At 46.8% G+C, this 72,089-nt stretch overlaps 1 protein-coding gene across 1 annotated transcript; it reads right to left on the bottom strand.

Moving 5' to 3' along the window:
* Positions 1-34,319: 34,319 nt before the first annotated feature.
* LOC149339887 (uncharacterized) lies at positions 34,320-35,180 on the bottom strand. Its single transcript, XM_089551014.1, has one exon. It carries the CDS (start codon positions 35,178-35,180, stop codon positions 34,320-34,322), a length of 861 nt encoding a protein of 286 aa, XP_089407140.1.
* Between the last annotated feature and the right edge of the window lie 36,909 nt (positions 35,181-72,089).

Below are 72,089 nucleotides of genomic sequence, written 5' to 3'. Positions count from 1 at the left end.
AGTAATGATCACACCCTTACTATACGGGGTGTTAAGATCGGAGAACACAAGCCTGGGAAGAATTAGTACCAGACGTGAGTCATTATGAAGCAAAGATGCGGCGAAGGCTGACGACGGCGGCAGCAGCGGCGGAAGCAGTGGCAACGGCGACGGCGGTGGCGGCAAGTGGCCGAGTCTGTCCTCGGGCCACCGGACGGAGTGGTGACACGCAAGGTCAGGTTGTTGCTGTTAATTGATATTTGGTAGGCTGTGCGCTAAAAAGACGTTAACAGGAAAACGAATAGAGACGACAGGAAAGAAGCGCAGCTTTCAACTTTTATGACGAGAAAAGAAGCCAGGCGCACTTATATATCCGCTGATAACCAGAGATGACCTGCGTGATGGAGCGTGAACCCAACAACCAAACAAAAGAGCGAGTAAAAAAGGCATATCTAAGTGAGATTAGAACAAACCAAAGAATGTGAACGTATCAAACACGTGCCGAGGTATGGTAAAATAGGGGGATTCATATCGGCTGACAACAATGTATAACAACATGAGAAAACAGAGCTGTATGAAAGATGACACTGAAAAAGAAGGGCATAACACCATAAAAATATGCCTAACAACATGACGAAATTTATAAGAAATAAAAAAAACAAGTGAAAGATGGGGATAAAAACTGTAAAGGGCGGCAAATAAAATATAAGCACATTAAAAGTTCTAAAAGGAAACTAAAACACAGAGAAGGAAACGGGTTAAGAGTCTAGATGTAACCATCCAAAAAGGCAAGTTCTTTCCTAGAAAGGTTAATAGAAGACGTGCTAACGCACTTGTCTTTCCTTATGTCAATAAAAAAGGCCTCAGTGACTTCTCTTTCAGTCTTGTCCTGCGCCTTGGCTAGAAAATTAGTTTCATTAAACTTGGGGTAGCAGTTTTGGCAACTGCTGCAGTGTAACGGAAGGTTACCTCCAGATTTGTTCTTCAGGGTGACGTTGTGGCTGCGGGCGCGCTCATTGAAACATTTCCCGGTTTGACCCACATACACTTTGCCGCACGTCAAGGGAATCTCGTTCACAACACTGGCTGTGCACTGTGTGTACACGGTTCGATGCTTGATATTACAGGCCTTCTTAACACGCTTCTTGGTCACCATCGGACATAATTTCGCCAGTTTGCAGGGAGCCGAAAAAACCAGCTTAACCACGTGACGAGACGCAACTTTCTTCAAATTGCGTGAAAGACCGTGTAGGTAAGGCATAATCTGTACAGGTTTCTGTTCTGTCTGATGTTTAGCATGGCCTGATTTTTTAATTTTTTGCAAGAAGTTTTCAGACATATTGGTGACCATATGTGCAGGGTAACCTGCAGAGGAAATTCGGTCGATCTGGCACTGGAAACTGTCACCTATCTTGTGGGCGCAGGATTTTTCTAATGCAGATTTCATGCAAACAGATACTATGCCACGCTTTGCCAGCTCACATATCTCGGTGGACACCTGAACCGCGCCGTAAGAGAAAGGGAGGAAGGTGGGAGTGAACGAAGAAACGAAGAAAAAGGTACTGTAGTGTAGCAGCTTCTGTAGCAGGTGCTGTGTAGCAGCTTCACAGACTAAGAATTGCGGTCTTTCCAGATAATGTCTTATTACTTGCTTGCAGTAGGATAATTAAAAAGGTAAGGAGGCAAGAAACACAGGAGCCTTCAAAAAAGGGGAAAAAAAGCAATTCGTTGTTCTACCGTAATTCACCAAATGTCACACCGTTTGAAGGAAGTAGGCAGCAGATATGTCATTGATGTTCTTTTTCCTGCAGGAAACAAGGTCGGCAAATTGTGTGGCGTTGTAGATAGAAGGGCCAGGGAAGAGGAAAATGAAAGACGAAAAACAAAAAAAAAGGTTGCCAGATTAAACATGACCTGTGCTTTGTCCCTTCCACTGAAGGTGTTGTGTATGAAGTGCCGTTCACGCGCGGGAAGACCTATATAGGTCAAACAGGAAATCGCTTGAACATCTGCCTAAGAGACCACGACACTTGTTTTAAAAGGGCTCCGTCGTCATATTTAGCCTTGCATTACAGGAACTATCCCCGGAATAACCAACCTCATTATTCTGAAAAATCATGTACCTCCATTTTCAATGAAACTAGGATCCTGTACAAACACAAAGATAAACAAACAAGGGAAATCATTGAAGAGTTTCATATCCACAAAAACATTGACTCGTGCGTGAGCACCCCCTCTATAACTGTTCATGACTGTGAACTAATGTATCTTGATAATGGTGATTGGTGTACCACTATGGCTTTTGGTGTTGCCATGCGCTCTTGGTTGTCGATGGAGTATATATTGCGTGTTGTTTCTAATAAACTTTCAGTTGATGGTCAGCGCCGGTCCTGTTGTCTTCTTCTTCTTTGTCGCTCGTCTCAGCGCTGTTTTTTTTTTCCCCATCATCCTGTGTTGTCGCCTTCCAGTTTGGTCGGTCGTCCCAAAGATAAGTTGGCAAGAGAAATCCTTGACACCTCTTTTCTTTACAAATTTGGTAAGGATACGCTCATCAATGATACGTCATTCGCTCTTCGGCAAAATAAATTCAGTGGCTTAATTCAAGCTAATCTTGTCTAATTAGCCGTGTGCCGTGTTGTACTCCTCTGGGTTTTTCCTTAGTTCGGCTGTCTGTTTGATTTTCTACGGTTCCAGCGGTATTCCTGGTTCGCTGTTTGTGTTCACCAAATCTCTGATTACGCTTTTCGTCATGTGGTTGGGCATGCGGTTTGCTGTTTTCTTCCAGTGATTTCTTGGAGTAAACCTTCAGTTGTCAGCACTCGTCCTGTTTGCTCCTTTTCTCTGTGCCGTTGTGGCGCGCTATGTCTTCATCTAATACGCTATACAACAAGCCCAAACTATTACTTTGTTAAGACGCACTAACAAATGACACAGTCGGTAGCCCGCAACTTGAAGAATTTCTATACAGGCTAAGCTCTGCTCAGCCCTCATAATATTTACCATGCAAATTTCTTTAAGTTATCATTGCCATAATTTTATATTTCTTGAGTATTGCCCAGAAAGATCTTTTCTCTTTCTGAATTTTCGTTGTGTAATTCTGATAGTGCATCTTTTTAATTTTCGAACATAAATGCTTTCTAGTATGTATTGTCACCACTGCACTGAAAATGGCCATATGTTCCCGGGCGACAGTGTCTTTTCTGTGTTCTTGATTTACGGTCCTATGGTTTATTCTTATGTTCCTGCATTTTTTTTTTGGCGCTCCAAGTTTGCCCTTTCCAGTAGCAGCCTTTGAGAGGTAAATAGTGGGGTGTAAATAAATAAGTATTAATTATTTTGCTAAGGTTGCTCATTAAGAATACTAGCTAAGCGTCGTAGTGCCTATCTATTGGTAATGCTCTCGTTTACACACTATAGGCGTGATGTGCAATGTTTGTCGGCTTTGACCGTTCAAAACACCGCGACGGCGAATATTTCTTCAACGACGTTTCTTCTGCCATGCTCAGTGACGTTTTATGTGCTCGGTTCTACTAGGCTCCGGTACTTCGCTGTGTGTGTAGTTTATTTACTGACAAAGTAGCATCCTGCTGTATCTCTTATTCTGAAGGTGATGCTAGATATGGCAACAGCGGTAGGTCAGAAAAACTCGGCGATATGAAGCCATGCGCACTTTCCTGTTTTATTTTCCAAACGTTCTACCCAGCTGAAAAATCAAAGAGAAACGAAGTCAACGAACTGTATTACTGGTCCAAAAGAAACACAGAAAGAGAGTAGAAAATCCAAAGATAGAAGAAACGCAGATGTAAGCAGCGTATCCGAAAACACGGTTTCGCTGATCGGCACCCTGAGAGATCCTGTTGCGCTCGCTGACCGGTAGCGTGAAACATGCCGACCAAGCAAGCCAATGAAGTTGGGAGACGACAGGGTGGCAGCGAGGGCAGTTGTACTGGAGGGACGGAGGGAAAAGCGAAGTGGGTAAGTAAAAGAGGAATCTGCGTGTCTGGCGTCAAAAGGAAATTGAACTTGTTCCCAGACTCTAAGGTTTATTTTTGTTTTCATCTTTCGCCGGCTTCTTATTTTGTGTGCGCCTGAGGCCGCATTCTGCGCGGTCTGTTTTGCTTGTTGAAGATCAGGGCTTTCGCCGAAAAAAAAAAACGCCTTCTATACCTACCTCGCACCAGTACTGTGCAGCATCTACGAAGTCAGGACGCACTCCGATAGGGGCAGTCTCGCAGTATCCTTCAAAATCTCGATGCCAGCACAATCAGCGTTCTTGGAGCTCTGCAATTTAGGGATAACGAAGTTAATGTTAGTATACATGGTCTGTTCTGAAAGTAGTAGGACTCACTTTTTTAAACAAAATTTATTCAAGGGAATAGTACAAACTATTACATTTTTTCAAGGTAGCACCCTTCCGCACCTACACGCTGCTGCCAATGAGTTTTACAGTTTTCGTACGAATCCAGGAACGCCTGGACCGGAATGCTGTTTAGCTCCCTTGTCACGGCCTGTTGAACCACCTCTACCGATCCGTGATGTTCCCCCTTGAGCGTCGATTTTATTCTCGGGAATAGAAGTCTGGCGGGGCCAAGTCGAGGCTGTAGGGGGGCTGAGGCATCGTTGCCGCCCAGTGCTGGGCAAAAAATCGGGGTCCTCATTCACATGAAGAAGATCTTACCGGTTGGCCTTTTCCTCCTCTGACAACACTCCCGGCACCAACTTCGCGCACGCTATCCTCATGGATAAGTTTTCTGTCACGATCTCAAAAACTTGGGTCTGAGCAATGCTCAAGTCATCAGCAATCATTCTGATACTCATTATACGATCACTGTTAAGTAAATGTTTCACTCGCTACACATTTTCGTTGGTCTTGCTGGTCCAAGGGCGTTTGGAGCGGTCGTCTTCCTCTACTCTTTCCTTACTTTCTCGGAACAGCTTGTGCCACTCAAAAAACACCTGATCTACCCATGGAAGCGTCACTGTAGGTCTCCTTAGTCATGTTGTGAGTCTCTTTGCCCGTTTTACGAAGATTTACTCAAAATTTGATCGCGTATCGCTGATCCAGTAAACGCACGATGATTCTGCGTGACGAGACGTTTTGACAGGGGTTCACAGTACAAGCGACCTCCTCTCTTCAACGGCCAAGAGCCGACTGCCCATTTTCCCCAGCATTCCCAATATCCCCCTTCAGCGATCCTGCACGCGCAAACCACCTTTCGTCCGCCCGTTCGCCCAGGAAAAAGCCAGTCCTACTACTTTCAGAACAGACCCGGTATATATGTGGCAGAAACAAAGGAAACATATCCGCTGTAACCTAAAAGCAATTAGATGCTAACAGCTGATGAAGTCATGTCCACTGTAACCTAAAAACAATTAGAAATTATAATCATTGAATAGTGCATTCCAAGGAATCGCCAGTTGAGCTTGAGAAAGGGGTTCAGAAAAAAGGTACAAAAAGAAGAAAACTCGAACGGACACTTAAGCTCCCCCTTTAGGATGCGATATGATTGCGCTAAGTGGTTGATAGCCATAAATGCGGAATTGGTTATTTTCTAATTTAAATTCATAGATCGTGGGGAGTCATCACACTAGTCCTGCGCCTGCCGATGGCAGGTGCTGCCACCGGTGGGGCTTCTGTGACCCCAGTTGCTCTTCCTTAGCAACCTCTCACGACCAATAATAATTCAACTGCCCCGTGCCACGGTGGGCAGTTTTCTCGCACTCCAATGAACAGGTTGTAATGACGTTTCAAACTCACGTGACGTAGGCGCCCATTGCCCCCTAGGTTGCTTGACGAGCCATTTCGCGGAGCTGATGAAAGGCCATACTGCGCATGCGCGAGGAGCGGTGACGTCACACGGCGCACAGCTGGCGCGCCGTCGCCGTTGCTGCGCGGGTGACTCAGAGGTGCCGCCGCTGCGCTCGCCATTTGCGCATGCGCAGTAGTGGCGCATAGCTAGCGTGCTAGGGCCACCGCCGCTGCCGCGCGCTCTCCGTCGCCTCTCTCTCTCTCCTCGTTGCTTTCACAATCCTCCAGGGATAACCAGAGCTAAACCATTGCCAATTTTTTCGCGGAATTTTCGCTCACGCCGAACGACGTCGACGCCGACACGGGCTTTTCGGCTACACGAACCCTGAATGCTCTCGCGTTAATGCGGTGCCGGCATCCATCGAGCTGGTCGCGTAAGGTGGTACCATTCATCGATATGTCATACGAAGTATTCTCGTTTATTTAGGAACTTCAGAAAACCATGTAGCTTTGCTTCTACAACTTTGCAACATTGTTATTGCTCCTGTTATTGAAACAACAGTCGGCGTCATGCTGGAAACTCATGGACCCCCGATGAACTCGGGGCAACAGAACGCCGGCTCCCCAGACACGCCAGCCACTTAAGCTCCTACAGCACTGCATAGTTCTAGCGAGACTGAGTACAAGTCGATGTGAGCCTCATCTCGAACTCTCTCTTTACCTGCTTCTGGTTCTGCAGAAAGCTCTTGAGCTTGTTTGCCGGCGCTTGTTTGCTTAGGGCGGCTGCTTTAGGCGACCGTATTTTTGACATTATGGATTTGCGGGCGGAGCTCGCCGAGCGAAAACTGCGACACGGCGTGCCTCTGCCGCCTACCCGTTGACTCTGCGAAAGAACAACCCGGGGCGCCTGGCGCTGGAGTTCGTTTCGCGACGCTGCACCTGTCGCTGGCGGGTCATGTTTACGCCATGGTTTTCCAGTGACTCTCAACTGCTTGTGAAAAGCGGAATGGTTTTTTTTTTTTTTGCGGGAAAATCGATTTGTGTACACTATCACAAAGCTTCACTGCCTCTTGTGTGCTTAGGGCACTGGCAGCTGCCTTGAGTCTGCGAAGCTCAGTGTTTGCAAACGCGAAAGCATTTTTGCGTGACGTAATTTATTTTTGCCCCAATGAGCGTTCTCGATAACGCGCTGGCGGCAATAATGTGCTGCAGGAGAGCTTTTTGAACCAAGTATTTTACGTAGAAGGGTACATGAATCTGAATTGTTTATTTTGTTTAAAACAGAAATTTTTCTGATATGAACACGTGGCACTGAGCTTTCCAAGCTGGTGTTTTGTCTAAAACCACCATGCCTGGTAACGCGTTTATAAATGTCCATAGTTCGTAACCTGTATTTTCTTAGTTCCCAGAACAAAATTCCTTGGAATGTAAGCCGCTGCAGACGCTGAAGAGAACCCAGTTCGATGATGTAGAACAGACTTTGCCTCTTTAAATGACACAATGTCCGCGGTATGCACTCTCTGGTGTTGACTTCGGGGTGATCGAAGCCCCGGTGTCGGACGCTGAAGGGTTTTGGCAGCATTTAGTTTGAATCGAATCACAGTATGTCTTTTTTTCTGGAATGGTGGATGAGGATGTACAAGTACAGGTTAGGGCCAGTGTCAGATCGTCTGGCGGGTCCAGACATAAGCTTAGATCCGCAGAGTCCTGAACTAAGGAATGCGCCCACCTGACTCGCCCAACATTCAAAAAGCTTATAAAGTATACCTCTTTCTCTCTCCTGCAGTTCTGCGCAAACAAACTGCGAGACCAGAGAAAGCACCAAGACATTGCTCTGGACAGCTGGTATTGAAGTGACCTGGCTTCAGCTGCATCCTTTCATGTGTTTAAAGCTTCACACACGTAGCTAAGGTGCAACAACCTCACGCTACACTTGGGAGCTAGGACTATAGTGGTTTCTGCATAATGGTTGGGGTAACGAGTTTGTCACAACTCATTCGTCTTTTCGAACCACAGTAGGTGGAGGTACTTAACAGCGCTAATTGATTACGAGATGGTACGTTGTTGCCATTAACCCTTAGTGCATACCGTGAAAGCGTGTGAGGGGACGAAGCACTGCCAAAGAGGAAAAGGCGCCAAGTGTCAGTTAACTATATAAGAGGCCTATCTTACTGTGCTTTTGCATACATGTGCAGTCTGAGTCTTGCCTTATTTCCATCACAATTAACTATCGCCAGCCAATAACAAACAACATTCGCCAATTTATTACTCGCGTAATGGTATTATTACAGTTTAGAGACACACTCTTGATGTGACATTTCACGTTGGAAAAGCGCTAACGGGACTGGAGCGACACAAAGGCACCAGTGACATAGACTAGGACACCGTTTAATTTATTGTTTATTTATTGATTTATACCGGAATGACTTACTTTTGATAGCCCAAGCATTTAATAGGGGATTAAGTAATACTTGAAAATCATACATATCAAATACAACTAGTGCGCAATGTATTCAAACACCCCAAAAAAACAATCCAAAACCAACTGGGAGTCCATAAAGTTCATGCGGCACGTTTCGGGATCTGGAGGGGGGGGGGGGGGGGGGGGGGGGGGGGGGGGGGGGGGGGTAATGTAGTTTTGTGCAGGATTGTACGTCCCCTAGCAAGAACTGCTTTATTTCTTCCATTGTTACGTTTCTTATGCTTAGTCGCCAGTTTCGACACCAACACTATACCGCAAGGGAGCGCCCCTATGCTGTGCTGCACAAAATAATTGGAATGGGAAGTGTACTGCGACCGCTGGCGGCAACTCCGACCCGCCGTCATATTTAGTCCAGCGCGAGTGACGCGATGACCACGTGGTGCGGATTTTATGTGGAATAGCGCATGCTCTGCGATTCGCAGCAAAGAATGAAGCATACCATTAATGTGTTGCTAATCAAGCATAAAAGGGCTGCAGGTGCTGCTTGGGTATAAAGTCATCTGAACTGCCACAATAAAAATTCGAACTGCGCGGAACCCACGCGCTGCGCTGTTCCCTTATATTTTCATAACGCTTGTAACCTGCTGGTAATAAAAAGACGCTAGAGTTGTTCATAATAAAATCAAGGACTGTAGCGCTTTTTTTTTATTACCAATAAGGTAAGAGTGCGATAAAAACAAAGGCAAACAGCGTATTACAATGGTGCCGTGCTTTTCGCGTTTGTTTTTGTGGCCCCTGTGTGCACTGAAATACATGACATCAATTAGCAGTGTATGTCGACAGAGGTGCCTAGCGAGGAAGCGATGTCTTTCTTTCTTTTTTCGGCTCAGTGTGAGAAAGAATAGTACGAATGACATTTCACTTTCACCTTCTTCTTTCCATCCACTAGGAATTTCTCGAACTGAACTGTAGAGAAGTTATTCTTAAAAAGTAAAGAATAAGAATGTGTCATTTGCTCTGCCGGCGATAGAGTTTACATTATGATTACTGGGTAAACCGTAATGACATCGTAGTTCCTGTTCAGTTTTACGGGGTAATAACTGTTTACAGCATATGACACAATTAGGCAACTATGTTTCCCCGAGACGGTGATGTGTTAGTATTAAACAAACGTTCTATTCGGTAGGAAAACAGTCTGTCTAAGAAAGCATAACATTCACAATTTACTATTAAATATAATGTGCCAGTTTAGATATCCTTCAGAAATCACGCTTTAATCATACAAAGAATAAATCCCAATAAAAGGTACCCCACAAAGTGCGAAGGATCTATAAGGTGCAATTGCTAGGAGTAATGTTAAAACAACACCGAAATAAGTTTCAGACAAAAAGAAAGAAAAGTGTTTAAAAACCCTTAATGCACCCTTAGCATATACCCTCAGTACGAAGCAATTTCAAGTTAGAATTGTCACGAAGGAAACAAGTAACTGCACTTATAAAAGTACTTGAATTGACAATACACATTAAGCAAACGTGATTAGAATAAAATTACAGTCAAGTATTCATAAAGGCATACCATATGAGGGCAACATTTTCGTGAGCTAATATAAGAAAATTGAGGCCGAGGCTCTTACCCGTAAGAAAATTTCTTTTTGTAATTCAGGAAATGAAATCAGAATGAAATTTCTGGAGATTCAAGATTCGGTATGAACTACCTATCTCATCATAATTAAAAATATGGCATTCACCAAACATTCACCGACCATTCGTAGCTTGGCGCGAGTGAGATTGCAAAAGTATGATTGAGAGAGAGAAGAGCATCTGTGTAATAAAAGAAAGAGACAACTATCTGGAGCAAGCGCATTGGGAAGTAATTTTGAAGCAGCAAGTTTCCATGGCGCACTGTTCGCATTTGTGTGCCCTGAAGAATGAATTTCGCGAAGCACAGCAAGAGCAACCCGGCACTCTTTCTGTGCATTTACCTTCTCCGACAATCACGCGGAACGCGCTGCGCTGCAATCGGGGCAACGTGAATTTCAGGAGAAACAATATTTGCGAATATTCAGAGAACCGCTTACCCCACACAGGCCGGCGTCGTTCGCGGGAACAATTTTTTTCCGCCGGATACTGTGAGGCCGTACAACTCGCCGCTTGGCGTCTTTGCTCCCGCTGGGATAACAACGAGTGTTTTATCCGATTCCCGCCTGTCTCTGCAAACAAAATCTCCGCTACCAGGCATTCTTTGATGTCTTGATGGATTTGTTAGGCGCACAAGCGTCAAAAGCAAACGCTACACAAGGTTTCGCACAGTGTGCGTGCGTGCGTGCGCGTGCGTGCGTGCGTGTGTGTGTACGTGTGCGTGCGCGTGTGTGTGTGTGCGTGCGTGTGTGTGTGTGTGTGTGTGTGTGTGTGTGTGTGTGTGTGTGTGTGTGTGTGTGCGTGCGTGTGTGTGTGTGTGTGTGTGTGTGTGTGTGTGTGTGTGTGTGTGTGTGTGTGTGTGTGTGTGTGTGTGTGTGTGTGTGTGTGTGTGTGTGTGTGTGTGTGTGTGTGTGTGTGTGTGTGTGTGTTGGCGGCCGCGACGAAGAAGCGAGGTGGACAAATTATGTCGGGAAATGACCACGTGACGGTGGAGAGCGATTGCGGGAGGGCAGTCGAGGCAGCGAAGAGAAATAGAGAGCGATATTTTTAGTGCGGCACGGTTCGGAACTTGGGGGGGGGGGGGCTGTTACTTTTGTCCCCGATAGTATAAGGGATAATTAATCGCATAAAGTTTAGTATCTCATGGAATGATGCCGAAGCTGTTATCTATGGTAGTTGAGATAAGCAAACGAAGATTGAGGAATCCATACCGCTAAGCAAGGAACTGCACAACACAAAGATGGACGCGAAGAGGACAAGGATAGGCGCCTGTCCTTGTGCTCTTCACGCCTATGTTTGTGCAACCCGCCTATGTACAACCAACTCTCCAAACAAAGTCCGCTCCTGAATGTATCCCGCATAGAATCGTGGTGAAGAAGCGCTTCGTCGCTTAGTCGAAACAGTTAGCATATAAACGAAACAGGCCAACACGTTTTGGAAGCACAAACGGACGGGGAAATATTGCTGTTACTATTGTGGGACACAAAATGTAATAGTAACATTCTCCTATGCTTTCTTTGGTTTCAAATGCTGCTTGCTTCTCTCGTTCAAGATGCATCTACTTTCTAAATGCACGTTTAGATTCCACCCCTTCGTTCTGTGCCTTAACGAAAAGTACTACATTCTGGTGTTGCATTTTCTGATACAACTTCAGAAACCATGGTAGTTATAGTTTTGCTACAGAATCTTTCCAAAATTTCTCCATAATGATATCTTGTTGGGGCTGGGATACTAACGCTCATTGTTGCTTTGTTAGGATATGCACCGAAACTAAATATAATACTTAATGTGATATAACTTTTATTTTGACTTGTTTTTGACCGTTCGATAAGACTAAAGTAGGAGTGGTGTGAATCATGAATAAGGTATTGCTGTAGCGGCATACTATTCACCGCCGCAATCTAGGAAGGCAATGAATTGCTTTTTTTAATGCTGGCTTTGATAATACGATGACCATAAAATCATATGTCTTTCTATTATTTGCCCTGTTCGTCACTGGCTGAACCTATGCCACAAACTTGCACCCACATGGACATTCCAGTCAAAAGCCGAATGATAAAATTGGCACAGAAGCGAAAAATGTACTCACCATTTTATGCCTGCCCTGGTGCAGTAGTTCACAAAAACAGTGACAAAAGCCAGAAGCGGGACAAATGTGAATAATGCATGAAACTAGCGCCGGCGGTAGGGCGCTGCTTAGGCAAACCTGCTTAGCGTGAACACTGTCTATTAAACGCAGAGGGCTGACCTTTTTTGTTTAAAATTTATAACTCTTGCTTGTGTGCCTGGCCTCGTTGCCTTTTTAAGAAATTAAGGACAGCCTAGCACTTGAAACGTTCTCGGTACTTCTCGTATTGAGTTCGGACATTTTTCCGAGCGGCGTAAAAAACATGCACACTGCAACGTATTGGACACTGTTTTAGGGTTATGCCGAGTTATATTCGCTTGTTGTCAGATATACCTCGTTTTTACCTAACTTACAGTAGAAATGACAAATGGATTGCGTTTCGATTGCACTTCCTCCGCGACAAATTTTGCGTTCATGCCATACTTGCGAATCGAACAGACTTTATCGACCAGCAATATAGCACACCGTCTCGAAAATATTTTACCACATGCTACCATTTGCGTGACAGTGCTTCACACGCACATCAGTGTAGACGCGGCTGAATTGAAGTTTGCCGAGGACAACAAAATGAAGCTGGAGAGAAAACAAAAACGGGATACTGAGGCAATGATATATGGAACCCAAGTATTGAATGTTTGACACTTCTAGAATAAATGAACTCAGAAGGGTAGCGAGAAAGCATTGCTCTTTCCTGCAGGTCGATGCGGCACCAGAATAAAAAGCTGTGCCACGCCATGTATGTAGTCATGCATTTTCTCTCCAGAGAATCGTTCGTCAATATTTGCCGCCTACAAACCGCCCTGACGTCATTGTACTCTAGTGGCCGCGGCCAGCCTGACTGCCTGGCCAGTTTGTTTTGCGAAATCTTAATACATAGAAGTACTTTGGTGGGTGTTCGTGAAAGTTCGCAAAACGGCAACACGGACGAGTAAGAAAACAGCGCTCGTCCTGTTCCCTTACTCGTCCGTGTTGCCGTTTTGCGCTCTCATGTCTTTCCTAATACATAGCCTCACCAGCACTCTGCTATCCTGTTGTCAGAACTCTGGGAGACACACACAAGCATTGAGTGAAACCAGCCACACAGGATGCCACTCTTGCGCAACCTGCACCGCCCTCACCAAAGCACGCTGCTTTTTCAACAGAGACTGTCGATGAACCCATCGGCTCTTGATGGCGATCTGTCATGCGGACCTACTACAGTCTGAACAGTTGCATGAGCACAAAACGATCACACGGAATCTCAGAACCTCGCATTGTAGACAGAAACCTTATAGCATATATCACAGTCCATTGAAGAATGTCACCGAATAAAGACGTCATCACGACAAAACATAAAGCACGTACCAATAGATTCTGGCTAAGAACACAGGCGGAAGTTGAGCCAACATGGCACCAACGTTCTTTTGGCAGGAAGCCACGTTTTGATGGGTAAGTTCGACGCGCGAAGTTCAAAAAAGCAATGCTTTGCTGGTGACTTAACAGACATTCCTTGCAATCGGTTTAATACACTGTTTTCTAGAAAAGCGAGGCAAGGCTGCCAATACTCCGGTGTAGAAATAACGTCTCAACGAGAACTTTTGTCACCTGTTCTCTGGAGAGACTGTAGAGCTGCTGTAAGGAAAAACGACAGCGAGGAAATGGAACGCGTCGGCAGCTTTCCGAAGAAAATCCCACAAAGGACTCTCACGCCTATGACCAGTGGGCGCAAGCAGAACAGGCCAATTGGCACTTAGCTCTTAAGCGCCCCTCCGACGAAGGGATGGTTTGCAGTATTCAAAAAGGAAAACCTCGAAATAAGCTGATGGAGAAACAAGTGCTAAAAACAGCTCCACCAGACTCCAGAAGGAGAAACAAATTGTCCCGACGCATAGACTCTCACTAAGAGCCCCGCAAAAGTCGCAAAAATTGTATGCATGGCCTTGTCCATTTTCCTTTCACGATGCAACAGTTCCATAGCGTAGGTAAGGTTCCAAATCTAGAAGATATATACCATACTTGTGCTCGTGCAAACACAAAGCTTCCTACTCATCCAAGCATGTGTTTGTCGCCTGACGAAAGAGATTTGAGAATCCCAGTGAGGTCCTTTATTGCGACACTCATGCAAGGGAAACCTCAGATACTGTAGGTCACCCCCGAAAATGCCTCCAAAAGCTAAGAACATAACATAAACTGGCCGATGACCCATTGTGACGACCTATTCTTCTACTTCTCCTAGGCTAAGTATGCATGTTTGTATGGCTTGGTCAAAGCGGAGCTTTTGATACAGGTCGTGCGGTCTTTCCCATAATGATTAGGATATTGAAAGAGGAAACAGTGTCCGTACCTCACAATAGCGACGACGATGACGCCGGGATTTCTGCATAGCGGGTGCCTTAACGCTGTCGCGTTAATTCGTTACGTAAGGGCCACTTTCAACCGCAGGTGACACAACAGTTATGGTAATCAGCGGTAGAGGCGGTCAGGTAATTACAGTCGCAGGAATTGGTAACCACTGAGAGATAGCTGCCCGGATTCCCGGTAGCATTCTATATTGTCAGTGCTGCTTTGAGGGCAACAAGTAGATAACACACAAAAGTTTGCTTTTCAAGTAGGCTCATGTTTCCAGTGAACGATAAAGGGAGTGAAAACGAGCGCGAGGATAAGCAAATATCGACAAGCAGATTCAACAGCACTTTGGAAGACGGCTCAGCTTGAAGCCTATTAACTCCACCTGATTCTATGCCATATAAAGAAACAGATCAGTGCGCATCTTAAATATACGTAAGTCACAAAGGAAAACAAATGACACGATTATCGCAGCCCTTCTGCCCTGGTGCCATTTTTGGAGATCCCGCTTTACCAATTTTAAAAGCGACGGCGCCGTGACAGCGCAGGCGCGGAGCATAATGCACTAAAGGACCGAGTGATGCCTCCCAGCGGGCCGGCAGTCAGTGTCGGAACAGCGCAAGTGCATTAGACGTAAATTAATCACCGCGGGGTTGCGAGATTTCAATAGAGTACTCAGACACTCGCACGTGTCTCTGTGATGAAGCTCCAGGGTGCATGCGGCTTGCTTCCTACGCTGCGCAGCCTATGACCTCACTGTTGCGCTGGGGCTTTATGAGCTGCACGTGCCGGACTTGTCTACTGCGTTCTGTGAGCTCACAGACAATCGCCCCACTGTTTCCCAATCGGTATCAACCGCGTATCTGCCTGAGGTGCATATTGTACACCGATGCACCACATACTGCAGAGCAGGGAGTTACTGCTGTGTATAGTCCCTACCATCCGCGTCTCAACTCTCATGCGACGTACATCGCGGATGCGTGCGCCCCCCTGGGATTGGAACTTCAAGTCATTTAAAATGCCATTTGTTACCTTTCGCTCGTTCCCGCATTCGACGCAGTTCATCTTTACACCGACTCCCTTGTCGCTTTTAAAGAGCTTAAGGGTGTTTGACGCACATTCCAGATTACACAATCAATTCATCTGCACTGCGAAAAGTGTCCATGTACTGTGTGCAAAGTCTGGATTCACGGCCATGCTCGCGTCCACATGACATTCAAGCGGATGCTATGACTCACCTTGACACATCAGACGACCCGCCACCTTCCTCTCTTCTCCCAGATTCGTTCCTGTCCCATGTGTCCGATTCACAAGCTCTGCGCCAGCGAACACGCGTTCTAATTCCTCAATGTTCGCACCCTCTCCCCCGGAGTCTCACTCGGGAGAAGGAGGTATCTGTGCGCCGGATTCGGGCAGGGGTGGCCCTGACCCCATCTGTCCGTCATCGGTGGTGTGATAAAGATTTGCCCGCAACTGACAGGTGCCCTCACTGCGGCGCTGCGCCAGACATTTGTGATGTGCGGCACCTGTTGTTCACGTGCCCAAAAACAGCTCCTATTAGAACATGGCTCCTCAGGGAGGTGGGCCTGCGATGGAACCGCAAAGGTGACTATGTAAAGTGGACTATGGACAATCAGTTCACCAGCAGCCTACGCGACTACCTCGCCGAAACTGGTTTCCACCCCTTCTTTTAAGTTTCTATATTCTACATCCCACTCCCCCTTTCACAACTTATGCCTCATGGCCGACTTCTCGAATTAAGAAAAGTCTACTGCTAAAAAAGTCGGCTCTATAATACATTCCGGTATACGCTGCATTGTTTGTTAATGCTGGCCTATCTTATATGAGGTGCTTCTGTGTCGATTAGCCTAACACTTTGCCCAACCAGTTCTGAAAACAATTTTCTTTTATATCTTATTCCGCCTCTTTGCAGATAATTTTAATGTTTCGACAACTATAAATAATGCGAATTATCTTGATGATGTGCTCAGTGAACTAGATAGCATAGCTGCTTGGTATGACAAATGAAAAATGTCATTAAGCCAAAAACATTTGGCGGCCACGTGAGTTCCGGCATAAGGTAATGACGCCATAGCGTTAAAGGTTCCATTCAGCATCCTGATGCCCTCTGTACATATCACTCCGCAGACACGTACGCTGTTATTTGTGTTTCAAATTATTTTTCTTATTTTTTCCAGGTATTATCTTTTTTCCTGTTTCGTTCTGTTTTAATATTTTTGTTTCGGCACAAGGCACACATGGCCTACCTGTAACCAATTTGAACGAACGTTTCTCGTGGCAACGAACGAAAGATCGTCGGGAAAGTTGTCGAACTACATTATTTCGCAGTTTTTACCGCCGCATATACCAGAAAATCATGGAACCTCTTCCTATATTTCATGAAGAAGAGACCGCAACCAAAAACCTACTCCTTTAGATATTATTTTTTTGCGACACACTAAAACGAAACATGCTGACACGCGAAATTGTTTCCATTCATTGTTATACATTTGTCCACGCTTTAACTGCCTTTTAAGTTACGTGTAATTTCATGCATTTTGGTCCTGTCCTCCGAATTTCTTTTTATGCTTTGTTCATGCTTTCCCGTATTGCCGCAAGTTACACTTTAAAAAGGCTACAGGTGCACAAGGAAGGGCGTTTGAGTTGGTAGGTGAAGAGCAATGAGGACTATGAAAGCATATACTCTCAGGCGAACCTCGAAAGGTCTTTTGTATGCGTTGGTATTTTCTGTTGCTACTAATTTTTTAATAGGTAATGCCCATTAATGCCTACTTGGTCATCCTCTACTTTACATTCATAGATCTACCACTCTTAACACAGTAGTGCTGCGGGTAAATGATGCGCCACTGCCTCGGCAGGTGGCTATTTCAAAGAGAGCCACGCGTGGGGCATGTGAACTATGGTTCCTCTCTCCGAGCAATCTCTCGCCACAAACCATTAATTTATCTGACATTTGCCACAATGAGCAGTTTGCTCAGATTCCAGTACGCAGGTTGCCACCTGGCACGTCACGAAGGTTGTGATGACGTCACAATGTCACATGTGACGGCCGTCGTCATTTACGCATGCACAGACCCTTCTAATGTTAATGAATGAATTAATGATTTGTGTCGAAATATTGCTCATGAAGAGCAACCTTGGTCTAAAGTTTGTTACATCCGAAGTGGCCACGTGTTACGGCGGCAGTCATTTCAGCTTGCATAGAGTCTTGTAATGATAATGCATTAATTGCTGATCGGTCCCGAAAGGTTGCTGGAGCAGAGCAACTTCGGTGTAAAGTTCGTTACATACGAAGTGGCCACGCATGACAGCGCCGGGGTAATGTGTAAGGTGTGACGGTGGTCGACATTTTCGCTTGATCAGGCGCTTATAATGATAAAGGATAAATAATATGAACTTTTATTTAAGCTCAGCAGCAGCAGAAACCGATACTAAGGCCTGTTGGCTGAGGCTTATAAATCCTGTGTACGAGAAAAAGATTGCCTTCTTCAAATGATTAATCCTATGTGCAGAGCACATACCGCCACAGAAAGAAACGTCCACGTGAAACTGAACCACAAAGAAGAAGCTGTATAAAGTATGAAGGTAAAACGCAGCACACGACGACCTGTGAGCGCATACAGATTGGGTGTGATAGCAGGCAGTCGCTCCGAATTCTGCATTGACACATTTTATTTGGTGTTAATAGACAAACTAAGTGCGCTCTGCTCACTACCGCCGCCGTTCTACTTGAATAAACGCTGGCCGATTGCAAAAAAAAAATGGAATGTATTATCGTATTTCGCGGCAGATTTGCTAAAGCTATGAACAAAAATGTACCTTCTCACAACCTACAGGGAGGTTGCATTTAACTGACTGAATGATACTGCTCCGTGAAAACACGTGAAACACTCAACGCAAATTATCTTGCTTTGCAGATAACAGAGAACACACAAGGACTAATATCAAAATAGTTGTGAGCTCTATTTCCTGCTGCAATTGTCCTTAATAATGGAAACAGACAGAGCATTCCATCAATTACCATCGTGCTACTCATTTAAAGCCGCCCGCAGTAACACATCTTGGTCGCTTGTGTGCGCCGTTTTTGCCGAATGGATCCGACGACCCGACTTCAATGGCCGAACAACGTGTAGAAAACTGCTTTGAACTGATGAAGACCTGGTCACTGCTAAGAGCACCGCGCGGTCGATCCGCTATCCATGCGAAGAAATAGACACCTCAAAGTTTTGCCAGATTTCTTTTTTTCCTCTTTATGTTTATGTATTTCCTTCCTGGGCCACGTCAGCATTTTTTTTCGAATTCTCGAAGCATATAACTCGATTTATTTTAAGTGCTTATAATTTGTAGGGGCAAACTTTTCGCACTTATCTGATGGCTGTATCTTGAGAGGCGTGGGTTTAAATGTTCAGCTACAAAACTGCAGCGTATGGGAACGCCTAAAAGAGCCGAAGGATTCAGTTCTGCCCGAGAAACTTTCCAGAGCAATGCCTTTTTGCAAAAAGAAAGCTGCTTGAGGTGGCTGGAAGCGAGACGCGTTTATTTTGGACCAATGTTTGAAAGGCAGGCACAAGAATGTGTGTCCGGTTGAGGCATTCCAGGCCATGTTTTTTTTTGCTCAGCAGTACGGCGGGTAGTCGCGGAGCAGGTATAAAACCCTTCTCTTGTGCCCCTGAATGCCCATCCAGAAATATTCCCAACGGCAGTTCCCAACGGCTCTAAAAACAGTAAAGATTTGGAATTCTCTTAACGGCTTCTATTCAAGAAGCTCTGCCGCGTCAAGCTGCCTTTTGGCGCTCAGTGCAGAATTTTTTTTTTATCCGGAAGGAGAAACTAGAAAACGTTGATATCTATTTGGAATCTCCCAGTACGTACGACATCTACCAGCAGCCTTCTCGCACTTAGCGCTCGTTAAGAACATCACATTGTGCTTCATCCCATACGAAATCGCGATAAATACAATACGCCAAGGCTTACATCATAAACTCAGAACCATTTTTTTTTGTCACACTGTTACGTAACCAACTGGAAAAAAAGCATCCACCATACACTTTGGCCCCTAGCGCCTGCGACGAGGCCCGCCGAAGCAAATGTTCTTGTAGAAAACTTTTTGAGACGCTGTGCTACCGATTACGAGGTAATGGGTTCGAAGCCCGGCCATTGCGGCCGTATTTCGATAAGGACGAACTGAAAAACGCCTTTTCAGTGACTAGGTGATGAAACTTTAGTATGTCTATGTATAACTAAAGCTGTAGAGAAAGACTCCCTTCCCTTCGTTGCGTTCACGTTGAGAGCATGCATCTCTGATATTTGTTTGTCAGCTGTAGTAGGTTTTAGGCGGGAAGTGTCGTTTTTTTCCTCCTATTTGCTTTTTAAAAAGCTGAAAAGCTCTAAAGCGCCAAAATGACACGGTCTTGCACTTTGGCGCACAGCGATAAAAACCTAAATACGCAGGACAAATTGCGAATAGCAGAATTGGCAAGTACCTGCACTTTCTCGTTCCTTCTTCGAATGTAAAGTGTATGGCACATGCGGTCGCCATTGAAGATGCGTTTCGGAAAGAACAAAAATGGTAAATAACTTACCAAAGGAAAAAGAAAAGTGTAACACGAGCAGCCATGTGGTGGAGCCATAGAGTTTCTTACTACTACCTAGAGGGAAAGCTGGCGGCGCTGCACTTCAGCCAACATGGACGCTCAAAGCATCATGGGGCGGTGAGCTACTTGTTGCGGCACAGTCGTAGTTTTTCGGGAACACAGAGTGGCAGTACTAAGGCGTTTCATTCCGAAAACGTAGTTCGTGTGTGCGCAGACGACTTTCGCGCGAACGCAGTGTGCAAAAGCCATAGTAGTGAAGACGCGACGACACACGACGCCAATAAAAGGTTTTACTCTTCCGAAATTCCATTAAAAAACCTCTTAAAGTATCTAAACAACAACATTTTTTTTGAAAACATATTTACTTTTAAAAGTGCGCCTGTTAATTACGAAATATTAGTTTTTTTAGTGTTCATCACTTGGCCAATAGGAAAGCTAGTCATGTCTAATTTTGGGCAAACTTTGCACTTAAATGCTTTTCTGCTCGTTTCTTGCAATCATTAGACAAGATATTGAATGTTAGGACGTTTGTAGCTATCAAACAGCTTTATTTTTTTATAATTTTTTGGCCAAAAGTTACAGTTCCGCAACAAGTAGCTCACCGCCCCATGATGCTTTGAGCGCCCATGGTGGCTGAGGTGGTCACGTGGGGTCTCCATGCAAACTCCCATAGACGGCTTGCCAGCTTTCCCTCTAGGTAATAGTAAGAAACTCGCTCCACCAGCGAGTCAACGCTGGTTGCGAGAATGAGGTTTATGCTCCGTGGAATAGCTTCTTGTGACACACTGGGTAACGAGATTATTTACGGCGGTATAAAGGAAAGCGACATTAACCCGTCAGAAAGCAATAATGCCAAAAGGGGCTGGCAGGAAACGAGGCACCAGGCAGCCGCCCGCGCTCTCTCTCACGGGCTGTTTTCTCCTCCCTGCCCGCTCAGGAGCCCTATTTTAATCCAGTCTATAGATTCAAAGATATTACAACCTACTATCAAGATAGTCATCGCCTTTACCCTCGCCCATGTAAAGGGTTCAAGAAAACGGATGAGCGGCCCCTTCTCCGCCTTTTCACCAATGCTTTGCTGTGCCCGGCAGCCGTAAAACATTTTGACCTCTATTTTGCGGCAGCTGCTCGCACTGTAGAGCAGCATCTTCGGACACCTATCACATGATGTGGACCTGCCCCTCCAATCCAGCTATTCCCCCATCCCCAACCTAACCCGGGAGGACTGGGAGGCGACCCTGCTCGGCTGCCACGAGTTACAGGCCCAACAAGCCTTAGTCGGGAGCGCCCGGACGGCGGCCACCGCCACTGCGGTCCCAAACTAGGGACCTCCACCTAGCGCTTGTAAGGATCTGTCCCTTACGGGCTGATGCAAGCACACCTCCTGTCCCTTTATAGCATGGCACGGGCAGGGACACTTTATTTTCATTTTTTACAGTCCCACAATAATTCTTGTCCCTTTATACCCCAACAAATGTTTTCACTACCACCACCATGCTAAAAGGATCCCCGAAGCCGTGGCCATCGTTGTGTTAGCGGCCCAAAAACTTTTCTTCTCGTGCTCCTCAGATTCCCTTGCCGGTCCCGTTCAACTAATTTCCCCGTCCGCCTGAGTGTGTCATTGGCAGGTGTATTACGAAACGTAGTCCAGAGTTCGACGAAAACTTGTCCGGCGAGGAAATGATATCATTCTGAAAAACCTAACACTCGCCAAGAGAAGGAAGAACAATAGGGTAAAAAAACAAATGACCTTTCGGAACCCTGTTTTTTACCCTATTGTTCTTCCTTTTCTTGGCGAGTGTTACGTTTTTCAGCATGCATTACGAAACGGGTGACGTTCGAAAAAGAAACTTAGGAGAACAGAAAAAGGGGTTTATTTTTGCGAGAGAGGAGGAGCGAGACATTGCAACTCTACGCGAGGGGGGGGGGGGGGGGGTAAGAAAAGTAGAAATAGAACGTGGAGAGGTGATATAGTGAGCTTCACACGTGGAGTGACCTCCTGTTATGAGAGTGGCCGCAAAGTCATAACATGGGGCCATTACGTAATTGCAAGAAGAACGTGTTCTACCGCGTCTAATATTACCATGGCTCCCTTGGCAGCCTGCGCACCCTCTCCGATACTAGCCATGGGTAATGCACCAACCAACTGGTCGGCCATAGTTTTGATTCGGTCGCCTTCTTGCTAACACTTCTGGCCGACGCTGCCTAGCGCGAAGAGAACGTAATGGTAGAGATGGCCAGACCACTGGACCTTCATGGTTGAGTGCCGTTCAAGACCTAGTCAGGGTGCGCAGGTCATTTACTTGGTCTTCAGCAGATGTAGCTTGTATATCCGTGTAAGTGGTACCTCGGCGCACCACGGTGCAGAATCGACTTGAGTACTTGCCAGACACGACGTCGCGAAAACGGCATTTGCCTATCACCAGTAACCTCTGCACGTATCGCTAGAGCATTTCAAATTACTGACTTCTGTTGCTTGCCTGAGTGTATGCTGCGGCGACGGACAGCCTCAGCCAGCTCCTTGTGCACGGAGCGATCTCTCATAACTTTCTTGAGTATTTTCTTTTCAGAGTTTAGTATAGAACAATCTCCCGAGATTGCCTCATGTGTTTCATCACAGTTAGGGCACCTTAGTGCCTTCACTAAGCACACAAGCTCGTCGTGAGGGCCAACACAACGCAGAAGTGTTTTTCTGCTTCTTCACGCAGCGCTACATGGCCAGGCTTCTGACATTTTCGGCACTGCAAAAGCCGTGACACATATGGACGGACAAGGTGCCTGACAATGGCTACCTTGACTTGCGGTGGCAATTTAACCCCTTCAAAACGAACCTTCACAGACTTCCACCGTCCAGAATCGGTGAACGCCACTTATACGAGCACTGGATGACAGAGTTTCTGTAAATTCTCGTATTTAATGACCATGTCGACGTAAAAAGTAACGCCGGCCGTTGTGATTCCATTGGCGAAAAGTGAGTGTACCCGAACACTGTCGAAACTCGACACTGCCTTTACGGTTTCCAAGGTTGCCAGTTTGGACGCATCAAAACAGAGAATGTTCTTCGTGGCGTTAATTCAGACACCTTTGACTGTTCAAGGGATTCTCCAAAAGTTTGCCTGTTCAGGAAATTCAAATCTTCTGTGGCCATGACAGTCACATAGAGACCATGTAGGTGACAGTAGGGAAGGACATTCTTTCTTTTAACGCATCGCGATAGTTGATTTGCGCATTCTTTGAAATCGTGCGTCTGCCAAACACATCAGTCAAAAGCTAGCGCGGCACTCAATTTCTCCCTCTTGTCAGGCCAGAGCAGAATGGTATACAAATGTCTTCCATCACAGTGAAGTCACAGGCATTGGTCCTGCCGTTTGTGTTCTACTTTTAAGGCGAAAGCGTTTAATGTCTCATCGTTGTAAGCAGCAGTTGTCGACAGAGAATGTCACGCTTTTCAGTTGGTCGAAACGGTCGTGACGTCACAGTGCGCCAATTTCAAACGGGGCCAATTGTACTTTGGCTAGTAACCATGTCCCCTTTCCTTTTTAACCTCTCCCTCATCAAAATTCCCCCCAAACTGGCACAAATACCAGACCTACATCACACGTTCTATGCAGATGACATCACACTTTGGGTAACCAAAGGATGCGAAGGCTACATAGAAGACACACTCCAAGCAGCAGTGGACATCATTGAGGCATGCGCATGGGAATCCGGCCTCACTTGTTCTGAGCAAAAATCTGAACTTTTCTTGATCCGTCGTAAACAAAGAGGTAGGCGTACCACGACAACCCCCCCGCAAATAAACGTCTATGTTAATGGACGATATGTCAAAGAGGTACAGACCATGAGAATACTGGGGTTGTATTTACAAACAAATGGAAAGAATACTGACACACTCACTAAGCTAAAACGCACGGTAGAAGCGACGGCGCGATTAATCCGCCGCATAGCTAACCGCAGACAAGGGGTGAGGGAAAGAGATTTATGCCGACTAGTGCAGGCCTTTGCGCTAAGCAGGATACTCTATGCCACCCCTTATCTCAAATTTTCGAAAGCAGAAAAGGACAAATTGGATAGTATGATACGGCAGGCCTATAAGGCTGCTTTAGGACTCCCACTAAATGCCTCAACTGAAAGGCTTATGAGGTTAGGAATACATAACACCTACAATGAACTGAAAGAAGCCCATTTAATGGCTCAAACAGCGCGATTAGCCAATTCCAGAACTGGCAGGAGTATTCTTACCAGGCTCGGAATTAACTTTCAACCTACGAATAACGATGCTAAAGTAGACTTACCCCGCGACTATAGGACGGCCCTACTAATCAAACCACTCCCCAAAAACATGCACCCCTTACACCATGAGGGTAGAAGACAAGCAAGAGCCAAAGCCTTACATAACAAATACAGACAGTGCGCTGGAACACTTTATGTAGATGCAGCAGAATACAAAAATACCAATGCCTTTGCAATTGTGGTTGTGAACGAGAATGGTGACCACATCGTCTCGGCGACAATCAAAACGAAATCCTCTGAAACGGCAGAAGAGGCGGCTATAGCCCTCGCCCTAGCGCATACCCAAGGAAGCATCATCTTCAGCGATTCCAAAATGGGTATCAATAATTTCGCTAAAGGGCGAATTACAAACACCTCCCTTAGAATCCTTAACGCAACCAAATTCTCACCAAATTATTCCGAATTGATATGGGTCCCAGCCCATTCGGGGAATCCGGGGAACGAGGCAGCCCACAATAAAGCCCGAGGTTTCGTCGACCGGGCAGTGGATGAGTCTGGCTCCCTGAATTTCACGAAGGACTCCATGATCACATATCATGATCTCACCAATCATTTTAAACTAGAGAGGAGAATTTTCCCCCCTCCAGACAAAAGACTTAGTAAAGAACAAGAGGTTACGTGGCGTCGTCTACAGACGAGATCGATACGCACCCCATCACTCCTCGCGCGCATTTATCCAGATCTTTACAACCCAAACTGCAAACACTGTGGCCAACGCGCTACCTACGATCACATCCTGTGGGACTGCAAAATAGAGCCACCTCCGGGTGATCTAGTTACAGCTCCTTCTCTCGAGCGGTGGGAGACCGTACTGGCTAGCTCTGACCCCAGAACGCAAGTTTTGGCGGTGGAGTGGGCTGACAAAGTCGTCGAGGGCTATGTACTCTCGACCACTTAACGCGACCTCTTGCCAAGCTCTTCCCGGCGAATAAAATGTTTTACAATCAAAAGTAACCATGCAACCAATTGAAGGGACCATATAGTGATGCTCCAAGTAAGTGGGACTGAGCTTAGTTAATTGCTTAATTACCCAATTAGCCTAATTAACTTCTCTAGTCAGGCCATATAAATAAATAAAACCTAGTAAGAAATCGGTCGAGCTCGGGAATCGAACCCCGGTCTTCGGAGTGCGAGACGAGAATGCTATCCACTCCGCCATGCCAGCTCGATGGTTTGGAATGAACAAAGGCACGTCTAGTGAATACGGTGTCTTCGCTCACTGCCATCCTCCTCCCTTTCCTTCCGGCGAGGTTTAGGTGTCCACCGAGATATGAGAGAGAAATACATTTCATTTCCTCAAAAACCAATTTACCGACGAGCGAGGCGTAGAACCGAATGGGCAATGGCGTTCTATGGACTCCCTGGCAGCGTTGCAAGACGCTCTCGCGTTCCACTCTTAGAGGCGAAGCTTAACATCTTAAACACACATCAGTGACCACACTTTAGGTCAAAAAAGTGCACCCCCCCCCCCCTGAATTTTGACGGGTGTCCACCGAGATATGTGAGACAGTTAATGCGTAATTTTCTTTCCCCAAATACAATTTTCATTTTCTTCTTTACGGGCCATCTTCGTCTTTCTTCTTTCACTCCCACTTCCTCCGTTTCTCTACGGTGCGGTTCAGGTGTCCACCGAGATGACAGAGATTTACTGCGCCATTTTCTTTCCTCAAAAACCGTTGCGTTGAAACGGCAAGGCATCGCGCCGAACGGGTGGTGGCGTTCCGTGGACTCCCTGGCAGCGCTACAACACGCTGTCGCGTTCCACTCCTAAAGGCGAAGCTTAAGCTTAATTAGCAGTTAATTAGTATTCAGGCATTAATCAGTAATTAACAATTAATTAGTGATTTTTCATCACTTAGTAATTAGTACTCAATTACATGTGACGCCACCAGTGCCACAGAAGCACTGAAAGTGGTGCGGAAAACGCTTTCGCCTCTACGCACTTTAGACAGTCAAAGTGCCCCCTGAGGCCGCCGCGGTGGCTCAGCGGTTATGGTGCTCGGCTGCTGACCCGAAAGACGCGGGTTCGATCCCGGCCGCGGCGGCTGGAATTTCTTTGGAGGAGAAATTCTAGAGGCCCGTGTACTGTGCGATGTCAGTGCACGTTAAAGAACCCCAGGTGGTCGAAATTTCCGGAGCCCTCCACTACGGCGTCTCTCATAGCCTTAGTCGCTTTGGGACGTTAAACCCCATAAAACCGTAAACCAAAGTGCCCCCTGAATTTTTGTCCTCGTTCGCCGCACCGTTTTCCTTACACCTTCACCAGCACGAAGTAGCGTCATAAAAAGCGGTATTTCATGGTTTAAATACCCCTAAGACAGAGGACAGAACGAAGAATCGAACAGGAACAGTGTTGGCCATCTATTTTTTAATTTACTTTGAATAGGGCTAACTTCATTGGAGGTTTATTGCATCATGAAAAATAGAATGATATTGACGTTTTTTTTGTGTTGTCTGCCCTGTTTCGCGCTCTCGGCAGCCTGATGAATGACGGCAACTCGCCAGACTTACTTTAGTTCCAAGGAAATAAACGACATGAAAATGTGGCCAATTCACGGCTGCACAACGTAGCTGTTTAAAACGGATAGTGATGGAACAGTTTACACGAAATCATCATCAATATGCAGATTAGTAAACTGAAGGAATTATTAAGCCCTAAGCCTTTCTTGGCTAACGCATGGTGTGGACGGTAGTTGTAGACGGAAGCTGTTCGCAAAAGTATCCGCACGATCTGTCAGTCATAAGTTGTATGGGAAATAAAACAAAATGTAAAAGATGATTACGCAACAGTACATAAGGAACATATATATATTTATTTATTTATTTATTGTACCCTCAGGGCCATAGGCATTACAGAGGGGAGTGGGTTAATTAGGATAAAGAACAATGAATATGTTGAGGTATTAGCGGGGTCGCAGCGGAGCACCAGACAGAGACGACCAGCGTGGCAAGCTTCTAGTTCCGGACTGCCCGTGCCGGGCGTGCGCCACGAGCACGCGCTGTCCGTCTTTATTTTTCCTCTAGCGCGCGCTGTAACGCCGATCTCAGCGCCGGCGCTTTATAGCGTCGCCGGGCGCTACAGGGCCCCCCGCCTAGACGGAACGGCGAAATGTACGCGCCGACGGGGCAGAGATGGATTAGCCACAGCGGCAAGCAGGTCTGCAGGTGGGCCAGCAACATCTGAGGGGAGCTCCTGGGGAGGTGTCTCGAGGTACGCTGGTTTGAGTCGGTCGAGGGAGACGACCTCTTGACGACCATCGAGCAGGATTGTCGCTGACTTTGTCGTCCGGGTGAGGACGCGGTACGGGCCATCGTATGAAGGGGTAAGAGGCGCCTTTACAGCGTCTCGCCTGAGAAAAACGTGCGTCGAGGAAGCAAGGTCCGGGTGCACAAAGACTTGATGGGCAGTTGAGCGAGGCGGCACTGGGCGCAGGTGCTGGAGACAGTCGTGTAGGCGGTGAAGGTATTGCAGGGGTTGGGACGAGGGAGCTGAAGGTACGAACAAGTCGCCGGGAAGCCGCAGGGAGGTACCGAAGACGAGTTCGGCCGCCGAACAGCCAAGGTCACGACGCAGGACGGCGCGTAGGCCTAGGAGCACCATAGGGAGGTGGTCTACCCAGTGCTCGCGATCCAGGCGCGCAGTAAGGGCAGCCTTGAGCTGGCGATGGAACCGCTCGACCATGCCGTTGGCACAGGGATGGTATGATGTGGTGCGGCAGTGTTTAGTGCCAAGTAGCCGGGTGAGCGAAGTGAAGAGGGCGCATTCGAACTGGCGGCCGCGATCCGTGGTAACAATGCCGGGACAGCCGAAGCGGGAAACCCACGTCGAAACGAAGGCTCTGGCAACTGTTTCCGCAGTAATGTCCGGAATGGGCACGGCCTCGGGCCAACGGGTGAAGCGGTCGACCATCGTCAGAATATACTTGTAGCCCTGAGAGGGGGGAAGCGGTCCAACCAGGTCGAGATGGATATGGTCAAAGCGTGATCCAGGCGGCAGGAAAGACTGAGGGGGAGTCTTGGTATGGCGTGTCACTTTGGTGGACTGGCAAGCAAGGCACGAGCGGGCCCACTGGCGAACGTCGGTGTTAATGTTCGGCCAGACGTACCGCTGGGTAACGAGGCGCTGCGTGGCCCGAATGCTAGGATGGCAGATGTCGTGAAGGGAATGGAAAATGGCACGACGAAAGGCCTCCGGGATGAACGGTCGCGGTAGAGCCGATGATATGTCGCACCAGAGTGATCCGGGCACAAACGGATGAGGCACGAGCTGCAGACGGAGTGCTCGAGGGTGGTCACGCAGGGCGTGCAGCTCAGGGTCTTCAAGCTGTGCCCGCGCCAGGGAGGGCCAGTCCACAGCAGGTGGAGACACGCCGATGGTGGAAATGCGTGAAAGTGCATCAGCTGCCTCGTTGTCGGTGCCCTTGATATGTCGAATATCGGTTGTGAACTCCGATATGTAGGCCAGCTGACGAAGTTCACGGGCGACGTACTTCGAAGAGTTCGTACGGAACACATACACCAGAGGCTTATGGTCCGTGAGAACGTAAAACGGCTGGCCCTCCAAGAAGTGGCGATAGTGCTGGATCGTGGAGTAGATAGCAAGCAGCTCACGGCCAAATACGCTGTAGCGAGTCTCAGCAGGCTGGAGCTTCCGAGAGAAGAAACCCAGTGGGTGCCACTCGGAGTCAATCTTCTGCTGGAGAACCGCGCCAATGGCCACGCTGGAAGCATCCACCATGATGCGAGTGGGCGCGGAAGTCCTAGGGTGGATGAGGACGACTGAATCAGCGAGGGCTTGTTTGGCAGCCGTGAAAGCGGCCTGAGCTTCGGGAGACCAGGAAATCGCAGAGGATGAGGACTTCGTGGTGCGGAGAAGGTCAGTCAAGGGGTGAAGAAGCTCGGCGCAGTGTGGGATAAAGCGCCGTGAAAAATTCACTAGGCCCAGGAACTCACGGAGCTTGCGTAGGGTAGTTGGAGCTGGGAAGTCCGTAACGGCCTGGACATGAGAAGGCAATGGACGAATGCCCAGCGCCGAGATGTGGTGGCCCAAGAACTCGAGCTCAGAAGAGCCGAAGACACATTTCTGGGCATTGACGACCAAGCCAAACTCTTGGAGGCGTTGAAAGAGTTCCCGGAGGTGACGCTCGTGGTCCTGTGGAGTACGACTCGCGACGAGGATGTCATCGATGTAGGCGAATACCGCCGGGAGACCACGCGTCACTTCAGCGATGAATCTTTGGAAAGTTTGAGCTGCGTTGCGTAGCCCAAAAGGCATGCGCACGTACTCAAACAGTCCGAAGGGTGTAGTGATGGCCGTCTTCGGAATATCGGCCGGCTCAACAGGGATTTGGTGGTACGCCTTGACAAGGTCCACTTTACTAAAGATCTTGCAGCCATCCAGATGTCCAGTGAAGTCTTGGATGTGTGGAAGGGGATAGCTGTCGTGGACCGTGTTAGCGTTGAGAGCCCGGTAGTCGCCGCACGGTCGCCAGTCACCCGGATCTTTCTTGGGCACCAGATGGAGTGGTGAAGCCCAACTACTAGATGAAGGGCGAATAATACCCAACTGGAGCATGTGGTCGAATTCCCGTTTTGCAATAGCCAGACGCTCACCGAAGAGGCGGCGCGGGCGAGCTGCGACAGGTGGGCCACGCGTGACAATGTGGTGGGTGATACCGTGCTTGGGTGGCTGATGTAAATTACAAGGCTTCGTGACCTCGGGAAAGTCTGCGAGGACTTGAGCATACGGGCATGACGGAAGCAGAGTTCGGATTCCAGTGGAAACGACAGCTGATATAACGCCAGTGATGGAAAGGCGCGTCTTGCTGTCGATGAGACGATGGTGACGCATGCTGACGTCCAGATCAAAATGCGTCAGGAAGTCGGAACCGAGGATGGGTTGATGTACATCGGCGACGATGAAGACCCATCGAAACGTGCGCCGTAGGCCAATGTCCAGAGTGAGGGATCGGAGACCATACGTTGCGATGGAGGTTGAGTTGGCCGCACGAAGAGTAGGTCCATGTGACTTGGAAGCACGGTCTGCTTTGGAGGCCGGCAGTACGCTGACTTCGGCACCAGTGTCGATGAGGAAGCGCAGGCCAGAAATGCGATCCATGACGACGAAAAGGCGGCCAGGTTGAAGAGCGAGGTCACACGCCGCCGTCAGTGATCTCGCTGCGCGTTTCCCGACCAGTTGCATGGTGGAGTGCAGCGGCGAGCGTTGTGCTGGAAAGTTCGGTGATACCAGCAGAGACGCGGACGGCGAGGACTGGACGAGTGCGGACCACTCGGGGAAGACGAACGGCGGCGAGGTGTTGAGGATAAACCGTGCGGGGCATGAGAGGACGTCCGAAGGGCATCGATAGAAGCGGCCAGCTGATCGATCCGGGCCTCTAACCGTGAAATGACGGCGGTCTCCGGTGGAGAAGAGAGGGCGGCGACGGAAGGAGAAGTCGCGTCGTGGACTCGATCAGCGAGCTGGGCGAGGCGGTCAAGGGTCAAGTCGCCCGCAGCAGCCAAGACGATGCGGGTCGACTGCGGCAAGCGTTGTAGGAAGAGCTGCCGCAACAGTGCGCCATTCGGGTCTGCATTGGTTTCGCCCAGGAGCTGCCGCATACTATTGAGTAACTGGGAGGGGCGGCGGTCTCCAAGCTCTTCGTAGGTGAGCAGCTGCTGGAGGCGCGCACTCTCTGACGCCGTGGTGCGGGCCAGGATGCCCTGCTTTAATCGCTGGTACGGGGTATCGCCCAAGGGTGCAGCGATGATGTCCGCTACCTCTTGAGCCACCTCAGAAGGCAGGTTGGAAAGTAAATGACGATACCGAGATGCCTCCGAGGTGACGTGGTGCAGATGGAAGACGGCTTCCACTTGGGCGAACCAGGTCTGCGGACACTTGGGCCAGAATGTTGGTAGGCGGAGCTGGAGAGCTGCGACGTCCCGTGGGCGCAAGGTAGCGTCAGGCGGAAGGCCGCCTGAGGGCGGTAGGTTGCTGGGGTCGGTCATGTCTTAGGCCGGAGTCACCACTGTTGAGGTATTAGCGGGGTCGCAGCGGAGCACCAGACAGAGACGACCAGCGTGGCAAGCTTCTAGTTCCGGACTGCCCGTGCCGGGCGTGCGCCACGAGCACGCGCTGTCCGTCTTTATTTTTCCTCTAGCGCGCGCTGTAACGCCGATCTCAGCGCCGGCGCTTTATAGCGTCGCCGGGCGCTACAAATACAATACAGTGAAAACAGGTAGTACAGAATAAATTTTCTCCAAAATTAAAACAAACAACATTCACAAAGCGTAAATAACATGAAATCAATGTACATAACACAGTGGAAACAGATATTACACATGAATCAACTTCTTTCAGAATAAACAATGTTAGCTATTGCGTCGTGAAAGGTTTTGTTATCTGCAATGGCTGCAATATCGGGGGGAAGGCGGTTCCATTCCACAGATGTGCGAGGAAGATATGAGTGAAAAGAAGATTTGGTGTGGCATGTTGGGATGCCAACCTTGTGGCGGTGATCGATGCGACGTGAAATGTATTCTGGGGGTGATATGAAATAGTCGTGAAGCGTAACGTGATGATATAGCTTGTGAAATAGTGTTAGGCGACCAACTTTACGGCGAGATTGTAACGGTGGGAGTGACACGTTAGATTTCATGGCTGTGATGCTTGCCGTACGGTTGTAATTTGAAAGAATGAAGCGAACGGAATTATTTTGGACTAGTTCCAAGGAATATACAAGGTTATCATGTGTAGGGTCCCATATTGATGCTGCGTATTCTAGTTTAGGACGTATAAGTGTTTTATAGAGTATAAGCTTAAGAGATGAGGGAGCGGCTGAGAAATTGCGACGTAAGTACCCTAACATGCGGTTAGTGTTATTAATAACGTAGTCAATATGAATAGACCATGATAAATTTTGAGTGATATGAATACCTAGGTACTTGTATGTTTTTACCCAATCAAGAAGAGTGCCGTTAAGATAATATGAAGGAAGAGCGTTAGGTGCACGGGAAACACGCAAAGCTTTACATTTATTAATGTTTAATTCCATATTCCATGTAGTGCACCAGTCTGACACCAAATTGAGGTCTGACTGGAGAGTGTCAGTATAGTTAACGTTATTTATTTCCCGAAATATTACACAATCGTCAGCAAAAAGTTGAATGTTGGAAGATATGGCAGAAGGAAGGTCATTAATATAGATTAAGAATAGGAGTGGTCCAAGGACCGATCCCTGTGGAACACCAGATAGCACGTTAGCAATCGGTGAGTTAGTGTTATTTGCATGCACAAATTGCCAACGGTTAAGAAGGAAAGATTTAATCCAGTCGAAGACGTTAGGATTGAGATTAAGATGGCTCAATTTATGTAGCAGCAATTTATGACATACTTTGTCAAAGGCTTTCAAAAATCCAAAAAAATGCAGTCAGCACAGGATGAGTTGTCAAGTATGCGGTATAGCTTATCAGTGAAGGCAAGTAATTGAGTTTCACACGAGTATGTTTGACGAAAACCATGTTGCGCAGGTGTGAAAAATGAATTCTCATCGAGAAAGGTAACGACATGCTTGAAAACGATATGTTCTAGTAATTTGCAGCATGTGCTAGTGAGCGAAATGGGACGAAAGTTTTGAGGGGAGTGCTTACCACCGGACTTGTGAAGTGTAACCACCTTCCCAATTTTCCAGTCGTTAGGAAGGCTTGCTGTGTCGAGTGACTGTTGAAAAAGTTTGGTTAGTATAACTGAACTATAAGCCCAAGTATTTTTTAGAAATTTAGCGCTAATCGCATCAGAACCAGGTGAAGAATCATTTTTCAGGGATTCAATTAATTTGGCTATGCCAGGTGGATCGATAGTTATAGGTGACATTGTCGGGAACCTGTGGTGCTGTATGTGAGGCAGATTAACGCTTGAAATGGAGGAAAAGCTTTCAACGAATGTGTTATTCAGCACGGAAGCACAAAGATCACTGGGGATAAGGTTACCGGAGGCATCTTGTAGTCTAATTAATGGGTCGTTCTCAGGGTGTATAACGCGCCAGAATTTCTTAACACTCGTTTTCAAAATAGTTGGTAATGTGGCAGACAAAAAGGTATGCTTTGTTTGTTTAATCGCGTTGACGTAAGCGTCGGAAGCAGACTTGTACTTCGCCCATCGCGCGTTAGATGGTGAAAGCTTCGCGCGGCGGTATAAACGTTTCTTTTTGTTAGATAATCGTTTGATGTGAGAGTTGTGCCAAAGTGCTTGTGGATTAGAGGTGACGATGCGCTTAGGGATATACTTATCAGTTAGTTCGTGAACCTTCGTTTTGAATGATATCCAGTTTTCTTCGACAGAGTAGTAGTCGGAGTTAGCAATAAAGTAATCAACAAATATGCCCAGTTCATTGTTAATAGCGGCAAAGTTGGCGCGTTTGTAATCTAGAATGATCTTTTTTATTTTGCTCGGTTTTGGACGTGGTATATTAATGGAAAAATTGAGCAGAACGTGATCACTGATGCCTGGAAGATATGTTATATCAGTAGCTAACTCTGGATTAGTTGCTAGAATTAGATCAAGAGTGTTCGAAGCGTTATTCACTGTCCTTGTGGCTTTTGTTACTAACTGAGTTAGCGAAAACATGGCGCATAGTTCTAAGAATTCTTTAGCTTGATACGAAGGGGAAGATAAAGAAGGCTGCTGAGCAGTCCATGAAATAGTTGGAAAATTAAAGTCTCCAAGTAGAAAAAGTGGTGATGAAGGAAATCGTGCGCGAACAAGATTTATAGCATCGTGAAGTTCGTTAGTGAATGTAGACGAATAAGAAGGACAACGGTAGCAGACGCCAATAATCAGTTTAAGATGACCTATCACTATTGACGCAAATATTAGTTCTAATTCGCTGAAGACTTGGATACATGAAGATGGAATGTCTTTAGAAATAGCAAGTAAGGCACCGCCGCCTCGTTTGGCTATTCTATCGCAACGATATACCGAGTACCGATGAGCGTTTTGGAAGATTTCGGAATCCGATACATGCGTTGGGAGCCAGGTTTCGGTTAGCGCTATAATGTCAGCTGAGCATGTGTCTATGGCAGAAGATAAAGAAGTATGCTTGTTAAGTAGGCTCCTGACGTTAGTATAAAGAACTGATATCGACGATGGCAACTGTCCACTACCCCTCGCGATTCCCTACGGTGAAGCGGAAGATCCAGCCACAGAATCCAATCTAGACGATTCGCCACGTGCCACGATTTCTTCAACAGTGTCCTTGGTAGGGTTATACATGAAGCATTTTTTATTGATATGCATGTTGTTATAGCGTATCTTAAAAGAGCGAGGGCCAGCGTGAATATTACCAAATTCAAAAAGTTTTTTCCGAGCCTGGCGCGTAGCCGGTGAGAAATCTTCACTGATTGTGATGTTATCCGTTTTAAATTGGTTACGAAGGGTTAATATCTTGTCTTTCATTTTAGTGTCCGAAAATTTGGCTATGATTGGTCGACACTTCTCATCTGAAAAAACGCCCAGGCGATGTGCACGTTGAATTGAACTGGAGGGGCATACTTCGACAGTCTTAGTCAAGGCTTCCAGGAGTTTCGACTCAGTGTCTGCCCAAGTCTCTTCCTCATCGGGTATACCCCTAAATATTAGATTTTCACGTCGCGATCTATCTTCGGCTTCATCTAGGCGAGACTGCAGCAAATCATTTCGAGTACGTTGGTCTTCTACAGATTTCTTTAAAGATGAGAGCTCCTGATCCATGTCGTCGATTTTCTTTCCCTTTTCCTCGAGTTCATCAAGCCTCTTGTGCATGCCAGCTAACTTTGATTCAATGTTCTTCTGACTATTCCTAATGTCTTTAATATCAGCTTCTAATTCGACCTGATCTTTAGAGCTTTGCAACGTACGCGAATGTACATCCTTAAGCAGCTTAAACATAACTTTCATTTGTTCAGACGGATTGTCTGGCAGGTTGTCTATGTCAAGGGAGCGAGTCATAGGACCCGGGTTAGATTCAATGTCGCCAGAGCGCAAAAGCAGAGAAATCATTGAAAAGCATTCACAAGCAACATCAAAGCACACCCGCGGGCACGGGAACAGAAGTAAACAGCGATCGTCGCTTTTTCTAGCGTGCAAAGAATAGTGCGTACAAACCTGCACGGTAAAGAAGCGAAGCATTGGAGGTATGCCGATGTCACTGTTCCCGTGCCCACTGAAGGGAAAGCCAGCGTGTTGTCGCTTTAAATCCGGTGTGGGTGGTGATGCCATCGTCGATGACGCTGGACGGGTGTGGACTAGGGATTCGATGAGCAGGAAAGCCTGGCCGGGTGGAAAGCTGAAGTTTTCGGTGAAACGAAGCCCAGATCTTGCAACCACCGTACCAGGGAAAAACGTCGAGTCAGAGCCTGCAGCCGGCGAAGTTGATATGGCGAGCGCCAGCACGGCCTGCACGGTAAAGAAGCGAAGCATTGGAGGATGCCGATGTCACTGTTCCCGTGCCCACTCAATGATATGTAATGATAGCAGTGATAGTTAGTGAATAGATAGTAAAAAAATAGTGGTAGATAGCTAGATAGCGATATTAATAGCGGCTGATATTGACAGTTAGTGCTAGAAATATTGGCAGTGATGGTAGTGATAGTGGTAATGATAGCTACTTATAGTGATACCTAGTGGTAGAGAAAGATAGGGATAGTGCTAGAGGTATATAATGATAGTGAATATGACAGTGATAATGATCACGATATTGATAGTTGGTGACAGCGATGATAATGGCAGTTTTGATGACAGCGATAATGATAGAAGATGATAGCGGTAATGGCTTAGCAGTTGACTGTGTCTTCAAATTTTTGAATGGCTTTATTAAGATGTCCAATAAGCTGCATTTATAATAACTCAGTAAACCTCATTTTGACAAGGCTGCAATAACGAGCCTTTATTTGTCTTTCACTAGCGCATGTCCAACATTCTTGGACAAAAATTTTGAATATTGAAAAACTGTGAGGTACTGCAAAAAAAATTTTGAACCTAATTGTCAATCCTTCCGATATGTACCAAAAGCTTTCTTTTCAAGTTTTTTCATCGCTCGCTATGAGCAGTTGAGGCTGCCATTTAAATCCAATGGGGTACGCTTTCCGCTACAGTAAAAAAACGTTAATGTAAAAAATGCAAGCCTGCTGATGGGAGATCTCCGGATGTATTGGTTCTTCTAGCGAAATCTTACAATATATGAAAAACTTGCGTTGATAAACTCTTTCCTGTGCAAAAGGACTTTTGTCCTGATTTGTCTGGTATGCACTCCCAATTCCTCCATGTTGGTGATTTAATTAATCTTAAGGAAGTCGTGCTATTTCACATTCATGTTAGCTGCCTTGATAATTACCTCTTGCTAATTACCTGACATCTTTACTTGATCTTTTTGAGTCGAAATGCATTCTTCGCTGCGCATTACAAAGTGGCAAGGATGGGTCTTCCCTTCAAGCAGCTCTTAAGCCATTTCTGGCTGGTGTTTGTTATCGCATCTGACACTTAACACGACTAAATTCAAAATAATACAGTTAGCACAGCATATCCTTCTTCAGAGGATATAAACTTCTTCACTTAGAGCAGCTAAGTCTTATAAATGCTTTCGCGTTATTTCATTATAGAACCAAGCTTGAAACACGCCTTTTAGTTCCATAACCGCAAACTGTTGTCAAAGCCTTGGCTAAAATAAAATTAAAAATTACATGTCTCTTGTTCGTTCTATTTTTAGTTTCAGTGCTACGCGTCAGCATGGGACTCTCAATCCAACTTAGGAATGAATACAGTCCCAGAAATGAAACAACGCGATGTCACATTTCTGCCTGAGACTGTAGAAGCGTCCGCGCTTGACGACAGGGAAGCCTAGCCCTTAAGCCTTCCGGGATTAATTGTGAAAAATGCAATTGTCAGGCGAATGTAATCCCCCTTCGCCATAACTTTATATACTCGGTCAGGTAATCAATCGCTGACCCCAGTTGGTGATAAAAATATATCTAATTTCGCTACTCATCCATTTGACTGGCCTCTGAAGGTGTACACAACGAGAAAGCACACGTTAGGTCGATCTTCAGTGAACGTTTATGCACTGGCGTTGTCTTTTGCTTGTCTTCCGTTCAGTATTCCTTACCACGCAGGGCAGGCAAGACTAAGATTCATTTGGAGTCTGTTTGGCGTGCATCCTGCTTTACAGAATCTCAGCGGAACTGGTATTTGTAGAAATTCTTTCCTGCTTTGTGGCATTCTTCTCGTACCGTCCATCGAGTATCACGCTCAGTGGTCGCCTATTCAAAAGGCAACATTATTGAGCGGATAGGCAACTACATGCACTGCCGACAATGTCAGGGAAAGGAACCGAGATGGGCCCGCCCATCAGAGCGTGAGGACTCAGAGTCAGCTAGCGAGTCAACAAAATGCCAGTAAGGGAACAGCGTCATTCATAGATTGCATCAAAGGGTTCATGCAGCCGCACTGCCTGCGCGGTTTTGTACCGAGCTTCCTTCGTCGCATTCACGCTTCGCGATTCTCCTTGCGAGCTCGTTTCCGCTTTTCAAGCAGTGAGCGCAGAATCGCTTTTTTGCAGTCGACGTGCATCTACGCGTCAGTGCGTTTAGCTCTGCACCACGCTGGGATGAAATTTAGGTCTTCCTCCTTTTTTCATCACTGCTACCGTTTTAGACCCGTTCGAACACAATGACAGCACGGCCCGTTCATGCGTGCACGACATTGTGCAAGTGCTTGAAGGGACCTGCCAGTTCTTGCTTGGCACTTTTTTGCCGGCATATGATGAAAATGTCTGCCCGCTGAATACATCCCGACAACGAAAGGCGTCTTTGTAGCTGGTTCTCTCACTAAGCTTTCTTCTTTGCCGATTCTAGGTGGTGTACAGTTGAGCTGTGCGTGCTCTCTCCGGAGTGAACAAAACGCGCTTACTAAAGGCGGTACAGTTCCGCATACTGCGTGTTTGCAGCAGCGTGATTTGTTCGCCGATTTGAAAGAGGGAAACATAAAATAGGAAAGTGAAGGCTGGATTCATGTTTCACTTCTGATTCATTTGCTTTAATTTTACGGTGCTGAAGAGGTCATAGACCTCGAACCTAAAAGAGAATGTGGTTGAAAAGAAAGCATGCAGCGAGAGGTCTATAGAAACATTTGATGAGAAATATGCGCTTAAATCGCCAGAAAACAAAACACCTTCATCAATACTCAGGCGAGTGTGTTTCGTATATATAGTGTGTTTCATATTTTGCATCACATGCCGTGACAGTGTTTTTAGCTTTAAATGTAATAACTCCGAAGCGCTTGCTATTGCGAGTGAGGAGGTGCTCAGGTTGGAGGTATGGCGGTCCTGTGCACTGATGAAATATCATTTCCACGAGAGGTGCGTAGAAATTATTTTAATAGGAAGACAGCAAGGATGGCTTGGAATATGTTTCACTAACCTGGTTTGCTATACACCGGGAACCTGAGTGGCTGCAAAGAAATGATTGTAGTTGACTAACGGGGCACCCGTTTGAAAATTATAAGCGTTACATAAGGTGGCAATGCTTCTGCGTAAAACCTGGAAAATGCTCCGCATAAGAACTAAGCAGCGCTCCAATGGAGTGAGAAGTCCTCTAAGCAACTGGGAGAAGGCGCAGTTTGAAGTCCCAAGTCAGTCCCTTGTCTTGAATACGGGGAAAATAACCGGCCAGTCATTCCGGCTTCTGCAATGGCAAGGTTTCGCTGAAAGGGAGGTTACCTACAGCTTTTGAGAATGGCTGGATGCGAGGGAATTAAAAATTAAGCGTTGTTGCAGCTAACATATCTTGTCTAGCAGATTATAAGTAGGGCTGTTCGTTTTCGGGTAAAACCCGATTTTACCCTATTTTTGCACCCCGAACGAGTTCCTAAAATATCGGGTAAAACCCGATTTTTCCCGAAGTTTTGCGCCAAAATCTCCACAAAATATGACTGCACTTTGAAACGGAACGTCTCAGACAAAGACGAAAACCAGTTGACACTGTGGAAACTGGGAGCTGTACTCGATCGGTTCCAGAAGCGGCTGCTGAGTCAGTCGTTTGATGACTACCGACCTCTCTTTATTTCCGTGATGGCCGATGTAGGCTCACTTCGCGAGGAGTTTAGCCAGTACTTTCTGGAAGCAAGAACCACAAATGAAGGTTGGGTAACGCACGCAACCGTGCGTTACCCAAGACTAGCAAATGCAGCGTTGTCATTTTTCTGCCTAGCTAATGGCAGCTGTGACGTTGAGCGAACGTTTTCTCAGCTAAGGTACCTGCAGAGACCAGACAGGTCTCGGATGGAAACCGAGATCTTGCGCATGCAGATGATTATGTATATTAATAAGGACGTGTAGAACGTCGATGACCAGCCCTCGTGTAGAAAATGTTTCTTTTCTCAAAACTGACCGTTGCCTCTCACTGCGAGTAATAATTACCAAAGAAACGCCAAATTTTTCAATACTTTCTTGAAAGCAGCCCAAAATATATCCTTAATTGTTACATACCGGTTAGAACAAACCGAATAAATTATTACTTTGCTAATTTAACCCGATAAAACCCGAATTTCTAAGTTTTTCTACGAAAAACCCGATTTATTCCCTATTATCAAGCCGAAAAATAACGACCGATTTTTACCCCCCGATTTTGAAAAAATATAAAACCCGAAAACGAATAACCCTAATTATAAGGCATTCATGATTTTGAGAGGGCTGCAAGGCGTGTAACTTGACAACTCAAAGTGAACAAAGGACATGGAGCCTCAGGATGCTTACCCAAAACATTAATGGTGCAGGTTAGCCTCGAAGAGGAAGTTCCGGTAGAGGATTGAGTTGTGATGTGGCAAGGGTGGTAAGATATTGAGTGTAAAAGTGAAATTTGAGTCCAGGCGGGAGCGCTGCTAACGAGTATTAGCCTATTTACCTGCAAAATTGTGATAAAGAAATACGACATCTCAGCAGAAAGGAATCCGGAGGATCGGGAGGATGGAGGGACAGCGAACACGGGCTGTGACAGCCGTTCTGGTAGTATTTGGTTTCTTGAAATAGAACAACCTGGAGAGAGGAATTGAACGGCATGAAAGTACTAATTACGGGGAAGCGAATTAAAAATTTCAAATAAGGGGTGCGTGGAAAGGGTGAAAGGAAGGAAATGTGGAAGGAGTACGAGAGCCAAAAGTTCCAGAAAGTGCAGAGTATTAGAAAAAAGTAGGCAAGAATAAACTATACTATAACAAAGCAGAAAACAAAAACCGGAGAATTGGTCGCGGAGGGCGCCGGTGTTAAGGTGAAAGAAATGGCTGAGAAGCGTTATGAAGTACTTGGAAGGCCGGCGTGATGTGTTTTTTCTTGTGGCGTTATTGTTGCTGAGACGAGGAGCAATAATTAGTTTTCCTCGCAGATGGGAGTCGCTGGTAGTTGCAAATTTTTTAAATTTGTGGATTAGGAATGCCCCTGTATGTTTTATCACTGAAAGACCTGAAGCCTGATAGGGGAATAACATTTGAAGTTTGTCGAAGTTATGACAACGTTCAATAAAATGTTCCGAAACTTTTTTTTGGGCGTTCGTTCTTGAGACAGCAGCGTGGCCGTTTAGTCTCCCGCTCATTTATTGTCCGTTTTCTCCAATATATGGCTTCTCACCGGAGGAGTATTGAAGCACGTATATATAATATTAGCAGACGCACAGTTAACGGTAGCATTTATATGAAGATGAAGTCGCTTGCCAAGCTTAAAACTCTGTAAATGGTTGAATATCTTACATTAAAGTCGACATCATGAGCTTACTGCCATAGGGGGTTTCTTCTCGGGCCTAGCGTGCACTAGGATGCCTCTCAGGTTTTTGGTACCTGTGTACATCGCCGGTAGTTGCAACGGGAAATATTTTCTTGAGACTGGTGTTGCTGGTTAAGATATGGTGATATTTTGGTAGGGGACGCAAGCTCCATCTTAGGTGTATGACGCGAGAGCGGCGTTATGCGGTTAATGCCCGTATATGCCGAATTGGTCGTTCGCTACTTCACACTCATAGATCACTGGGAGTCCTCCTACCACCCCTGGCGCGGCGGTGCAGCAGTTAAGCGGTGCACCAGTGCCCCGCCAAGTTGCTCCTCATGCAAAGCCACCGGTGTGGGTTCTGAGACCCACGTCGGCCTTCCCGAGCAACTTCTTGGGACCAATCAATAATTTACCTGCCATGGTGGGCAGTCCGCTCATAAACCAGTGGGCAAGTTGTGATGATGTCACAGGATCACGTGACCTACATGGAAGGTGGGCTTCCTGTTCCTCTGGAGATTTTTCGCTCATGCCTCCGCTGCCGACGACGACGACCACGACGTCGGGTTTTCCGCTGAACAAACCCTTAACGTTGTTGCATTAATACTGCCTGTGTTAGGGAGGGCGTTGGAGTATTTTCTTACAAATGCAGGAGGCCGCTCACTGCTAGCTTTTGGTCCTCATTTAAGTGCGTCGCCTCTGTTTAGATTGGCTCATCGTTAGAAAGCCTAATTAAGGGAGTTCATGGGGTGGTTTTTACTAAAGAGACCGCTTATAAATCAGTCGAGAAGTTTCAAACAGTCGCCATTGTCAGTACATATCCTTGTAGAGCGCGGTGCCTGTCCTACGAGTATGCCTTGCTTGCAGTATCGCGGATGAAGGCTAGTGAAATCTGATTATTGCTGTCGCTTTCGAGGATTCCTGTATAGTGTTGCGTTCAGCTGGCAATTTTCTGGGTGAACACTAGTCTCAAGAAAATCGAATTGCGTTTTAGAGTAGCGGAAGATAAATTTAGTATTAGAGTGGAATGAACTATGATGTGAGACGAACACGTTTATGATCTATATGTCCGTGTTCCCGTGTCCTGGAAATGGCGTCTGTGTGGAGCAAGCATATGAGCGCTTTTCCTAAAAAAAGAATTTAGAACTTTACTTTGTAGTAACCCAGCAAATTTGTTGACTTAGGTCTGAAGGAAAGAAGTGCCCATAGTTGTCCCATATACATGAAAGTTATACGAAGAATGGAATTCAGAATAGTTGCGTGCGAATACTGATTGAAGTTGTGAGCGACACATTTCATCGTAATGGGGAAGGGATTTTGAGTTATAGCTTAACAGAGCGTGTGAATCACTTCATTTGCAGGAATATTTGTGTACAGCGCGGCGACGTCCAGTATCACTAGTGTGCTTTGCGCTGGGATTATTTTTGTGTCGTTAAGTTATTGCATTATTTGAAGAAATTTAGCGCGGTGTCTTGGACAAAGGATGGATGGAGGATTGTAATTTCTGCATGGTAGTGGTTCTGAAAGATTGAAAACTTTTCTGTAGGCGCATTATTGCTGAGAACTATAGGCCTTCTCGTAATAACTGCTGAATACAAGTCTTCTGCGGAAAACTTTTGATGTTGTTTTGTAGTTTGCTCTCGTGCGAACAATTGGCTTCGTTCCCTGGCTGTAGAGTACTGATAGAAATTACGTAGAAAGCGGTTTGTCTCTCATGACGTCAATCATTTATTTTCTTTCTCACTAAACACTATCACAAAATGGTGTGAACACTACAGGAGTGCGGTGTAGCTAAGCAGAGCCGACTGGTGCGAACTTGCTGGGGCTTATCTTTCGCCTCTGATATTCCTCGCTCTGTCATTTCATTCCGTGCCATAAATATAACATTATACTGTTTTGATCCGCTCATGACTGTGCACTTTTGTCCTTGCTTTGCGCTCATCTGTTTGGAGAAAACCTGCTAGCGTGCAACTAAGTTGCAGGAATTATCTACGGACTCCTCAGTGCTTTACGCTTGCTGGAGTTTCTTTATTGATATGTCACTTTTCAGCCGTGGCTATGCCATGCCTTGCCTTCAAATGTTAAGGTACAGACTTCCAAATGTTCATGGGAAAATAGGATTATGTGACCAATGATGCCTGCAGCAATGCAGCAGTGTCTCGTGATATTCGCCTATGTTACCAACGATAATTCCGCGCTCGCTTAGTCAGGTCTTTGTGTATCACTACGTTAATATTGTGTTTCAAAGAAGCCATAAAGCTGAATCACAAGAAAATTTTGACAGCAGTTATCACAAAGTTGGAGTAGAGATTAAAAAACTTTTTAAGCGGTTCGTGCACGCAAGCAGATATAGTTTTTTTCCCTCGTGGCTTGCAGCGCCTTACTCTTTTTTTTTCTTCCATCACCTGCACACTTCTAATCCAGCGTAAGTTTTGCCACACCTGATTGATTGTTGCTAGAACGACTCTCGACGTCTCTTACGAGACGTCGAGGAGATATAAAAAAGCAGGAAGCTGATGATAAACGGACTTCGTCACTTTTTTCATGTTCACATATATGACAATTCACCTTAGTCTGATGAGTGAGGCAAAGATTTTTTTCTGCCCGTGGCAGCCTGCAGCTACAATTGTTTTGAGAAGCGAGAAGTGACAGCCATTCGAAAATGCAGGGTGCAGCAGCTGATGCCAAAGCATTTCGGAGGTTCTCCGTGATCTTGACTACAACCAGGCGCTAATAAAACTATGCAACACCAAAAAAAAAAAAGAGCTAGAAGAAAAGGAGGCAGAAAACACTGAAATCAAGTCCGCTTCAGCATGCGTTCAGGCGCAGTCACCGTAAAGGCTGAACCACAAGGCAGCGTTTCTTCGGCGCCGCGTCAGCGTCTCGTCTACCGACGCTGTCGCTCGACGTCGCAGGAGAGGGCGATTAAACACATGAGGGCGTACGAACTGGCTTCTCCAGACGGGAGCGTGATTTCATTCTTTCGCTGTTGCTACGTTCCACTCGCGCACGAGATGCATTGTCCTCCTCGCGCGTGTAAAGGTAGTAACGCCACAGTGCAACATTTTTATTACTGTAAATACGTGCAAATACAAGCAAATAGAGACAAATTCTATAATTGTAAATGCCTATAAATACAAAGAGTTGTAATGTATATAGAAGGAGATACATGCAAACTACTGTATATACTACTTTTGTCAATAGTCATAAATATGAGTAAATAAATTCATGTAAATGTCCCCTTCTTTTCTACAGTCTGTGCAGCGAAGTTCCTCAGCTCCACATAAATATTCTTAAAATCTCCAGGAGGAGGAGCATAAACTTTATTTTCGCCGACAAAAGTAGCAGATGGTGTGGGGCTATAGCCCTGTCAAGTGGCCATGAGCCCGTGGCGTTCGGCGACTTATAGGGCTCTTGTCACAACCCGGATCTGTGTGTCCGAGTCGGAACTGAGCAATGCGGCCTCCCACTGGTCTGGATTCGAGAGCTGCAAACCTCAAGGAGGGGAGCCCCGAGGGCAAGCCCAGAGTATGTGGAATAGAGTGGCATGTTGGCCACATAGTTGACAGGAAGGGGAGTAGACCGCAGGGTATATGCGGGCATATATCGCGGGGTTGGTAAAGGTATTCATTTGGAGTTTCCTCCACACAACCCCTTCGGGTTTGATGAGAGAACTATGTGCGGTGGGATATAGAAGTCTGCCTGAGCGGTAGTGCATGGTTATGTCATGAAATGTAACCATACGATCTCTCGCCGTCCGCAGGACGGGCGACACCACATCCCGGTCGACGAATCCTCGGGCGTAATTGTGGGCCGCCTCGTTCCCTTAATGGGATGAGTGCGCAGGGACCCAGATCAATTGGATCGGGCGGAGTTGGAGGTTGGTGGAGTGGAGGAGAGATAGGGTTACAGGGGAGACCCGGCCTTTGGTGAATTTACGATTCGCCGATTAAGAATCGCTGAAGATGGTTTCTGCAGAGGTGGAGACCATCGCCAAGGCTATGGCCGCCTCCTCAGCCTCTTCAGGCGATCTGACGGGAATGGAGCACGCAACGAGCGGCCGTCCACAGTAGCTTACAACCGCGAGCGAAAAAGCTTCGCGATCTGACTATTCGGCGGCGTCGACGTGGACTGCTGTCTCATCTGTTAAACTGTTAAATACTTTTTGTGCAGAGACTAAGCCCTGTCCTTGCGGCGAGTGACGTGATACTCTGGGTGCATGTTTTTAGGAAGAGGGGTAACGATAAGGTTACTCTGGATATAGTACGGAAGCTGGGCCTTGTCGGCGATGGTCGTTTCAAAGCTTATTCCAAGCTTATCAAGTATGTGACGTCCCGTGGAGGTGTGGGTGAGCCGCCCGTACTGACAAATAAGATGAGCTTCAGAGAGCTCCGTCACTGTTGTAGACCCCTGATTCCAGTAGTTTCACGTGGGGGGAGTTGAACAGCCGCCTTGTATGCCTGTCTAATAAGGCAGTCGATGCGGTCCCGTTCCTGGCAGCTAAGGTAGAGGTAAGGGAGGGTATACGGGAGGCGACTGATAACCAACGCCTGAACAAGACGTCGGAGGTCAGCCTCTCGCATGCCTCTATGTTTATTAGCAATGCGAGGAATTAGACGAATTGTTCCTGGTATATATTATTGACCTCCCTCTTTCCGTTACCTCTCACATTCATTTATTTGCAGAAGACTGCGTAATACTTCGTGAAATTAACGACCCTAACGACACTCTTCTTTTGCAAAAAGACATTCATGGAACTTTTAGGAGGTATAAAACGTGGTAAATGAAGCTAAGCAAAACCAAATGTTAAAGTACTACGTGCGTCACGAATTTCTACACACCCCACTTCTTATCATCTTGATAATATCGAACTACAACAAATATCTTCACACCGCTATTTAGGGGTTCGCATAACAAATGATCTAACTTGGCCTTTTCACATCAATTCAATAATTGACAACGCCAACCACGCCCTCGGCTACCTTCGCCGTAACTTTTTGTCTGCCCCCAACTCACTTAAACTTCTCCTCTATAAATCTTTAGTTCGCAGTAAGTTGGAATATCCTGCGTCCATTTGGGATCCATTCACCGAAAACCTAATTACTTCCCTCGAACTAATTCAGAATAACTCGGCATGCTTCATCCTTCAGAACTATTATTGCACGACTAGCGCAACCTCTATGAAGAATACATCACAGTTAACATCTCTTGCTAGCCGTCGAAAACACGCTCGCCTTTGCTTAATTCATAAAATAATGTACCATAACCCCAGAGTGCGCCGCGATCTTATACATCCTCCGTCATATGCTTCATCACGAGTTGATAATGCGCATAAAATCGGCATTCTTTCTTTAAAACAAAATGCGCAGCAGAGTCTTTCGTTCCACGAAAAGCAAAGGAATGGAACCCCTTTCCCGGAAGTACAGCCTCCATCATCGATCATCAGCGTTTTTGTTCCGCCTTAGCTACCATTGTATAATTAGAATTGAAACGCCCTGTACATAACCACTGTATACAACCACTCCCATCTTCAATCCCTTCGAGCCTTCGGGGTATACTAAATGAAATGAAATGGTCTGCGAGACAGAGACTAAGTTTAGCCAGAGTGTCGGTGTTTTTCCGATTGCTCTGGATGAGAAGCCCCAATACCCTAGTGGTGGATACTTCGCGTATGGGTTGGCCACTAGCAGTAATGCAGATGGGAGGATGGCCGTGGAGGCCGGGTTGACCTCGGATGAGCAGCAGCTCGGACTTCTGAGTGGAGCACGAGAGGTCGGCTCCGGCTACATGGCGCTCAATGACACCGACCGCTTGTTGAAGTGCGGATTCAACCTCAGTATCGTTGCCTGTTGAAACTCACAGGGTGATGTCGCCTGCGTATAAGGTATGGGATAGCCGGGGATAGCCGGGATTTATAAGGCAGCGTGAGCAAGGCGACATGGAAAAGAAAGGGAGAGAGAACGGATCCCTGGGGTGTGGAATTGCTATCGAGGGTTATAGGGTCTGAGAGGAGAGAGCCAAAGCTAAGTTCAGCTGTACGACCAGAGAGGAAAGTGCGTATATGCTCGTAGGTACGGTGATCAGGATTTAGTAGAGAGAGGCTAGCGGGAATAGCTCCGTGCGAGACGCTGTCAAATGCTTTAGTTAAATCAAGCCCTAGAATAGCGCTTGTGCCCACTCCGGTAGAGAGGCACAGTATCTGTCGAGAGAGCTAGAGCATTAATGTCTTGCGTGGAGAGATTTCAGTGGAAGTCAATCATGGTGCGAGATAGAAGGTGGTTATCTTCAACGTAATCATTGCGACGGTTGAGAATGACGTGCTCGATGACTTTCCCAGCAGAGGAAGTGAGGGAGATGGGACGGAGGCGTTCGAGAGGTAGTCTTTGCCTGGCTTCGGTATGACAGTCACGCGTGCATGTTTCCATGCTGCGGGGATTTCACACTCTCTCCAGCAATCATTCATAAAAGCAGTGAGGGCCTCAATAGACGGGTCATCTAAACCGCGGAGAGTTTTGTTGGAAGTTTAATCTCCAACACTTCAAAAAAAAAAAAAAACTGAAAGCAGCAGCCGTACTGAACATAATTAACCGGGGCCATTTTACTGATGCTGCGAGGACAACCCGTCAGTGCCGCGTACCACATCATCGACCGCGCAAAACAATTTTCGTTAACTATAGTGCCACTAAACGAACGAACGTAACAACTTACAATGCTCTGTTCGTCTGGCAAGGAACAGCAATAAGCGACGCAAACAGATCAAGCAACGCCTCAAGCACGCCAGCCGCCATCCTCAAGAGCAAACGGCGAGCAAAGCTGCCGCTCCAGCCGATTGTCGTTGGGAAAAGCGCCGCACCCCCGATGAAGCGACAGCTGCACAAGAAGGGGTAGAAAGCAAGATTCTGACAGATACGCGGTGTAGGAATAGAACGGAGCGATCAGCGTAACGCCAGCACTACGCGTCCACTCGCAAGCATGACGCACACAGTCCTTCTTAAGGCTCCTCTATTTTAAAACATAGAGGAGCCTCCTTCCATATGGGTAGCGCCGCAGCGCGGCAGCTAACTCAAATGAGGCGTACCGACGGCTCCCGTTGCGTAGCGGGCGATGCGGCTGGCATTGTAAAGATAAAGGAACCGCTGTTTTGATGAAGCCTAAGCGCGATCTTCATGCGGAAAATATTTGATTACCAGCAGCTACTGCTCGCTGCCACTAAGTACGCTGAATAAAGTTGTAATCAAAGGGCTGGGTCTAAATTAAGTCCTCGTGAGCTCGATGCAGCAGCTCATTCATTGTTGCCCGCGAGCATCGCGCTAAATGCGCTGTCTGTTACGCGGAGAATCGCTCCTTCGCCACTCTAGTGAATGCAATGGTCCCTTTTCTCAGGCGCTTTCCGACCAGCGCTTAAACGAGCTTCTGCTCCGGTGATGACAATGATGATGTTTCCACGCATGAATCACCCGCTCGAACGCGATCCTTCCGCCGTGGCTTTGATTGCCGGCGGCGTGGGGAAAAGGCCGACGAGACAGCCGGCCCTTGTTTATCGAATTATGCACAGCTATAAGCGAAGTGACAAGCAGCGCCGATACTCGCTATGGAAGGGGCGGCTGCCGCGCTTTGTGGTTGTACCACTGACATTCCGCAGCGCATTGTTCGCGTTCACCTAATATTGCCCGTTTCGTCCCTCCCTGCAGTCGTGAGCTCGGTTCGGCGCTTTCGCATTATGCGACAGGAAAGGCGGCGCATATTCAAGACTGCTCATCTTTGGAGGCCATGGGGTGTCAGCCTTTAGCAACGTCTTCTTATCGAGGACTACGCCTCTGCTTTTGCTAATTCTTGCTCGCTAAGCCGCCACGAGAGGCTTTTGCTTGCTTTTAGAGCGCATCTCTCAAGTAAAATACATTAGGTTTTTTGAAGAAAGTAAATGGCGTAGTATATGTCTCACATACCTCGGTGGACACCTGAACCGCGCCGTAAGGGAAAGGGAGGAAGGTGGGAGTGAAAGAAGAAAGAGAGAAAGAGGGGCCGCAGCGAAGGTATGCGTAATAATTTCGACCACCTGAGGATCTTTAACGCCCACTGACATCGCACAGCACACGGGCGCCTTTTGCGTTCTGCCTCCCTCGAAACGCGGCCGCCGTGTGGTTAGGTTCGAACCCGGAGTAAAGTTCAGGTTCTCGTTTTCTTCCTTGCACCAGGGGTGCCCTGTCAGAGACGGCTTGTTGACTCACAGGCTGAAGGTATTTGCACTTGAGCTGGCCGTCAGAAACGGTCTAACATACAATATTCGGCAACAACAGATGACTTGCCGGGGATATAAACTGATGCTTTATGCACATGAATTTACATATTTACGACAAGTTGAGCAGTGAGCTCAGCGACATGAAACTGGGTAACACTAGGGGAGGCCCCTACTCGGCACAGCCGAAGATGCATAATATCTGACCGTAGCCCAGGACCCATTTCCCGGGCTCCGGGGCCCAGTTTTAAGGACCTATGGGCCCGGCCCACATTCTTTAGCATCCAATGATGTCAAACCCTTAATACGATTCATTATCAGCCGTGTGGCCCGCCCTTCAATTTTCGTAAGGCACCTAACCCTCTTTCAAATATACATAGCGTAAAAAGGACATTAGTTTCACTTCAAACTTTGTACATTCCGAGAACGGACACACAACTAGCTAGCTGCATCTACCAGCAAAAAGAATGCCGAAAAGGCTCGTCGAGAGCAAAGTATTGCTTTTTATGGTGTAACAAAATAATGCATTTGATTTTGTAATCATATACTGGGGCAGTTTTGTAGTGAGGTACTGAAGCAAGCCATAGTTTTTGGGTTATTTATGTTACTCATTACCGATGGGGAGGAATTTGGAGCTGAGAAAAGACTGGCTACTCAGATTGCCTTTCCTGAACGGCACAACGGCACACTGTTTGTTGACTCGACGTTAATAGGCGGGGCTGACAAACCAAAAGGAGGGTGGAAGACGATTTGGGGAATAAAATGTGTCCTAGCGATCATTTTCCTAACACATTCCTCTGCCCTTGCTTTCTTTCCCAGCACCGACGTTGGCGCCGGGTTTGATAATCAGTGAGCTAGGTATCAGGAAAATGCAAAGAAATGAATCATAAAAACTGGCGGCCAAAAATAAAAAAGTGATAAATTATCCAGGCTGTTTTCGCGACGCGAACTTTTGTCATGTTCAGCAGAAAATTTCTTTCTACTTTTCTGCCTTTTTATTCCTAACAGTTCCTAAATTGTTTTCTGATAATAGTAATGTGCCCATGCATTCGCCAAACTTCTCAACTCTAGCAGAGCTGTGTACCGGTAAAGGAAATATAAAAAAATCCGGAGTGTCTTTCAGTTCCCGCCACCTAATTGCGGATTCATCCCCGGTCCTAGTGTGCTGAGCGAGAAACCGAACCCTGAAGAAAATAGTTTTTAAATGATATGTACTGATGGTGAAGATTGGGAATTTCTGGGGTGCAAGAACATCTTAGGTTTAAAAACGCCATGGCGCAAGGTGTTTACGTGTTTTCAAAGTGGGGTCTAAGACTGATTTCGCAAGCATTTCTCCTTAAATGTCATCTGGGCACCAGGCCAGGAGAAAGTTCGTGCCCATTGCATCAGCGGTGGGTGCTCGGCGGCACTGGGAATCGAACCCCTCCCCTCCCGCATGCGAGTGGTTTTCTCAAACCACTATGGGCCGCCGCTGCGCTTCATGATATGTAGGGTTGGTCAAAAGTTCCCAGGCCACATGGTCCGCTTTTCATCGGTATATCCTGGCACTTGAGATTCCGATAAAGCTAGGTTCTCAAATGGCAGAACGATCCTTCTTCTATTCTCTACAAATATTTTGAGCTTCGAGGGTATCTCAACTGCCCGACTATGCTGGTCAAAAGCAAACCCTGTGGCCTTGGAACTTTGGACTCTCCCTGTACTATGCTACGTCACGTCCCAGCTGTGTCGAGAATTTTCACATGTTTGCTGAATGAGGTTTGCTCTGAAATTCTTTTATCTCTGCTGCGTAAAATGCGGAACTGTTTACGCAATTTTTCTGGACCACTTATTTTTCCTGAGCTCCGTATTTCGCTAATTCTGCAGAGCCGCAAAATTAGAATACTTTGCGCGCACTGACTCTCGCCAAACAAAGTTGATAGGCAACACCGCGTTCCATTTGCTGCAGTTATTCATGGCAACAATTTTTCGCGAACTTTACGTGATTCGCGAAGAGCGCGAAAATTAGATCAGTACATTGGGAAATTGTTAGCGTTAATCTGTACGCATATTTGCCTCAGAAAGAGTACATCGAGGCCAGGAAGTGCTGAGCGTTGAGACGCCCAGGAATAAAAAAATACTGAAATGTGAATGATTTTCCTGGAATAATTGCATGCTATGAACTTGAGCGCATCAGCTTAGCGGCAGGCATACTTCGCCGTTTCAAAAGTTTACGCAAACGCGTGGGCACCCCGACATAATATCTGTCCCCTTTTTCTTTCCCCTCCTTTCTTCGTCGCCTTACGTGGGCTTTTCCTCAATGTTTTAACTACAATTTTCGTTGGTGCTCAAAATGGACGCTCCTCAGTACTGTGACTTCTTGCGTCATCAAGCTATTTTCGGCCCTGGTGTCACCTTTTGTCAAACATTTTCGTTGCTGCATATATTTGAGCCTCCACCTGAAAAAATTTCTGATTTTTACTAACTTCGCTTATTTTTACCAAAGCAAGGCTGCATGCTAATGGAAAAAGCGAAGCACTCACTCGGGTTACGTAGCTTTATTGCAGTTGGTTTTATTTTTCTTTTATTTCCTTTTTCGAGGACTCCGTGGAAAGTTTCCTGCAATTTTTCATCAGCCTGAAAGTAGTTTTTGGTTGCTGGTTGTGCATAGAATGCTTTTAGCTAACATTTTCGGCTATGCCGGCAGAACAGCACCCCGAAACCGGAGAGAATATGATGTCAAAATGAATGCCGGAAGTAACGCGGAGTACGATGTGAAGTTCTGTCGGAAGGCAATTTTCAATCTGTATTTATTTCAAACAAGCATGCATGGATGTTTCAGGAATATGTAAGACGCCGCGCTTGTGTGGATTGAGAAAGCCCCGTATGTTTAGAATACTCGACAAAGCAGCTTTATGAGAAGGAAAAAATCTCTTGCTCCAAACTGGATCGCGGAGAGTTGGCGCACGCCGTCCGTTCTTTAAGTTTCCGAGAGGATATGTGTGTTGGTTTTCTTGGCAGCGTACGCGCAATGAACCATTTTGAGGAACTTCGAGAAGTAGTTATTTCCCCGCTCATTCCTCACACGAACCATTCAACGTTCACAATCACTTTCGATAAATAAACGTAGGCTAAGGTCGAAACGCTTTGTTAGGGCGTTTTTTTCGTACCACGATAACCCTACATCGCTTATCTCGCACTTTTTCTCCAGCCTCTTGAAATCTTAATTAACGGTGTTTTACCGTACTGACAGCCGGACAGCATAAGTCGTTATCATTCTCTTGTTCATACCGATGTAATTCCGTCCTGTCGCCGGTACACTACCGTAGCTTCCGGTTTCTTGTCCCAGTTCGTCTCGCGCATCGTCTGCTACGCCTCCGGAAAGACAGACGACGACGCACCCATAACAGCAGATAAATCCTTTTTTTCACGGCCTCGCCAGGTCCCCAAGCGTCAGGGCAGAGATAGCACTGGTCTCAGTGGAGCAGGAAAGTGGCGCCAACTCATTCCCAATGAGCGCGTATTCGATATACGAACGGCTCGCTTTAAGACAACGTACCCACTTTGCCAAAAGTAACCGAGCAACAGGTTTTTCTTCTCAAACGTATAACAGAGCATTTACAGGAGCCCTAAAGACCGAACGGTGCCATAATGTAAGGACAAAGTCTCACGTTTCTTTACACAGAATCAGAGCTTAAGGGCTGTCATGAGTGCTTCGCTACTTGACTAAGAAACAAACCACCTGTGCCGGGTTACTTTTGGCAAAGACTGTACGTATTGTCGATTCAAGGATCTCCGGAGTTATAAGCCGGCATGAAAGAAAGTAATTTTGGGTGACTTTCACTAGCATTGAGCATTTCTTTGATATTTCCTCCGGAAGACGAGGAAAGAGTCCTGTGACGGCACCACGCTGCGCGCAGTTCTGTCCCGCGAGGCCTTGACCCCCTTGAAGGCGCCGAGAAGCTGCACTTGCTCGCACATACGCACAGAGACGCCCCCCCCCCCCCCCCCCCCCAGCCCTACTACACACAAACACAAGTTTAGTAAAGACGCACTAATTGCCTCATTGCCGATGGACACCCGTCGAAGCGTGCTAATTATGAAAAAAAGGTGGCGGACAGAAATATTACGATCGAGGCAGCTTCCGCGGATTAATTTAGATTCAGGGTAGAACGAAAGCAGCGCATATAATTCAAAGATTCGTTATACCGGTTCGGTTCTTGAGTCATGCACCTGTTTTACGTCTCTTCCAAAGAGGCAGCCTTTCATTACACTTTGCATCACCTTGAACGGCGCGTCCTCATCAGTAAGAGCGATTTGTCTACCTGTACGCCGACGGTTGAACACGAGCCTCCCTGCATAAACCAAGACATAACAAAGTAAATCACCGTGTACAACACTTATGAGACATATGCAGCCGTGGAGGAATCTTTTAGACTATAGGAGTGCTCAGTTCGGAAAGTTATATTGATGGAGGTGAGGCCACGTTGAAGGTCCACAAACACCTTGCGAGGTGGGGCATATGCTGCCCACATGCTTTCTTGCTTCTTTGAATCCAACGAATGTCCGCGAAGAATTTCTTCTTCAGATGCCGTTGACACGATGCCCGCCATCGAGGCGCACTGCTGAAACGGAAGAAACTTGCAACACTGCTACGGAAGATGTGGCGCGAATGCTCCCTCTTCCTTAGCACCAGGGGCTAAGCCAAACGCACTAGAGGCCCCCTTGTTCTAAGCAAGCGCACTGGCTTTCCACTATTTGCTTAACGCCCAAGCAATAGACTCACCATCTAAAGCTCTCTATTACTTCTACCCCATCCATCCTGGGGAGTACAGTACGATGAAGATGAAGGACGAAGCAAGAAGACTACACAGACGAGCGCTGACTCGAAACTAACTCTTTAATTGAAAGGAGCAAACATATATGCACAATAATCACGTGGAAAATAAAGAGCAAAGAGCATTGGTCCAGCCAAATCAAGATCAACAACAATCGCAACTCATCCGACACGTGGCGAAGTCCGATCAAAGGTCCCCTGAAAACCCAAGTGAAAAAAGTCACGAATTATCTAAAAATGAAACCTCTTTATCGACTAATGCCAATGAATGCTGGTTGGCACACTGTGACTGCTTCTTTCTGATGAAACAAGCTTCTATTATTTCCCTGGTCATTTTATCCCGGTGGCGAAACAAAATTTTAGTTTTTGTGACCAAGGGGCGGCACTTTTTCTGTTTCTTTTTATCGTTTTCTTTCCCACAATCGCGGCAGTGATCTTTAAGATGTGAATATCTGGAGTCTGTGTAGTCTTCTTGCTTCGTCCTTCGCCTTCTTCGCGCTATACCCCCCATGATGAATTATTACAAACTCGCCCAGCTGTCCATCCTTCTTCTACCCCATCCCCTTGAGCCTGTGCTCCCCTCACATACTGAGAAGCTTGGCAAGCTTTTATTCAGAGCAGCATGGTACATCGTAACTGCATCGTAATTGCGTAACTGCATCGCGATGGGCACTTGTACAGACGCACGCGAAAAGTCGCGTGGGGAGCGAGAGATAAATGAACTCAAAAAAAAGAACCAGGAATTGTGAAAGTTCTGGGCGGGAGGCTCAAGTCATCCACGCTGTGGCCAAGCATGCCGCATGAAAGCGTAACGGACTCTTTTAAGTGATCATCTTGCCTCCCACTGATTGTTCCTCAACCCGTCCTGGTAATTCCAGCCTGAGTGGACTTGGCTTCTTTGTTTACCTTGGTTACTTTGGTTACCTTAGCTTGGTTACCTTGAAGAGCAACGTAAAACGCAAGTGGTTCATACAACTCAATGCATTTCGCAGGACTTTCAAAGGAGTACACTAGATGGATGTCCGCACTGTAATTACCTCGAGCTCTATCTTGCGAGATTTTGCGTCTGCTTACTAAATGTGTGTTTCTCTCCTCGCTTCTTTTCCTTCTTTACATTTATTCTATTAGCAGCCAGTTGCTGATCATTTTCGCAGAGACTGATGCTGTTGTTCCATGTGTCAAAATTTTCGAAAAGTTGCTCCATTATTCTGCTGACGCCACTCCCCAAACTTGTTTAAGTGTTTGGGAGTGCTTGCTCGCTTTCACCGCAAGGGAGAAAGAAGGATGAAGAAAGCTTGAACGAGAAAAGCGGGTCGGCTAATGCGTGCCCGTGCTAGATAGTCGCTCACCATGTATCATGGTCTGGCGTGTTGACGCTCCACGGCAGGCCTCCAAATTCGGAATTGGCTTTACAGCGCTAGAGATAGAGAATTTATAATCGTGATGCACACGTAGTCAACGTCGTGCACACGCTCTCAACGCTCAAATCCCCGTTTTTTGAAATAAGACACCTCTGGACGGTTCAGAATGAATGAGCTTCTCCGTCAGTGAAGACGTCCCATGGCATTTCAAATAAGTCCATCACTTTTCTCGGAATAATCCCGAAAGAGGTGTTTTTAAATGTTTGTTGCCTTTCGATGTATTTCTGGTTTGTAGCTGCTGCATCCTTGTTACTCAACCTTTTCTGACGACGCAAGAAAACAGCCGTAGTATGAAGTGTAAGCCTAGAATTGGTAAAGGAGAATAAATGAGCTTCAGTTAGAAGCACTAATGGCTGGTGCGGTACACAGGACACGGAAAAAATGATCCTCTGCACTGTTTGTTTCTTACTGGGTTTCGCCTTTTTGGTAACGCATTGAATGCTCCTTGTTCTAACCCTGGATGTAACCTTTACAGGCAAGAAGGTTAATTTATTCAGTGCCCGGAGAAGGTCGTCAGGAATGTTTTGCCTCGGGGTACGGGTTGCTCTGACCATGCCGTAGGCTTTGCCTAAAGGCATCGCGCTAATAAGCAAATAAGAGAACCTCGGTCGATAGCGACTAACGCAAGCAAAGGCTTTGTCGTTCGTCCACCCATCGTCCAGCTCCTTTGTTCGCTGCTGTAATGTTACAATATGCCTAAGCAACCGTGGCGCTGACGCCGTTGCTGCTGCTTTTGCCTCTGGGTGTGTGATACACGCGAAGCCCAGCGTCGTTCAATACCCTCCTGTCCAGTCTCTTTTTCGAGCTCGAATACGTTGTCCTTTGTCTCTTCGCTTGTGCCAAATACGCAGAATCAGGCGCGGACAGGGTCGCTCTTGACTCTCTTTTCTTTCCGCCTCGCATGTTTGCACAATCCGCTCTGGCGAGCCGTAAAAGAGCCGCCATTAGTATGCGCGACAGAGAACAGTGGCAGCGGAAGGGACACAAAGGCAGCAACATTTGCCGGTGGCCTGAGCTTGCATCTTTGTTCCCGCCGGTCGCTCGTAAAGATAGCCGGCGTGCAGAAGAGGGCGCGAAGTGAAAGGGAGCGCTCGGCTGGCCGTTTAATATGACTCAGCGCGTACTCTTTGCCTCACTACATACGTGCAGCGTTGAGAAGGCAGGACCAGTAGTGAGCTATGAGCTGCAGGACTAACGTACCCGCTTCCAGACAGCAGCTGCTGATAATTTGCTAGCCCCTTTGATACCTCATCGGCTCATACGCTTATAGTCTAGCGCATGAGCGCCTGCCTTTTCGAAGCTTGTTCTCCCAGGCCGGCAGACTATCGAGATAGCTACCTTTTCAACTGTACATCACGATTTTTATTGAGGCAAAGTAAAATATGAGCCTGTGGCATTTGTCTCTTTAAGCTCAGAACGAAAGCTATCACAAAATCTGGACGGCGGGACGTATATATTATCCCTACTTTCTTTGCTGCAAGTGTGGCGCCCTGTACAAAAAGAATGCGTTCGATTTTAGTGTCCTCCGAAACTTCTCGAAGGCAGCCTTGTTAGCGCGGAGAAACGAAGCATCGCTTGTGATTGACGCTTTTTCTGAAATTCTAGATCTCAGCGCTATTCTTTGTATATCTGCGCTCACTCTGCCAGCGACCCTTGCTACGGGCCATTCGTAACGTAATGTCCACCACTGACACATTTTCCTTTCCGCTTTAATCTGGCAGGAATAAGGCGCAAAAAGGTTACACAATGTGTTTTTTTGGACACGACTGAATCGCTTGGAATCAATATTCTAGCGCATTGCGTGCTCTTCGTGAAAAATAATAACGAGCGAGGATGTCGCATCCCGCTTATTGCCCATGCGGCTGGCAGGCGCGTCCACATGAATGCTATAGAAACGGAATGTATACTCGAGTGCTTCACAACAGTGCGAAACTTTCCCCTTTGGATGCGGCTATTCAGGTTGCACACGTGCCGCCGCCCAGTCTTACGAAAAATGCTTGAACGCGTGGCTTGGACTAACATTAGCGCAGCGGAGCGTTGACCGCTGGGTCCGAGATTACGTTAGGTTAGCAGCGCGGCACCCCTATCATCACGCGACAACATTCTTACGGGCTAGTTGGCACATATTTTGCCTGATTTCTATCGCAGAAAGACGGGGACAGAGAAATGAAGTGCACAGGACAAAGCGAAACTAACTTGCTATTAGCGTTGTGTGCTGTCTACTTCATTTCTTTTTCCTCGTCTTTCTGCGATACAAATCCGGCCCTATCATCAGCCGCCACAAAGGTACCGTGCAGCAAGGGAGCATGTGCAACGTTCTTGGATAAAAATTTTGAACAATGAAAAATTGCAAGGTGCTTGTTAAGTTTGCGGGCAGTGGTAAGTGCCGGCAGCTTACATGACTTTTCGGAGACAACCTAAGGTCAGTTTGCATAGGTCGCGAAGGCGGATCTCGAATGCGGTCTAGAACCAAGCGCCAGCTACATCAGTAGGGCTGAGGAAGTGAAGCGCCAAAATGAAGTTTGCAGACAAAAAATGAGAGGAAAATGATTGCTTGCATATTTGTAGTTCACAACGATTTAAAACAGTTTTAATTCCTCGTTTAAACAATTTTTCATTATGCACATTCGGCTGGAAAGTACAACGCCTTCTTCATAAAATAATATGCATGTTCGCTTCCCCTTACCGTAGCGGCCAGCGGCTTTTATGCCAATGACTTTGACTATCTGCGGCTTGCTTGCCGCTAGCTGCCGGCTGCTGTGGGCCTCGGCAGGCGTATCTCGTCGTCTCGCGACTTTGTTGCGTGCGGCTGTTCACCTTTGATCAGCGTTGACTTCAAGCGTTTGGTTAGTTTTTATCCTCGGGCTACGTTCTCGTTGGCTACGTGTGCGTGCTTGTCTTTTACCATACCAGCCACAGTTCCCTTCGCGAGGTTTTGACGCCGCTGCCTTCGGAAAGACGGTGGGATTCTAGACGAAGAGCGCACGGCACGCGAAGAACTGGTGCTACGTAGGAAAGTGTCGAAGTGAGTACTGCTCTGCAGCCATTACATTGCAACGGTAGGGTTTTTGCATTCCTTTGGTACTTTGGTAGGCCGTTTCCACTGAGTACTTATACCAGTCAAAAATGCCTGTTCCCCATATGTTCTAAAAAACAACCCTAATTTCACCGCAAAAGTGCAGCTTAGTTCATAACCCTCTTATGCCATTTTTGCACAGGAGGCAGCTAGCTTGTACTCTGCTCGTACAAAGTTTAAACTTGTCCCCTGAATTAGTTCAGCAAACTTTTGTTATGTAAGTATGCCGAATTGTGGGTTTTCAACTAATAAATTGACTTTAGTAAATAATTGTTCTCACAAGCGCACAGAAACATGATGCAGTGTGCTTATCTCGGCAACGCCAACTTCGCGTGCGATAGCTCATGCTGCTTAACAATTTGGCCTCAAAACTGCCGATTGAAAAAAATAAAGATAAGTAGAACCAGAACACACCAGAGTTCGGAGTGTTCGTAAGGTTTGATAACAAATAAATCGGCCAGGAAGAGTTGTTCGGCTCCTTCTTGACTGCTTTATTCTCTCACAGCGCGCATCGTAGTGTTCTCGCAGGTTAGTGTCCTGCTTGCCGCTTTGTCCATGTTGCTCAGGAGGTCGCATACATTCTGGATTTTCGGGGCAAAAGAGCTGTGCGTTTCCTGAGCAAGAAAATAAAATGATAGTCGATTTGCATAGTTAGGCCAAATGCGGCTTGGGTGCTCTAGCAGTTCGGATTTCCCTTCGGTTTCGATGTTGAGATTCGGTGTTCACGGATGGTAGTGTTTCGAATAGCGATAACGGGTTAAGGTCCATATATGCGGTATTGGAAATTCTCTACATTCATAGATTCCAGGAATCCTCCTAAAAACAGTGGCGCAGTGGTGTCTTTTAGGTGCTGTAATGAATTGGACTTCGGTTGCTAGTGTTCGGTTGCGATCCAGGTCGCTCTTCCCGATCAGCCTCTCAGATTAACTGAGCTGCTCACCACTCGGTGGGCAGACGCACTGCGAAATGCGGGGAATGGCCACTCTCAGTGGTAGTGCACTAAAACCACTCCTTCACGCTTGCTCTGCATTTCCTAAGTGTATTTTTTTCAAGCGTCGGCTTTGGGGAAAAACTCAAAAGGCGCGAGGAGTTGTCGAGCGCCATGTCGGGTTGCCGAAATAGGCAAATTAACTGCATCGAGCGCGTGAGACAGCAGCCATGAGCGGAACGCGGCGACCCGTCGGGAGCGTACTCTCTCCCCGTAGGTCAGGCACAGGTGAAAGACAGGTCAAATTGAACTTCGCTTCAGCTATTGTCAGCCGCTGAAAACATACCGAGCATTCTCTCGGCTCCCGCGACCAACGCTTCGCGACGATAGCGTCAGTCTAAGCCGCGCTGTCGAGAGTTCGTGTTAAGCTTGCTGACGGCGATACCTCTCGGGCATAAAAGCATATAGTCGAGCCTGTTGGTACGTTAACAAGTCGAACTTCAGCGCGACATACGAGACAAACACGAAGGAAGAAGACGCAACGAGCGCGGACTAATAAAAATAAAAAATTGCCGACGATTACATTACTTCCTAACGCAGTGGCGAACACAGCACACGCAGTGGCAAACGGTGGCGGCGATGCGTATGCGTTTCGGCTGCGAAACTGGTTACGAGGGAGTACGGCGACGCCGCGAAACGCAGGTACGGGCGCCAAAGCCAAAGAGCTGCACTCTGAAAGAGCGTCGGTAACCTGCGCTCGTCGTGTCTTTTCGTCTTTGTCTCGTGTGTCGCGCTGTTCCTGGAGACGTTCGAGTACTTACTTGTTCTGCCAAAAATCACGTAGATATGACGTCACTTTTTGTTTTTAATAATGACGTCATAATTTAGTTGTCCGCACACTCCTAAGAGAGCGCTGGCTTCGCACCATAAGTCGCCATGGTTTCAACTAATGGGCTTCTATGGAGTAGCGCTACCACTCTACATCTACCTTGGGCTACCGTCCCTTCCTTACCACTCCCTCGTCATCGGTGAGCCAACCGTCGCACGACCACTCTTTCCCTCGAGATAACATTTACCAGCGCTTTGCTTGCACAGCCAGGGGCGACTGTATACGGGATGAGAAAATGCGCCCTGCCGATGGCAGAAGGTGAGGGTAAGCCACCCGCGGTAAATCCTAAAGAACACGGCTGTGGTCTGTAAACGGCAAGCACGCACAGGAGGCACTCGTTACCACTAGCGGCGCTGGATGCAGTAATAGTAACGCGATTTAGATGAAAAGAATAAAAATTTTCCATGGATGGCAAGGGACAGGGGTAATCGAAGATCACTGGGAAAGGCCATACGTAGAGTCGGCACAAACTGGCTTACGATGCTGTCGGTATCAAACCTGCAACATGTACGAACAGTGTTTATTATTCTGTACTTGTGCCTCCGTGCAAAAATTCCGGCTTCAGTCTGCAGCCGAGCAGAAGGAAGCCTATAACTCGCAGAAGCAACAATCACCAGCCAACTCCCCACCGCACTCACGTAGCTAGGGGCTGCCCCACCACCACAATCAGTTTGCCTCCCCACCCCACATTCTCCAGAACCGCCACCCACCGTTTTACATTGAAACACTGAAAAGTAGACCTCAGCGTCAGTTTGGCCTAAAAACCAGAACAAGGTGACCGTTGTTAAGAGATGAATGGGCATGACCACTGCCGGAGAAACTCTTCCTCAGCCAAGAAAAAGAGTTTTTCGGACAAAAAAAAAAAAAACTGATTAGCTCCCATCGGAGACGGCCGAGAATTGGCCACACAGCGCGGCGTCGAATGCGGACGCGGAGCATCGACTGCGCCATAAACTAAAAAGACCCGCAACAATTAACAGGCGAGCAAAACGGGTTCCATCTCTAGGTTCCATCTCCTAGGTCCCATCTCTGGGGATTTTTCGTAGATTTTTCGCTCATGATTTTTTGACGCCAGATTTTCTGCGACACGGGCTTCTTAACGCTGTCGCGTTTATATTATGTTATCTGTTCTAGAGCATTAAATTGTAAAATTAACTGAGAAAGTTAAGTAGCAAGTGTTTTGAGGTGTTCTTGTAAATGTCAATTATCTGGTAACCTTGGCATGTGTACATATGTGAATAAATTTTTTCTAAACACACCTAGGAGGAAGGTCAGCCATGACCTGCTCAATGGATAGTAAGCCAACTGCCCACCTTGTCAGTTAAATTAATGACTGGTCACTAGAGGTTGCTCGGAGAAAGCAACCTGGGTCGGACAAGCCCCACAGGTGGAATCGCCTGCCATCACAGGACTGTGGCACAGGTCTTTACTGTTGCTCTACTGCGCCAGGAGAAGTTTGATTACTCAAAGGGATCTATGAATGTTATGTTGAGAATTACCTATTGCGCATGTATGGGGAATTAACACATTAAGCTATCGCGATATACCGTTAAGCCAAAGCTTAAGTGTCCCCTTTAATTTATTTACCGCGCCGTTCCCGGGTCGTCATTGTCACCCCTTTAACCGCCAAGAGAGAGATAGAGAGAGAAAACGTTTATAAATTGCTCGTAGCGTCTTGAGAGTCTTCATGGGTGGAGTACCTTGTCCAAGACTCCAGCGGCGATTACGGCAGTTTAGGCCCGTTCGTACTAGTATCGCCAATTGTTTCTTTAAGCAGTCGTACTTTTTTTCACGTAATTCTGTTTCTGAACATATATTGCTTCATTCGTTTTCTGTCCGGATTCACATTAAAATTTAGGAAAGAAAAAAGTGCTCTGAAGAAAGGCCTCCCGTCAGTGTATTCCATAGTCCACTGTAAAAATTGGAGGAGACACTTAATCTTTGCCTTGAGGGTACGACGCGATAGCGTAATGAGTTAATTAACATATATGCAGAATGTCATTGTCTACTTTGCATTCATAGATCACTGGTAGTCCTCGTACTCCTCCTGGAGCAGTGGTGGAGCTCCTAAGCGATGCGCCGCTGCTCTGCAATGGCATGTGCTCCTAGCGCTGGCGTTTACTCGGCGCACCGGTGACCGAAGAGGAAGGAGCGTCTACTCTGCCGAGATCCGGGGCGCACATATTCCGTCACTCGTGGAGCACGGTAGGCAACTTGCCGGCTGCTCGTGCGCAGCCCTTCCGGTTGGGTGCCCGCCGCCCTTTTCGAAATGTAGAGGCACGTTTCTCTGGCGAATGGCTCTGATTGGTTTTCTTCATCTCTGGATGGAAATGCTGGGAAAAAGCAGAAACAAGAGCAATGCGCGATCGATAAGTGCAAAGAGGCAGCTATTCCTGGTAGCTTCCCTTTTTTGCGCACATTTGTATGGAGGCATTGTGCTGGGCTGGCATAACAATGAGCCGAGCTCTACCAGTGAATTCTTTGGCTGTGTTCCTTCCGGTCGTCCTAGTTCTCCTCACTCTCTATGGTCTGCGCCGACTCCGTGGATCTGTCGGCAGCATTTTTTCGGAAGTGGATAGCTGCTTCGTATTAGCGAATATGATCCAGAGTGGCTTGTCTGATGCAGCGTGCACTTTAGCACCTGCTTCGTTGTCTAGAATTTGCAAATCCTTCACCCGGTCGGCTGTTGTTCCCTGTCTGCCATGAAAGGAATGTTTTGTATTGAAATAAAATTGATTCAGTGAACAAAGCAGGGGAATAGGCTTAAATGCAAAATCATAGGTTAAAGATGCAGGCAAGAAAGCTGGCTTCCTTGCTTCGCACTTTTTTCCAGGCTTTCTCGTTTCAGTTTTATCACAGCACTTGGTCAGCATGAATCTTCTCTACGTAGAAATGTTATCGCCTTCACGTTCATTCCGAGTCGTTAGTTTTGTGTGTCATTAAATTTCGCAGTACCTCACTTTCTCGGTGTTTTCTTCACTTGTGTCCTATTCTATGTTCCGTGAAATGGGCTGTACTTATGGAAGTATTACATGTTTACCATTGTTTACTCAGAAACGTCACGTTTTGGCAAAGTTGCTTATAATGCTTTTTGAATACAAAGAAAATTGAGAGAAAGAGCATGAAAAGATGGACTCATGGAACATAAACTTTGTGCCTGTCTATGCCCTCTTTTTCATACCCTGTGTGTTGTGTGCGCTGAAAGTTCGAAAGCATCATATAATCACTGCGGTGCAGTTCTGGCTCGGTCCATAAAAACAATAATCAACAAAGTGGTTATAACGGCAGTGGTTATAAGAAGCAACAAGGATAGTATATTGTACAAAGTGAACTTCTTGTTTTACATGAGCTGTGGGTATTAGACCCCTTACTTCGCGCGGGTTTAGGTGCTGAGTTATAGGCGTCAGCTCCAAAACGCGTGCACTGAATGTCAGTGGCTTTGTGCAGTGTGGACGTGGGTTGGCACGCTATTATTTAGGCAGCAAAGGCTGCTGCTTGGAGTAATCTGCTTGTGCTTGTATTGTTAGGTTGAACACTTACCTAACAAAGCCGATACGATCGTCCACGATAATAGCAGCGAGTTGCCTTTGCTATGTTCCAAGGCAGAAACGCTGGAACCTCTTACTTCCTCAAGAAAGTTACTTGTCGAAGATCGTCCCACGTGTTACACCCTCTGCAGGCATTGTCTACTCAGAGTCATTGCCGTAGCTGTCCGTAGAGCTATATCAGACTGTTCGATGCGGTACCGTGGTACAGCACTTCAATGGCGTTGTAGCTGCTCTCTAAATGGGCCGCGCTGAAGGCACCCGCTCATTTCCGTGAAATTGCAGCAGCACACGGGGTGGCTGGGTACCAAGCTGAGTGGAATAAGGAATGGAAGCGTCCTGCTTTTCTCTCCTCCGCGTTCTCATTAGCGTTCCGCTCACTGACCCGGGGGCGAAAGTGCCGAGCGTGGTAACGCATACACAGTGCCCACTGCTACAACGCGTTCCTCTTATTTCCCCATCACCATGTCGCCGTCACAATGCCTGAGGTGAAATTAATCTTAAGTCCCCTAATATCGCTGACCCGATATGTTTGCAGCGCTGATGATCGTTCACTTCGAAGGATTTTAGTCTAGAGATGTTTTCTTAAGGCATGTGCCCCGCAAGTTTACTTAAATTTTTGTTTCACGTCGGATCTACAGCAAAAACGTGCGGAGATATTACTTCTTTCCAAAAGAATATAGAGTCTCTATTTATATTTTATGCAGGTAATTTTCTGCGACATCAGTAAAGCATAAGAAGTAGCTCATACTCCTCGCCCTCACAAACCTTTGGTTGGTGACGGCGAAAAAAATCGTTCTAATGCACAAAGATATCCGGCATCGAGAAATGCGGGATGAAACAAGCTGAGAACGTGTTTTTTTTTCTTTTTCGCGTACTTCTTCCTTTTCTTCACATTCTTGAAGTCTCGGTTTGATACAACGAATCACCTATCCTCCTACCGTCTAAGCAATGTATGCATTCTGATCAGTGTGAGCTTATAAGCGCATGGATACTCGTTATAATTACTAAATTAAACTTCAGACCACTGACGGAAAGTCTCTCGGACGAAAAAAAAAGGCGCCTGAAAGCTGAAGCGGGCGCGATAAATCGAAATAGAAGACTTCAAATGCTTTGCATCCATTCATAATCATGTCCAATATGTGCTTGATCCTCTTTCAAGCTGCTTCAAGAGGGGAAACGTGTGTCTTTCTGTGCACTGAAGTAGGTAAACTAGCGGTTCGATAACGCGTTCCTTCAGCATAGAATGCGTCGGCACACCACTATATATACATTACTATAGTACTCCGTGCACGGAGCACTCGCGAGGGGTTGCATTAATACGAGGCTGACGTGGCACTGCTCGCACTGCTGTGGCGAATACACCTTTGTTCCGAAGTAAGAAATCGAAAGTTCAGGATACAGACGTCGACCTCATATGCTTGTGCATGACATTCTGCCAAATGGCAAATCGCTTTAGCAAATCTACTCTGCACAGTCAGCGCTGCGATTGTTCCACAGCGCTATGTGGGGACCCTGGTAGGGTTCTGTCACACTTTTAACGCGAGGTGACCGCACGATGGTGATCGTATATGCCTTCCCTCAATCTTTCTTCTGGTTGCCGTGAAAAGGGGGTCGCATGAAACCTTCGTGCAGTAGAGAAGTGGCAGAAACTGTCGTACGATGAGAAGGCTCGAAGACGGCCGAAAGGAAAGGCAGCCAGGGGTGTTGTGGTCCGGAAAAGTGCTCCGACTGGGGCGCGGTAAAAGCACGGCAGGTCAAAATTAAAACTTCTTCCTTCTATCGCTAGGCTAGGCGTTACAATGCTTTGGTCGCCACGAAGACAACTCGAGCGCAGGTTCCGTTTTGTCGCGTCAGACACTTTCCATTTTGATACGTCCCTGCTGTTTCTGCATGTCAAAAAACAAACACTCGCCGAAGCGAAATAAATAAAAACGTAAAAATCCTCACGTTTCGGCAACGCTATGGTCGCCTTGTTAACCATGACACAGAAACAGATGGGCCGTTTCTTTGGAAGGAACAGAATGATGTACAGAACGTATGCATATCTCGGGTAGATTGCCCCGCGTCCTGTTTATTGCTTCGCTTGTCAACTGAATGTGAAGGGACTCCTTGAGAAGGCGTGTAGTTAAGAATTTTTTTTTTTTCAAGTGTGCGCGTGGAAATCCACTCAGTCAAGTGAATCGTGTTTTGATGATGTTCTGCTAGGTCGTTTGATGATGTTCCGCTAGGGCGCTTCAAGAAAGCATGCAGCTCACAGCAGAAAAAAAAATGAACGGGCGCCTCCCTTTCCTCTACGTCCTCAACGAGCGAAGAACAAACGATATCGCGACGAGCGTATACAGAAAACCCACCCACGCGAGGAAGTGCCTGAATTTTCTTTCGGCGCGCCCATTAGGACAAAAGCGATCAGTAGCCTCGGCGCTATTCAGTCGAGACTTCAAGCTTTGATGAAGCTTAGGAAAAAAGACCCATGAAATCAGCCGAATAAAGAAGGACCTCAAAGAAAACGGCTAACCACGTCAAGTTCTCCTTTCAGAAGGACGACGCACTGCAGCCCGTCGAGGCGGAGCCAGAACAACACAAAAGAAGAAACGCGCAGCCATTGTCTATGCCAGTAGCGAAACAATATTGAGGATATCAGCTGACTACTCCGTCCAAGTAGCCCACGTTCCTTCTAGGAAGCTTAAAAACCACATGATACGTGCGAACGACCCGCTAGAGAGTGCAAGCTACCCAGGCGTCCTCTACAAAAATTCTTGCAAAGAGTGCAACGCAACCTATGTAGGCGAGACAGAGGATTTCAGAAGGCGGTTCAAATGACATCAGCTTGACGTCAAGAACGAAAAAATGGCTTCCAAAGCCCTAGCAGAACATCATCAAAACTCGGGCCACTTTACTGACTGAGATTCCGCACACATACTTTACGTCATGTACACTCCTGCTCAAAGAGTCCCTTCACAATCAAATGACAACCGAAGCGGTAAAGAGGAAGCGGGGCTATCTCCCCGAGATATATATACGCTCTGTACGCCACATTTTTCCTTCATAAACAACGTCTCATCTGTTTGTCCCATTGTGGACAAGGCTCCCGTAGCAGTGCCGAAAAGTAAATATTTTGCGTTTTTTTTTATTTCAAACTTGACGAGTGTTTGTTCATTTACATGCAGAATTTTCCTTGCTAAACAGGTTTCCGTCAAATTCTGCACTCTGTTATTTCTCTTTTAAACATCTTGCTACAACTATAACAACAATAAGAATACGAGATAAACTTTGCAGAAGGCTCCTAATCATTGAAACTCACTGCGTCCAGACTTCCTGTTTTATTAGGTGTTGAAACTGTCATGACCAAAAAAACCTTTGGCCCAATGCGCAAGAAACTTGCGCCCCTAATTGACGGTCACATGCGATTCAGAAGACAAGAAAAGGGAAAAGAAGTGTTTCATATAACATACATGATGGATTCCAACAGTCACTGCAACCAAGGAGCATAAAGATGGTTTTTTTTAAATTTCTGGTGTCCATCAATTTACGAGAACTACTTTAAAGATTAAATAATAAAAATTAATTTAAAGACAAGTTATTCGAAAGCAGAAGAAAAAACAACGGCATGGTTCCGGTGGGATTCGAAACCACGACATCTGAATTCACGTCCGGTGCATTACCAACTGAGCTACAGCAACGGCTGTCTGCTCTCTGCTCTCTGGGGCATTTATGTGTAGTGTAACCAAACCTTGGGAGTGTTCACCAGCGCCACCGTCGACCATAGCAGCGGACATAGTACGTCCTGTGTTACCGCGAGCTAGCGAAGGCCTCTATTCTGGCATTCTTGTTGCCGTAGACAGCATAAGAGCGTTCTCGCACAGCTTCCGCCCTCACCGTTCGATCACGTTCCTACGTGGCACTCGCGTAATACAGGACGTACTACGTCCGCCGCCATGGACGGTGGTTAGACTGGTGAAAACTCTTAAGGTTCGGTTACGTTAAACGTCAGTACTCCCGAAAGGAGAAGATTGGACAGCCGTTGGTAGAGCACCGGACCCGAAATTCGGAGGTCGTTGGTTCGGATCCCACCGACGGCGTGTGGTTCTTTTCTTCTGCTTTCTAATAAGTTATCTTTAAAGTAATCGTTCTTTTAGTTTTTCATTGATCAACACCGCAAAATTAAAAAAAAATTTATCCCCTATGCTCCTTGGTTGCAATGGATATTAGTCATCTGTGATGTTTGATTAGAGACGCTGGTGGAGAACCGTGTTTTCGCAGCGAACGGCCCTTTCTTTTTGTAATTCGGAGCCATCTGCTAATGGCAGCTGGCAGGCACTTGTATCGTTACAGTCTGTCACCCGCGTAGGAAGTGTGGCGAGCTCCATTGGTTTAGCGCAAACCATCCCCTGCTGCGCTTCGCTCTTTCGGCCGCTCTGAAAGGGTGCAACCAGGCGGACGAGCCGCAGCCATCGCTGACGAGCCGCAGCCATCGATGACACGGTGACGGTGGCACGGTCGGTACCAGCGTTCCATAAAAGAGTGCGCTAACGACTCAGACTTCTATAATTGCTGAGAGTGTTTCGCCTTATCTATAGGTGCAGCATAGGCCACTCTCGGAAATCGATTGGTCCTCATTCACCCCCCGGAATTTCAAACGTTCGGACGACCATCTGCTTCAATTCGAAAGGATTAAACTGAACGGCATCTACCCGCGGCCAGTCCAAACCAGTCCCCCTTCTCTCTTAAACTAACATGTGCGCCGCCAAATACGAAACTTTGCCTGCGCGGATCGAGCGACCGCCGGTTTACGCTCATCTGCGAGATGCATTAGGCCACTAGTGCTGCCATAAATGAGGTGAAATCGATATATTCAGTCCTTTCCGTGAGGCAGGACGCATTCGCCCCTAAATCGTTAGCCTGGTCAGAAAGATACTGGTCGACAGTATGCTAATAAAAGTGGTTAAAATAGCGGGCATTGTTCGCAGAAAATAACAGTGAAGATTATCTGCAAGGTTTAACTGCAGTTTCAACTCTACTGTATGTGCTCTGTTTCATACCGTTGGCACCAATCGTGCAGGAGCAAGGTGATCGCGCCATTTTCACCGCGGCATAAATTTGAAAGAAATATCTACTCTGCTATGTGAAGATGGACGCCGCTCGTGAACATCGTTCATAATGGTCCGATATTAAAACAAAGGACCACAATCAGTATGCTAAACATTACAAAACATGTTCAAAAACAGAAAATACGCGTAAGAGGGTCATATAATTATTTTCTCTACCTCAGTTTTCCCAACTCAAGCTGAAACTTTACCCATCCTTGTCGTAACGAGAAGAATTGCTAGAGGCTTAGCTTGGTTAAGCCCGGTAGGTTGCGAAAGCAAATTGCAAACTATATTTGTACACAGTGAGAAAGATCCACCGTGACTACCCGCCGCGCTACGCCCACGGATCGAGCTGGGGGCCCTTTTTTTTATGCAGCTGGTATGACGTCACCACGACGGTAGCGCCACTGGTGAGAGGAGCGCGAGCCTCACCGCCGTGACTACCACCGCCCTCCTCCGACGGATCGAGCTGGGGGCCCTTGTTTTCGCAGCTGGTATGACGTCACTCCGCGAAAGGTCAACCGTAACTACTGCCGCGCCACGCTGAAGGCTCAAAACCTAGCGTAGTATTGCTTTTGCAATAAAAAGTTCGCTGGCAAAAATAATGTGTTGTAAGACGGCTTCCAAGATGGCAACTTACTGGTGTGGACTGCTTTGCTTGCTCAGCTTTACCACGTTGGAAATAGGTCTCCGCTCCTACGTCAGCTGCGCCCACTTACTCCAGCAAACATGCTGATCTCATCGGCCAACTTGAATCTGCCTTTATCTGCTACGTTTGACATCTCAAACTAGTGACCTCGTAATGCTTGCTGTTCGCAAGTATCACCAATTCCTAACCGAGTGATGACGCTCTCACACTTGGCCAAGAGTAAGTTTCCCACAAAGATGTTCCCTGTGCACTGTGACCTTCCTCGAAACCTGTGCGAACTTTGCTACTTATCGATAGGTTGCACAGCACTGCTTGGCTCTAGAAAGAAATATTGCGAACTGCAGCACGTATCGTGTCAGCAAACGACTCCGAATGCACCGCGAATCAGCGACCTAGGCCGCCTTGAGTAAAGCCACAAAGCACGGGATGACAAAAAAAAAACATGAACAGGAAACAAATAGCACCTAATACTGAAGGTACATTGATCACAATAGGAACGAATTATTCAGGCTTCTACATCGGCCAATGGCTAATGCACTGCGGCTGTTCATCTGACACAGGATGCTACGCTAGTCATCGCAATGCCTTTAAGCTCTGTTTTGGAGTACGGGCCCTTGGCACTCGACTCTCTAGCAGCCTCCAGACCTCTCATGGGAGTTTTTCCAGTAATTTCACTGAGTTTGTGACTGAGAATCGCGACTTTCTGTTTTAGTCTTTTAACTTGCTACATTTGAGCACTTCTCAGTAATCGCCTTCCCTCCGTTAACACATGACGGACGAGCCCTATCTAAATCGCTGCTGAAACAATAATAATACCGGCCATAGATATGTTACCAATGTAAAAATATTGTAACAATGTAAAAATATTTTAAAACCCTCTTAGGATATCTGTTTACTATCTTAGACACCCTTGAAGGAATTTGTGTTTTCACACGGGTTGCAATTTCGTTCCGTCTGGGTTCGCTTTTCTCGAAGCCATATTGGCTAGGCCTCCATAACTTTGCTCTTTTCATAAAAAAGCATGGCGCCTTTCACTGTTGCCTTTCTCATTTCCTTAGACATAAAGCATCAAAGAAACTATTTCTTACAAAATATGCAACCGGATGATTAAGACAATATTTATTGAAGTATATTGAGAGGCTTGGAAAGGGAAAGGTGGTGCCCTTAGTCCGTGACTCCATTGGCGCAATCTGCTGCCCTTGCTCGTTCGATAAGCTGACGTTGACTTCTTTCGTGCCAGCTAGACGGTGCTTCCTTGCATCCCTGCCGTGTTGGCCGAGTTATAATATCAATTACGATTTTTTTGCAGGTCCAAACTATATGGTGCAGTCCGCCTTCCCTCCGCAAAGTTTCCATTATCATTCGATGAGCTTTGGTTTCATGGCGTGTTGTATATAAGGGCTCTGCGGTGTCTTAGTCTGCAGTCTACAGAAGTAAATATCGTTCTTGCTGAGGTTTTTGCAGATGGTGGGCACGCCTATCACTCTAATCTGAGGTTTAACAGTATCTCATTGAATGTTGGGAGAGGATCAAAGTGGTCTAATCCCAAGGTACTTCTATCAGGATCCCTGCGAGAAAAGCTCGGGCTGAGTTGTGTGCCAACTCGTTCCCCAGTGTACCGTGGCGGTCAGCTATCCACAACAACTATTTGACGTCAGCGTAGGGTTGTCGGCAATGGAGGATCAAAGCCGCAATCGAGGCAATCCTGCCCTTAATGAAGTTTCGATATGCTGTTTTTGAGTCTGTGAGTACGTATTGCTAGGCGGGGCGTGTAGCCGTGAAAGCTATAGCCATCTCTTCTGCTGTTGCGTTGTTGCTGACTGATGCACGTCCACTGACCGCCTGCCCTTTGTAGAAAAATTGCGTGTGAAATATACCTTTAGGACCCGGGGCATCGACTTAGAATGCTCGTTCTTGCATGCCACAGTGTTTCGGGAGGGTCAGTGCTCTTGCTTGTCTTCGTGCCTGTCGAGGGGATACACAAAACGTAGAGTATTGAGGACCCATCTCCATGTTTGTGCGATTGCCATTATGATCACTTGAGCCGTGAGATGTGGACCCTAAATGTAGTAGTTGCAGCTGTTGATGCTGAGAGCGGGAGACTCATGGCTCTCTAGAGGCCATTCCCGTCACGATCTAGAGATTTTATATCGTTTTATGAAGTGAAGGTATGATACAACGTATAAGAGACGGCTCATGACAAATGCCGGTATGAGGTAAAGGGTGTCATTTTCCTTCACACAGTGTGACTTGGCTGTGAGAAAAAATTCTACTGGCTCAACAACCAGCAATTAGATTAGTAGCAAATGTACCATGGTATATTCAATACGGCGCAGTTATTGTCATATGAATTAATCAGATCTCAACCTTAATTGTTTTATTACAGCGTACAATATACGGCGCCAAATCACGTGGTCCACATAACTTTCTTCCGCACTATTTATCGTAAGCAGTCACTGGCATATAATTTAGCACGTTGGTTCAGTAATCTTCAAAAGAACATTATACTGAAGAGA

This window comes from Amblyomma mixtum, chromosome 6, assembly GCF_055824585.1.
Source record: "Amblyomma mixtum isolate Tamu chromosome 6, ASM5582458v1, whole genome shotgun sequence".
Classification (NCBI taxonomy): Eukaryota; Metazoa; Arthropoda; class Arachnida; order Ixodida; family Ixodidae; genus Amblyomma; species Amblyomma mixtum.
The sequence above is the reverse complement of the archived record's forward strand: the minus strand, read 5'-3'. Positions and strand labels throughout refer to the sequence as shown.

What these genes read in the sequence shown, in the direction of transcription:
- LOC149339887 (XM_089551014.1), bottom strand. Translation starts at nt 35,180, where the DNA reads ATGATTTCTCTGCTTTTGCGCTCTGGCGACATTGAATCTAACCCGGGT.